This window comes from Aquarana catesbeiana, linkage group LG02, assembly GCF_042186555.1.
Source record: "Aquarana catesbeiana isolate 2022-GZ linkage group LG02, ASM4218655v1, whole genome shotgun sequence".
Lineage (NCBI taxonomy): Eukaryota > Metazoa > Chordata > Amphibia > Anura > Ranidae > Aquarana > Aquarana catesbeiana.
Window position 1 is genome coordinate 452,109,032 of NC_133325.1, and position 72,089 is coordinate 452,181,120.

General features: G+C 43.0%; 1 protein-coding gene across 1 annotated transcript; it reads right to left on the reverse strand.

Annotated features, from left to right (window-relative positions):
• Nucleotides 1–9,124: 9,124 nt before the first annotated feature.
• Nucleotides 9,125–40,094, reverse strand: PSMB2 (proteasome 20S subunit beta 2). The gene is made up of 6 exons (XM_073615593.1): nt 39,877–40,094; nt 34,150–34,272; nt 30,920–30,990; nt 15,570–15,732; nt 10,799–10,848; nt 9,125–9,332 (listed from the first exon to the last, which is right to left on the reverse strand). Exons 1-6 carry the CDS (start codon nt 39,965–39,967, stop codon nt 9,231–9,233), a joined length of 600 nt encoding a protein of 199 aa, XP_073471694.1. The 5' UTR covers nt 39,968–40,094; the 3' UTR covers nt 9,125–9,230.
• Nucleotides 40,095–72,089: the final 31,995 nt, after the last annotated feature.

Genomic DNA, 72,089 nt, shown 5'->3' on the forward strand with positions numbered 1-72,089 from the left:
CCTGTAAGGCTACGCTAAGCTCTAAATACTCAGGCTGTGACCAAATAATGGCAAGAACATCTAAGATTGCATTTGTGTACACAAAATAAAACATAAGGGTCCGTTCCCAATTCAATGTGTAAAATGCATGCAGACACATTTTGCATTTGTTTTGCCATGTTCGATGCATGCTAAAAAAAAAAAAACACACACATTTTTAAAATACAATGTGAAAGGACCCATAGATTTTAAGAAGGTAAGTAGAGGGTTGAAACCTTATTACACCGCAAAGCTGAAACTTATTGAACTTAAGGAATGAATAACATTTTTTCAAAAGGTGAGCAGGGATCAGATTTGTGCGTTAATATAGCCCATATGAGGGGTTTCACATCAGAGACCCGATCTAAAACAGCACAAGATGTAAGGACTGGTTGATGTGTGGACTATTAACGGCTGCACACAATGTTACAAAGAAGCAGACAGTCTTAGCCTTTTTGTCAGAAAAAAAAAAACAAAAACAAAAAAAAACAGGTTATTTAATGGTCATCAAATGTTATCAGCACAAAAATGTATACACATTCTATTACTGTATGTAGACATAATAGCATACTACACGTGTAGCAATTTTAAGGGTCTGCTTCTAAAATTTTTTGTTTTTTTTGCAGTAGTTCTCAGCACAGAGCTTCTGGTACAGAAACATACTTAAAGTGACACTAAACAATATCCTCATTTTTTGAAAAATAATCCATACCCATCGACTACTTAACTGACCTATAATCTATTTTTTGTGAAATTGTTTCTTATTTGTGCTTTTCTGCTTCCTTGTAACATCCTCTGCGAGTTCCTGAACCTCTGCCTTTCCCCCTAACTTCTGTTTGGAACGAGCAGTGCCCATTAGTTGTGGACATGTGCACTGCTCATTGCATGCTACAAGTTCCACAGTCCGGGGTGCGTGCAAGTTAACCCTGTCAAGCCTCCCAGCCCTTTAAGAGTTTAAAGGCTGGGAGGCGTAGGCAGGCATTCGGGTCATGTGACCGCTGTGATTGGCTATCACAGCGGTCACATGATCGGAAAGCTCCCAATCGCCAGTATATATTGGAAGCTTACCAATCCCCGCTGGCTACCATGCTTGGAGTGTGCAGGGAGTGCGCTCTCTGGACGGTAAGTGGTTTACACAGGGACGCATATATGCGGACAGTCGACGTTAAGGCCCACACGCTGACGTAGGGTTGCCACATCATCCCTTTAATTCAGGACCTCTATCAATTACACAGGTTCTGAGGCTGAATTAATGCAGATAAGGCACCAAGTTAGTTTAATTACCACCTTAATCAGCCACAGAACCTGTGTAATTAATGCGCTGTGAAGAAATGGCTGTCCGTGACTTGTCTTCACTAGCAAGTGCTGTCACCGACGGCTCCATGCGCATGCGCGGGAGGTGAAGTCACGCGACTCTGGCCAGTCACAGAGCCGGAGTCCGCGGCCCTGGAAAGAAGAGGGGCGAACATGGACCCACCCAACAGCGGGGACAACGCAGGCTTCGTTTGCAAGTAAGTGCCACATAATGGGCTAGTATGCGATGCATACTAGCCCATTATGCCTTTACTTTGCAAGGGAAGAAGAGGAAGTAAAACCCATCAGGGTTTACGTCCTCTTGAAGCCCATGTGACACAGGCCTATCAGTGAAATTGTGCTGTTTGTGCACACTCAAACACATATATACTCCTATTTGAAAGAAAATGCATCCGGTTAATGGCTAAGACCCCATACACACATCAAAATGACAATGGTGGTTGGGGACACAGGTTTGGAGGGCTGGTGCATAATCCTGATGCCTGGACCCAAAAAAAGGGATTGGGCCAAAAGGCATTACTATACTAGAGAACCAGGTGATGCAGCCTTGAAAATTAGGAAAATAAATGCTGCTCTCGGTATCTACTGGCTTTGCCACTGTATAACTTCTTTCATTCACAGGTATAGCACTGAAAGAACTCTTATTTTGATTGACACAGAACTACTAAAATGAATTTAATGTAAATTAAAGTGCAGCGCTAAGGGATGCAAACAAATGAAAGTGCAAAAAATTTAAACAAATAACTAAGACTGATAAAAGTGTAGAACATCCAAACATAATACTGATAAATACATAAATATATATATATATCAATAAATGTATTTATTTATTACAGGTACTTATATAGTGCCATCAATTTACGCAGCGCTTTACATATACGTTGTACATTTACATCAGTCCCTACCCACAAGGAGCTTACAACCTAAAGTCCCTAACACACATTCATACATATACTAGGGTCAATTTTAGACAGGATCCGATTAACCTACCAGCATGTCTTTAGAGTGTGGGAGGAAACCGGAGTACCCGGAGGAAACCCACACAGGCACAGGGAGAACATGTAAACTCCAGGCAGATGGTGTCATGGTCGGGATTTGAACCAGTGACCCTTTTTGCTACTAGGTGAAGGTTATAACCACTACACCACTGTGCTGCCCATAAATAAATCATAATGTCCATGTAAAAATGAATGTGAGGAAACACATGGATCCCAAGGGAGGAAGTGGGTGACTGAAGTGGAAAAACAGTTCAATATAAATTCAAACTTCTGCTTCTGCATAAAATCCTTAACCACATGTAAGTGCATTACTTATTCAATAAACATATCTGGTTAAGGATTTTATGCTATGTTGGCGTTTTTCCTTTGTCAATCTCTATATATGAATGGTTGAGCCTTGGATTTTATGGACGCTGAGTTGGAGTGGCTTCATTCCCTTTGTGTTGGTTCCGTGTATGCTGGTTCCTGGGGAGTCCAATCTCCTTTGGTTTCTCTGCGCATTTGGCTCCTTGCTGATGGCAAGTAGCCCACTGGATCTGGTAAGAGTACCCGATCATTTTGTCTGGTGGTGGCTGCACATTCTATGTTAATTTCCACTCCTGGTGGTCCTTTTCACAAGAGCACATAGAATTTCTCCCCAGAAGAAGTTTGAGTTTATATTCAACTGTTTTTCCACTTCAGTCACCCACTTCCTCCCTTGGGATCCATGCATTTCCTCACGTGCATTTTAACATGGACATTATGATTTGATATATATATTTTTTTATGTATTTATCAGTATTATGTTTGAATGTTCTACACTTTTATCAGTGTTAGTTATTTGTCTCAATTTTTTGCAGTTTCATTTGTTTGCATCCCTTAGCGCTGCACTTTAATTTACATTCACTTATGCAATCAGTTCCATTGCAGTGTCAGCTTAATTTTTTCTAAGTGCTGGCACAGTAAAAATTTTTTACGATTACTAAAATGAATTGACCATCTCCAAAACTCCAATTTAGGTGGTAATAACAGAAACATATTAGACACTGCACATCCCAAGTCTACATTCCTTCATCTGGTCATCATTGCAAGCTTATTCAGTGTGGCAGCGCAACTATAATGTACAAAGCGCAGTAACCCATACCAACCAAGCAGTGAATGTGACATTCACTAAAGAGCAGGTGAATCTTTCTGGTGAATGTGCATAATGTACAATGAATGATTCACCACCAGTAAATTTTTGGAGGTCACATTCCCAGGTATATAAATATGCCCTCTGAGCATCAATGCATTGGAGTTAGATTAGTTAGGCCCCATTAAGTCGTGTGTGAATGTGCACTGTGCTAGGGCAGCTAAATACGAACAAGTAGGAGGCCCATTTTAGATATCAGACATGCAATATCCGCAAGCCCATCAACACAGTAGTGCAGGGCATGGGATGTAAGTTCCAATTGTTGAAGAACCAAAATGATCAGTAAGAATTGAACAGGATCTCTGGACCTGTCCTTAGGCCATGGGTGCTCAGCCTGTGGCCCTCCAGCTGTTGGTAAACTACAAGTCCCATGAGGCATTGCAAGGCTGAACAGTTACAAGCATGACTCCCAAAAGCAAAATCATGATGGGAATTGTAGTTCTGCAACAGCTGAGGGACCACAGGTTGAGCACCCATGCCTTAGACCAGTGATGGCGAACTTGGCACCCCAGATGTTTTAGAACTACATTTCCCATGATGCTCAACTACACTGCAGAGTGCATGAGCATCATGGGAAATGTAGTTCCAAAACATCTGGGGTGCCAAGGTTCGCCATCACTGCTTTAAACCATATATCCAGGGCCTGGCAGATGGATTTGACAGCAATGACTGATAGCAGGGCAGGGCCTGCTAGGGAGAAAGGGGCTTTTATCCACAGGGTCTTTAAAAAATGGAATATCCTCAACAGGAACAAAGTATTTTTAAAATGGCTGGATGCACAACAGGATTGAACCTCTTCTGAAGGAACTCCTCCTTAATTGAATATTGCTGGGCAAATTGGTTGGGAGGAGCGAACATCCACATTAGGCCAGTTAACATACAAAGTAGGTTTTAGTAGTGAGTGCACTGGGAAAGTTCTGATAGGAAGACAACTGAAATGGTATGTTTTTTTTTTTTTTAGTGAGTTTTTTTTTAATGAGTAACTCATTTTTTGTTCAGGAAAAAAAACTCGTTGAGTAATCAATGTACATTGCAAGAATATTGTTACAGATTCCTACCAGTTTCGGCTCTGAAGAAAAAGTTATTTGTCCTATGGATACTGATTCTGAATGGGAGTGACTAATTCATTTTACTCAGCTGATGCACTTCCAGGGTTTTCATGAGAAAAGTAGCATTATCTGCATTCCTTTAGAAGTGATCAATCTTAAGCCCTCATTCACACTGAACACGGGGTTTTGAAATCGTGCAAGTTCATCTGAACTCGCACGATTTCAAAGCCGCATTTCATTCCGACTTTGGGGGCGACTTGAAAGACATCTGTGCAGGTTCATGCACAGATGTCTATTAAAATCACCCAAAGTAGTGCAGGAACGACTTTGTGGCGCTGCACCGTTTGGGACGCTCCTATTGCCAGCAATAGGCTCCGATTTTACATGCAATTTTACCTGTCAAATTGCACCAATGTAAACTGGGGCTTAGGGAGTATTTTATAAAATTACATTTTGTTGCAGTGGATGCCTAAAAAACCTGACTTGCATTTCAGTACACAATTCTTCACACAAGCAGGAAATTACATTTCTTGGGGGAGTTCTGTACTACTGTGTACAGAACTCCTCCAGGTTACCATAATGCATTCAGTTTTTCAGAAGATGACAGTACTGCAGTTTGAAAAAGAAAGCAATTTTTTAGTAATTTTAAATTACAATATGGTTTGTGTAGAAATTGTATGATATATACAGTATCTCACAAAACTGAGTACACCCCTCACATTTTTGTAAACATTTTATTATATCTTTTCATGTGATATCACTGAAGAAATGACACTTTGCTACAATGTAAAGTAGTGAGTGTACAGCTTGTATAACAGTGTAAATTTGCTGTCCCCTCAAAATAACTCAACACACAGCCATTAATGTCTAAACCGCTGGCAACAAAAGTGAGTACACCCCTAAGTGAAAATGTCCAAATTGGGCCCAAAGTGTCAATATTTTGTGTGGCCACCATTATTTTCCAGCACTGCCTTAACCCTCTTGGATATGGGGTTCACCAGAGCTTCACAGGCTGCCACTGGGGTCTTCCTCCACTCCTCTATGACGACATCACAGACCTGGTGGATGTTAGAGACCTTGCGCTCCTCCACCTTCCGCTTTGAGGATGCCCCACAGATGCTCAATAGGGTTTAGGTCTGGAGACATGCTTAGCCAGTCCATCACCTTTAACCTCAGCTTCTTTAGCAAGGCAGAGGTCGTCTTGGAGGTGTGTTTGGGGTCGTTATGTTGGAATACTGCCCTGCGGCCCAGTTGCCGAAGGGAGGGGATCATGCTCTGCTTCAGTATGTCACAGTACATGTTGGCATTTATGGTTCCCTCAATGAACTGTAGCTCCCCAATGCCAGCAGCATTCATGCAGCCCCAGACCATGACATTCCCACCACGCTTGACTGTAGGCAAGACACACTTGTCTTTGTACTGCTCACCTGGTTGCCGTCACACACGCTTGACACCATCTGAACCAAATAAGTTTATTTTGGTCTTATCAGACCACAAGACATGGTTCCAGTAATCCATGTCCTTAGTCTGCTTGTCTTCAGCAAGCTGTTTGCTGAAGGCTTTCTTGTGCATCATCTTTAGAAGAGGCTTCTTTCTGGGACGACAGCCACGCAGCCCAATTTGATGCAGTGTGCGGCGTATGGTCTGAGCACTGACAAGGCTGACCCCCCCACCCCTTAAATCTCTGCAGCAATGCTGGCAGCACTCATATACGTCTGTTTCCCAAAGACAACCTCTGGATATGACGCTGAGTACGTGCACTCAACTTCTTTGGTCGACCATGGAGAGGCCTGTTCTGAGTGGAACCTGTCCATTTCTTCAGTGTTGTCACATGAAAAGATATAATAAAATATTTACAAAAATGTGAGTGGTGTACTTACTTTTGTGAGAAAATATATACATATACACACACATTTTTTTATTTGTTAAATTTTTTTCCATAACAGTGGAGTTAGACTTTAAGCCTAGGCATGTCAGCAGAATGAGGCTGCTCATCCAAATAGGTCAAATCGTACAGAGGCAGAAACAACTATAGGCAAATCAGGGACACTCTGAAGGAGAATAAGAAACATTTTTGCATCCCTTATGCAGGTAGTTAGGACCTTGAGCCAGAGCACCGCAAGCTACCCCAGAACTGTTGGTTGATAGGGAGTTGGGAGAGCCTGCAGAACTGCTCCCTCTGTACCTATAATCCAACATACTACAAATGTGTAAGAGTGTAGATCACACGAATGGAAACTCACAATTGGCTTCAGGAGCAGGGGAGGTTATATGACCATCGGTGGCCTAGTCACTGTAAGACAGCAGGGAGCCAGTGGCTTGTCTGTGCAGAGGAGTGTGTTAGAGGTGGTGCAGGCCTCATGTGGAGGGGGAGAAAGGTTGTAAAATGCATGCAGAGTAGAATGCGGCACAGAGCATGCGCAGTAAACGCGACACAAAGGAGAAGCCACACAAGTACTGTAAGGTAGACAAGAGGTGTCAAGTTCAAAAGTTGGGCAGTGCCTGCTTCCCACCCACGCCCTGCGACACATGGTGAGTCACAGCCAGAGCTCCAGGTATCAACCCCTGCAGTGGTGCAGCTGGGGACAGTAACACAATAAGCACACACCAGGCCTCAAAAGGGCAAGGCCCTGTGACTTACCGCAGTCCGCAGTAGCAGTCCAGAAGGTCTCTGCTGCCTCCAGAGCTGGAGACCCAGGGAACATGCCAGACATTCTTCACCCTTCGGTGAGCATACTCACTAAGGAATGTTCATTGACAGGTTTTCACAAGAGAACGTACCGCAGCCCTGGACCTGTAAAGTGCTCTGCAGTTGACTTACGCAGGACACTTGGTGTCTGGACCCTGTGCACCACAGGCAGAGCCCAAGGGCCACAATAAAGGTCAACCCCACATCTTCTGCATGGTGTGGTGTGAGTACAACCTCTAAAGCAATGCCATGGATCAGTCAGTCAGTCTGGAAAACTGCAAGATATTAAGCCCACGTTCACATCGGGGTGATTTGACATGTCAAATTGCATTCCAAATCGTCAGCTATTGCCGGCAATAGCACCGTCCGAATCAATGCGGCACCAATTCCCAAAAGTAGTTCCTGTACCACTTTTGGCAACTTTGGGGGGCGATTTGTATAGACATCTGTGCATGAACCCGCACAGATGTCTGAAGTCGGACTGACATGCGGGTATGAAATCGAGCAAGTTCAGCTGAACTCGCACGATTTCTAACCCGTAGTCAGTGTGAACCTGAGAAAAGAGCAATCTAACAGTTCTCAGAGCTCCCTGAGCAGAGTGCTGGTAACTGTCAGTCACTGCTCTCTGCCATGCGACCCCCCGCACTCATTGAGAGGCTGAGCCAGGTGTCAGTGCAGGCTCCTGGGCAGATCCTGACCATATGGTTGCAATCTTTCCCCAGCCTGGACTGGCTCTGTGTGACGTCAGCGGGCTGAAAACAGGTCACAGGAGTGCAGAACTGCAGCTTTGGCTGTACTTCTCCTTTAATGCGTGGCTTTTAAGCCCCTAATTTAAAAACATGCAACATTAGAAAAAACCTATAACCCTGTAAATAGTGGGATCTTTTTTTGGATCCCCCATGTGGAAATACGACAGCAGAAAAAAATGCTAATGTACCAAGAAAAAAAAAATATATATACAACTATAGAATGTTAAATATATTGCAACAAAAGGTAGGTAGTGGGATTTTAAATACCCCTCCAGTGATCACACAGTACACTTATGTAAGAAAAAATATGTACAAATTCTTTATTTTACACAATAAAATATTTAACACATATAAAATTGTCACGGCTTGCATACTGATATCAGCAAAACATTATCCACTACAAACATGTATGGCCCTTTGCTAAAATGAGGAAATAGGGTCGACGTGTTTTGCGGAACTGACTGCTTTCTTCAGGACCTCTTAAATGCACATGATCACAAAAGTAGATTTTTTTTTTGGAAGATTTCAGTTTATATATTTTTCATGCATCTTGTAACTAGACCACACAGTATACAGAGACGTACTTGTGGAATACCCAGTGAGGTATAGTCTCACCGGCCCATGGGATATGGATCATCCCCAAAGTGGAGCGTTTTATACAGAAAGGCCCCAGAGTTTCCACATGGTGTGGTAGTATGAGTATTGCTCCTCAGGTCCTGAAGAAGCGGTCATTTCCACAAAACATATTGACCCTAGTTCCTCATTTCGACAAACAGCTATACATGTTTGTAGTGAATATTGTTTTGCTGGTATCGGTATGCAAGCCATGACAATTTGATACATGATTTTAAATATTTCATTGTTTAAAATAAACAAAATGTACATATTTTTTTTTCTTACACAAGTGTACTTGTGTGATCACTGGAGGGGTATTTAAAATCCCACTACCTACCTTTTGTTGCAAAATATTTACTATAGGGATGTCACCCTCCACTGGCACATGTTTCTAGTTGATCTCCTCCCCTATATATATCCAACACACACACACAGAAAAACTTTGATATAAAATGATAAATTAGACTTGGACACAAAAGAGAACAAATGGTTCTTTAGAAAGCACAGAAGTCAGGCAGGTATTTCACATATCCCAAGCTCCACCATTCTGGGAGAATTTATTGAACCTAATTTCCAAAAGCAGTAGAAATCAATGTAAAAAATAAAGACTGTCAAGTAGGAGAAAGATTATACACTTGATCCCGGAATGTTATCCAGATTGTGGATTCCATCCTTATCGATGACCCGCACAGTGAATGAGGGAAGGCTCAAGATAAACCTCTTCTGAAGCTGAAAGAAACAGAGACAAAAGAGGTGTGTGAACAATTTTCTCCTGGTAAAAGGTGTCAGCATAAATTAATGCAAGGTAGGGAATAAAGCTTAGGAGGCTAAAAAGCTAGCTGCCTGTTGGTATTCAATTATGCAGGTAAACATACAAATATTTTGACTAGCTTACACAGTTGAATTCTTAAGGTGTAATGATGATACTGAAAACAATGTCAAAAGAAAAAAACAGCAACTATAAGTCCAAAAATAAAAAAAATCTGTAAACTTTACATTGCAAACTTTAACAGGCATTTAAAAACCACAGCAATTAACTGGTAGTGAATAAAATCTTCTGTGAAGGTTCTAAGTTGGAAACAGATCATGAAGACCAAGTAATGTGCAATCAAATGAATGTACCCTTTATTCTGTAGATAGTAAGAAATAAAAACTTGACAGATGCTGCAAAAAAAGTCTGGCCACTGGTCTTCTAACCCCTACTCTAAAGTCTGTACGGCGTCAAATCGAATGCCAAGTTCAATTTTACATAAAAAATAATGCATATCTTTTTGCAGGTGAAGAAATGTGCATTTATTGCTTTTTAAAATAGGAGCCTGGAAAGCATTGCATCCATGATCAGCAGATTGCGAGTGCAGTGCCAGGTTCCTATACAAATGGCCTAAGTGCTAGTCCACACCAGATGCAGTTCCGTGTGCTTTTTTTTCTGCACAAAATGCATGCACAGCGTTTTCCATGTATTCCAATGGCTCTAGTACACACCATGCAGTCAGTTTCCGGTCAGTTTCTGTACCGGAAACTGACTGCATGGTGTGAACTAGAGCCATTGGAATATATGGAAAACACTGTGCATGTATTTTGTGCAGAAAAAAAGCACACAGAACTGCGTCTGGTGTGGACTAGCCCTAAAGTTGCCTGTATTTTTGTACGTACGGTCATTGCAGAGCTCTAGGCAGTGTAAATGAACTACAGATATGCTGATCAGCGCACTCACATTCAAACTACAAGTACATCTGCCGTGGTGGATGACGGTACTTGTAGTTTATTCATTCACAGGAAACTGTGAATAAATGAAGTAGCTATTCGGGCAAAGCCCTGCACAGCTGCACTACTTTTAAAAAGTGACAGCAGGTGCATTGAGAGGAACCCCTACCTGCTGTCACAGGGAGGGGGGATAGAGGGAAAAGGTGCAGGAGCTGGAACATGTTACATATTATACCCAATTATAGGGAGAAACATGTAACATGTTCCAAAGGTGAACTTATCCTTCAACACAAATCTAATTCCATTGCGTGCATGTGAGCGGATTCTCAGGAACTCATAGGCATAAGACAGTTTCCTGACATGCTAGTCTCTATAATAGCTGATATTTAGACAGAAATGCTTAAAACTGGTAAGAATGCTAATGAAATGAGGGAAACATAAGGCCAGAACATGGATGGTTATCATGTGTCAATTGTTTGTCATACTCTTACCTCTGTTATACATCTCTTAAGAAGTTCTACTGCCTCTTCTCGTGTGAGATCTGGAACACAAAATTATCATCATCATAAAAAAATGCAGAGGAAATTTCTAATAATAAAAAAAATGTGGACATGGCCTGGTAATTGAACAAATTCAACGTCTCTCGTTTGTTTTACTTAGAGCTGATAGCCACATTTTAGGCTACCGTATACACCCTTTAAACCTTACATTTACTTGTTAGCATTGTCAGCCTATTAAGAACTGTCAAGAGGCACCTGATCCAAAGAGTCTGGTCTTCTGGGAGATGCACAATTACCACACTGTCTTGGACTAACAGTGGGCTGAGAGAAAAGAGAACAATGTTTCAAGATTCCAAAAGCAGTTGCTCCCAACACAGTAGACTGTGAGGTCAATTTACTAAGGCCAGCCATAGACAGTTCAAATGAGATTTGAAACGTATGTGGTCAGGCTGAATGTACCAAGTTGATCGTTCAATCAACTTGGGTACAACCAGCCTGCCAGATTCACTTGCAATTCTCGCTAGTGCCTGCTATAGCCACTAACATCCCCTAGCGGAGATGGCTTCCCCTGCCGGGAGCAGACAATTGCTCGGCAAGAGTTATTCCCCTGTCAGCACTGTCTGTATTGATGGGGGAAATCATGCAAATTTCTTCCTGCAACCCGTGCTTGCAAGAAAGCAATTTGCACCATCTATGGGCTGCCTTATATACTGCATGAAGTTTAAGTTAAAATAATTTATGCATTGTTTAACTCATGAACGTGTAATTCACAATTCATGTGCGCGTTAAATAGCGCACAAGTTAAATTTTTTATTTTGCTGCAGCGTGAAGTGAAACATTTAGCAGGGGTATGCTTGCCCTTGCTAAATGTGACAGTTCAGCTTATTGCTCCTGGTTGTTAAGGAGCCAGCACCCGCCGGCATCCTACCAACCATGACTCATCGCTGCTGTTAGTGGGATACCATGCTGACAGCAAAATGTAAACAAAAGAGCCAACAGTAAAAAATTAAAACAGCGTGCAGTTTTCCCCCTTAATCCATTTTTCTTTGGGGGGGACCTCACAGCAAAAAAAAAAAAAAAAAAAAAAAGTCATGAAATTCCCCCCAAAATCCATACCGGATTCGAACATGCAGTCCAACTGATCAGAATCTCGGCCGCCCCCCCATGTGAATGAGTATGGGGAAAAATTATTACTCTAGCCAACTAAATGTTTGAACGACAAGTGCTTGACATGCCTAAATGCGTTTGCAAAAAATGTGGCTTTAGGTGCTGTTTGATGCCGCTCCTCTCCTGGCAGGAAAAAGGCGTGGTTTAGACAGATTTTTGCCACCCCCTTTTAGGCTGGTTTCACGCTAGGGCACGCAATGGCTCACAGCAGGAGTCCAGTCTGTCTCCATTCACCGGTTCAGGTCCAATTTCAGCCCGAATTTTGGGCTGAATTCAGACCTGAAATGGACCAGAAGAAGCACAGGACTCCTGTGCAATTCGCACCGGAGATGTGTGAACCAGCTCCATAGAGAGCTGGTCGGTCACAATCTCCTGCTGTGCGAAGTGGATGCAGAGAAATCCGCATCCAGTTCGCAATAGTGTGAACCCAGCCTTAAGCTACATACTCTAGCAAATGTGAAAGTGGTGCAAACGCCATGCAATACACATGGTTGCAGTGCATTTGTCAGCAAAAATGGTTCCTCACCCAGTCAGTAGGCTCTGAAGCGCGATCCAAACACAGATCAGGCTTCAGAGTAAAGGGTATTTAGATGCATGTCTAAATCTAGCCAAACAGGGTTAAGTAGAGCTGGGCAAAGGCCCAGTGTGCATGAGACCTAATAAGACAGACTGTTATCTTTAGAAAATTTTAATATCAATGCTAGCCAGCATTAAGTATTTTTTGTTCTTTCTCCAAATAAAGAACATGAAATAAATACATTTATTCGGTCAAAGTATAAGCTAGGTTTATAGGTGTCATTTATAGAAGAGGTTAGCAACTGATTTTCCCAAGGGCCACATGAGAAACTGGAACTGTCGTGCAAGGCGAAACTTCATTCCACTCAATTATAATTTTGGATTTGGAAAGGTCCGTAAGTACGTAAACATGTAGGAAAAAAAAAAAAAAAAACTGGCGCCTGGAATAATAGGTACAACTGCTCCTGAAAAAGGTCTCTTTTAGACAGGCGGTCTAGGGATGGTAAAAGCAGGCAGCTGAGCTGCAGTTTTACCGCTTCCTCCAACCTCATAACAATCACCCTCTGTAAGAAATCTGCCTGTATACTGCCGTCCTTATTGTTAGTGTGGGAGCCCTGATTTAGATGCTCTGGTGATACTGAACCAGTACTGGTTTGCAAATGACTTTGTCAATTTCAGCAATGAAAGGGTGCAGAAGACAAGCAATGATTGATTGACAGTACTGCTTAGAAAGGGACCTGAGGGACTATAGAAGGAAGGTGTTGGTGAAACTGAAGACCCACCAGGGGGTAACTCTGTGATCTGCGCCCCAGCAAGGTGAGAGTGTTATCACACTAACTTATCAGCACTGGTATAACATGTTTGGAGGGCTGCATCTCAAAGCAGGCTCTATGAACTGACACTATGCCACAGCCTCTCTGCCCCTGAGTAATAAACGATTAAAAAGAAAAAATAACTATAACCATTTCTAGGCTACCAATTATTGCTGCTGCTTTCAGACTTCATTCTCTGCTCTTAAATAGGATGATGGAAACAATATTGTGCAGTGTTTGCGGAATATTTTTTCAGCATGTCAAAAATAGGCTCCATAATAAAAACTTCCTTTTGGGCAAATATCTCACCCTAATTGAAAAAAAAAAAAAAAAATAAAATCACATAAACATGTTGAATTAACCCGCATAGCTCCATAAACTACTTTTTGAATGCACTGTGCTCTTCCAGCCTCCGGGCAATCACAAAGTCCACTAAAATACAGTAATACTAAATCACACTACAGGGGATGTTTTGCCATTTCAATCCTTCAAAACACGATCAAACAGTGTTGTGTTTGTATGGTCATAAAACCAAAACTCTATATAGCACAGCCTGACCAAGCATGTACATCAGCTGGTATTTGCCAGACTGCTATTCACAGTAAAGGATGCTTGGTTAACCTGCTAGAAATACCCAACTTCATTTTATGGACTGACAACGCTGACATGGCTGCACTAAAAAAGTGTGCAGCATTCTAAACCCAGGCAGGAGCAATGAACTGAATGCACTTTGCACACTAGAATGTTGGAGGAAAGCAGATATGGCATTTGCACTTGTATTTAAGATACATAAGAAAAATGTTTAGAATTTTATGGTGACTGTAAAGGCCTTTTTTTTTTTAATTTAAATAACAAACATATCATACTTGCCTCCACTGTGCAGCTCGTTTTGCACAGAGTGGCCACATCTGATAACCCCCTCGGAGAAGCGCTTCCCCAAGGGGGCTACCTTGCGGGTGTGCTCCCGAGTCCAGCATTTGCGTCTATAGACTCGGTCCCGCCCCCAGCGCCACTGGATTTGATTGACAGCAGCGGGAGCCAATGGCTGCGCTGCTATCTATCCAATCAAGAGCCGGGAGCCCGTGGAGACACAGCGCGTCCCCACTGACTGAATAAAGGGGTTCAAGTAAAACGGGGGGGGGGGGGGGGGGGGGGCTGGTGAACCTTTACAACCCCTTTAAGTACAGAAGAATGTTTTAACAGTTAAATCTAATGTGATCAAAACTTATTTGCAGTGGATTATTGGTTTTCTCTAAGGAAAGTGGCTACATTTTCTGCAGCCTAATAAATGGCAAAGCTATTAGGTTTCAGGCACACAGCTAGATATAAGCCTCAAAATGCCATTTGTGTGACAGTCTTTCTCTATATTACATTTATTTTGTATCATTAAGGTGGTGGGAAGAGAGAGACACTGGAATAATAGAAGAATAATGCTACCAGCATGTGGCACAACTAGATTCCCAAAACCATATAGCAGTTTTGGGTGAAGGCTGCTTTTAAAGTAAATGTGTGATGAAAGAACATATGTGGCAGTCATTGTTGATCTCCTTCAAGTTGCCTGGCTGTTGTGCTGACCCACTGGTTTAAACACTTTCTAGCCAATGATCCCAAACATCCGAATGTATTTGTTCCAGGTTAGTGAACTACAGTAACAAAAGCAGAGGATCAGCATGACAGTTGTGCAATGAGCTTTTCCAGAATGAAAAGGGGGTTTCTGTTTTTCTAATGATAAACCAGTGGCCAGTGAAGCTGTCCATCATTGAGATGGGACATTAGGAATGGTAGTAGTATAGCTTAGGGGCATGTCCTGATACTCCCAAAAGTGTGGAGCCTTGCCTACCAAAGTGGCCTGGTACTGGGCTGCAGCAGGAATGTGTAATAGGCTGTTGCCTGTAGGCACCTGCATTTTATAGCTAAAGCAGTTTGTCCTTCACCACAATGAGAAATGCTCTTAGACCACCTGAAAAAAAAATTATTGTAGTGATATTTTGCTGCACACACAGCTTGTTCTGTCTAAAAATCCCAGGGAAAGACACCTCATTTTAGATACTTTTATACTCACGATAGTACTATTACTTTGTTACAGGGCAAGTCGTGGGTTAAGTTTTTAGTCACCCCCCCAATGCTAAACATAAGATGGCAAACTGTAATTTATCTGCTTCTTCACATAAACCTTACTTCAGGGGTCTAGGATTCAAAAGAATTAATCTTGATAAATATCTTGTTTTATTGACACAATGAACTGAAATGCATAGGGCAGTTCATACCTGGCTTGTAGTAGCGGTCAAGGATGCTGAGAGTGAGGAGGGCTCCATAGCCATGAGCTGCAAATGGTGCTTTTGCCAGAGCTGCCAGGTGATCCATGTAATAGAGGGAAGGACCGTCATGATCGTCGTAACCAGCCAGCAACAAGTTAACATGGTAAGGAGTCTGTGAACATAAAGAGTCATATTTAACCACAGCTATGCAACACCCATCAGCTTACCTGTAGAATAGAATGCTAAAAATTGAAACCCCGAAATACATGTACTTGAAAAAAAAAACTGCAAACCTTTCAGATATGCTATTCATAGTGTGAATAAACTAACTACAAAAGCATAAGACAAAATAACAAATCCAATATATTCACCTTAAAGTGTAAGTATATTGTATAATTCTGCAATGTTTACATTTTTGGTAAACTCATTAAACGAATCCAAGCTCTGCAAGCTGAGATAACATGCACTGCATTGATGCACTCATACAATTTCACATTACCCATGAGATAAACCTTCAGGAATATTCCTTTATCCCATTGTTTTGCAAATCTATGTACACTACAAACTGTATGATTGAATCAGTTCAGATGTTGCTGTTTTACTAACCTAACAGCTTATTATTCTAAATAGGAAACCTCCGTTTTGTTTGCAAATATTAAAAGATTCTAACTATCAGCAAAAATAAGTCCTTACGTTTAAAGAGCACCTGTCATTTCATATCCATCATGGCAGCACCCGTTAGCAGGCATCCACTCACCTGCTGCCGCCACGTCCCTCAGCTTGTTGCGTCACTTCCGCATCACCAGCCTTCCCATTAAAGTGAATGGGACTGTCGGTGAGTCAACAGCGGGTCAGGTCAGAGGAGGAGCCGCAGAGGGACAGAAATGCCAGTTGCTCTTCGAGTTGATTTAAATCAAGCCTTTTTACTAGTGATTTAAATCAAATCCACCCTGGTGGGGTGGTCAGGACAAATCTGATCATTGAAGGATATTACTCTGAGTTCCCAGCATAGCCAGAGAACTGATCATGATGTGTTCTCCTGCTTAGTGTGGTCAGTTTTTATTAGGGAAAGCAGAGGGACTGGCAAGAACACCATGGCTTTCACACGAAGGAAACAATACAAAGAGAACAGGATACTTTTTAAAGTGGTTGTAAACCCTTACAGACCACTTTGAACTACAGGTAAGCCTAGATTAAGGCTTACCTGTAGGTCCAAGAAATATCTCCTAAACCTACACGGTTTAAAAGATATTTGCAAAAAGACAGGCACCGCTGTCTACGGCGCATGCGCCGCAGACAGCGCTGCGCAGGCGTACCTAGCATGCCGCTAATGGCGATATGCCGTTAGTGGCGGCTCCCATGCGCATACGTGGGAGTGCTGTCATCGTGGCGCCGGCGCTGTGATCAGAAAGAAGTTGGACGCGCCGTAGCAGAGGGGACAGCGGTGACATCGCAGGCTCCTGTGTCAGGTAGGTGACACATAATGGGCTGCTTTACCTTTGCAGGAAAACAAGGAGGAAGTAAACCCATCAGGGTTTACTTCCTCTTTAATGCAAGAATTATGTTACAGTAGGTACATATCAGGAATACAAACTGTTGGGTTTACATTTTCTAACATTTTTATGCACAGTTAATTGCTATATTTGCTGATTTTGTTGATGTCAGTTTAGGCCATTTTCACGCTGGATGTGCTTTACAGGCACTATAGCGCTAAAAATAGTGCCTGCAAAGCGCCTCTTCTGTCACTCCAATGTGAAAGCCCCCAGTGTGAAAGTCCTGCAAGCAGCTTATTCGAGGTGCTTTAGGAGCGGTGTATACACCGCTCCTAAAGTGCCCCTACCTATTGAAATCAATGGGCAGCGGCGCCGAAACTGCGCTTTTAACCCTTTTCCGGCCACTAGTGGTGGTTAAATGTGCCCCGCTAGCGGCTGAAAAGCGCCGCTAAAAATAGTGGCGCTTTACCGCCGACGTGGCTCAGTGTGAAAGTGCCCTAAGTGTCTGAATCCAAGTTAATTCAGCATAGCTATCACTTTGTCTAGCAGACTGTATCTGAATTTACCTGCTGTGTGCTCATTTATTTTCAATGCATTTATTCTAACCTGTATCAATATATTGAGTTCATCTACCACTAAGCGTCCTAGTGTCCTTATATGGGCTTGCAGTGACTTTTATTTAACCAGGTGTGCCAGAGGGACTGAGGATTTCCTTGGAGTCAAGGCGCAGGATAGAGGGCCTAAAATTACCATGTGGCTCCTGGGGGGGGGGCACTACAGGACATGTGTACTTCAACTGTGTATTTGACTAACTGCCTACACCGACACCTTATTTAATGTCATCTGCAGATATTGACCCCTTACATAAATGGCTACAAAGTAATTCCTTAAATGCTAGACAGAAAGACATTACTGCACTAGAAAACCGCTATGTAATCTGCCCATTTTACTGTATATTTACATGTTACTACCAGTTTAGGTATGTGCAGTTGATACTTGAAATGACCATACAGCATAAATAATGAGCCCATTTATAAGAACATGGCAGCGCAGGGTCATGTGCAATGGGCAGAAAAGATGTTGCAGTTTTAGCCACTGTTTCCTAGATACTTTAATTTAATTAGCCGCTCTAACATTTATTTATGCCTACACATCCAAGACGCAGGCACAATTAACAAGAGGAGGATTTGGGGGGGGTTCTCTCAGTGTTTAAAGAGCGGTGCAGGAGATGTCTCGCCAAAGGTTTGTGCGACTCTCGAGATGCCAGCTTTCTGCATGTGTGAGATGCTCAGGCATAAATAAAAGGGTGTGAGGCAGTTTTAATTAAGCCAATACATCTGTGCCAGTTACCATGTCAGACTTCCTCTTGACACGGCTCGGGCACAAGAGATGAGCCATCTAATTTTCACCCATTCAAGGCTACAAACTGCAGTGCAATCCTACAGACCCCTTCTTTTACATCCAAGTTGAGACTGACCCCTTCGTATCACTCATAATGTCACTAGATGGGGTATTGTAACTTAGATCTGAATATTGCTGGAATGAAGGCAGCATGAAAGAATATCTTAAGTCTAGGATTTTTTTTGTAAGGAACCTAAGCTGAGAGAAATTTTAAAGCTGCATTTGTAGACATTCTGAAAATGCTACTTACCAGGCTGTCATAACGATCTAGTGATTTTCCGTGCTTTGTGTCAATACCCAGGATATGTTAAGAGATTGGATTTCACTTTCTACATGCTTCTTCTAGGGCAGTAACTGCCAGGCTACTAGCATTTTCAGATGGTTAAAAAAAAAGAAAACACCCACATCCCATGAATTTCTCCCTGCATAGGCAAAATGTATCCTACATTGACTGGTACTTAAAAGAACTAGGCAGAAACTACTGGTGCTGTGTGTAAATGACAGATTTCTATGTTCCCAATTAGCTGGTTAAAGAGGACAAGGCAAAACCCTTGTTGGCAATCACAGAGGTCAGACGTTTCATGTAGTTGGCCACCAGGTTTGCACACATTTCAGGAGGGATTTTGTCCAACTCCTCTTTGCAGATCCTCTCCAGGTCATTAGGGTTTTGAGGCTGAGGTTTGGTAACTCGAACATTCAGCTCCCTTCACATATTTTCTATGGGATTAAGGTCTAGAGACTGGCTAGGCCACTTCAGGACCCTAATGTGCTTCTCTTGAGCCACTCCTTTGTTGCCTTGGCCATGTGTTTTGGGTCATTGCCATGCTGGAATACCTATCCATGACCCATTTTCAATGCCCTGGCTGAGAGAAGGTGGTTCTCACCCAAGATTTGACGGTACATGGTCCCCCGTCCATCGAGTTGAGTTGTTACCAAAGAGCTCGATTTTGGTCTCATCTGAGCACAACACTTTCACCCAGTTCTCTGAATCAATCAGATGTTCATTAACTAACTTCAGGGCTTTTACATGTGCTTTCTTGAGCAGGGGGACCTTGCGGGCACTGCAGGGTTTCAGTCCTTCACAGCATAGTGTTACCAAATTGTTTACTTGGTGACTATGGTCCCAGCTGCCTTGAGATCATTGACAAGAATCCCCCATGTAGTTCTAAGGCTAATTCTTCACCGTTCTCTTGATCATTGAAACTCCATGAAGTGAGATCTTGCATGGAGTCCAAGACCAAGGAAGATTGACAGTTATTTTGTGTTTCTTCCATTTGCGAATAATCGCACCAAGCATTGTTGTCCCCCTCTCACCAAGCTGCTTGGCGATGGTCTTGTAGCCCATTCCAGCCTTGTGTAAGTCGACAATCTTGTCCCTGACATCCTTGGATAGCTCTTTGGTCTTGGCCATGGTGGAGAGATTGTAATCTGATTGATTCTGTGGACAGGTGTCTTTTATACAGGTAACAAGCCGAGATTAGGAGTACTCCCTTAAGCCTGGGTTCACACTTGTACGACAAACGCTCCGACATTGATTTTCACATGTCATGCGACATGAGCTCCCAATGTTTCCCTATGAGAGCCATCTTAACTGGTCCGACACAAGTCGGTCAGACTTTGCAAATGCTCCCTGCACTACTATGGTCCTACTTCAGCCCATTAAATATCACAAGTCAGATTTAAAGTAGGATCTTTGTCCTAACCATCCGACTTGTGACATCCGACATGGTGATTACAGCAGCAGTAAAAGTAAATTGATGTCACACTGGGATTGTTTTGATTGGTCAAAGGACAAGTCTACTATCACAAAGTCGGATCAAAGTAGTGTTCATTCAAGTCGGATGGATGTAGGACTGATGTCGCAGAGCAAAGTAGGAGGACAGTGGTATGACTGTCATGTAGTATCAATGTGAACCCAGCCTTAAGGCCGGGTTCACACTGGTATGACACGACTGTTGTACGACTGTGATCCTACTTTGCCTGGCTACATCGGTCCTACATCCATTCGACTTGAATGAACAAGATAAGATTTTGCTCCGACTTTGAGATAGTCTGACTTGTCCTTTGACCAATCAAATCAATCCCAGTGTGACATAAATTCCTTTTACTGCTGCTGTAATCACCATGTCGGATGTCACAAGTCGGAAGGTTAGGACAAGGAACCGACTTCAATATTCAATGGGCTGAAGTAGAACCAAAGTAGTGCAGGAACCTTTTTCAAAGTCGGACCAGTTAAGACAGCTCTCATAGGGAACCATTTATTTACACACATAATGTGACATGTGCTCCCAATGTCGGAGCGTTTGTTGTACCAGTGTGAACCCAACCTTTCAATCTGAAAACCACCATATTTTCTAAAACTAACAAATTTCTCTTTCGTAGAACATATGGCAGCAGCAATCTGTATACAAAAAAATTAGGCCCTTTTCACGTAGGTGGACCGATTGAGTCTGCTGTTAGTTTGTTAGGTGGACCCAATCGCACCATCCATTGCCCTCCATGGAGCGGCGGGTGTCAGCGGACATGTGTCCATTGAAACCTGCTGACATTCGATCCGACCCGCCAAAAACAGGACGGATGGGGGGAATCCGTTCCCGATCCACCTGATCGGACTGAATGACAGTCGGTCCGTTTACATCCGACCAACCATAGAGAACAGCAGGCTGTGTCCGCTATACATAAGCGGAGCAGACATAGACCTGTCATCTGCGGACAGATTGACCGCTGAGCACGTGGATCCGTTAGCAGAGTCCGCCCCGTGAATGAGCCCATAAGGGTTCCTTCCTCAGCTCACGTGATGGCACACTGTTTGAAGTCAGTACAATACAGACATCGCCTAAAATAAGAGAGTTTCAACCCTCATGTGTTACAGTGACTTCAACGACACGATAGGGATACAGGAGCAGCAGCACTAAGCCTGATCAAATGTTTTATAGTGAAAGCAGATCTTACCATTTAGGAGACAGCTAAAGAAATTGCTGGTAAGACCTACATCAATATCTGCAGGACAGAAGCAAGTAAGCAGTGAAGCTACCTATAATTAGACCCCATGGGTGGGGCAAAACTCAAAGGAGTTTAGCTAGGAGAAGCTTAGGCTAAAGCTGTATCTTCACCTTTCCATATTGTGGCTGGGCTCCGGTGTGTGGAGTTTCCACCTTATCTTCTGAAGCAATGAAATTTGCCAAAATCCTTGTGTTTGTAGTTCACTTGAAAGGGAAGCTCTTGCCCTCCAGAAAAGTGGAGATACACTTTAAACTAAACCTATACTTTGTCCACTGAGAGTGAAGTTAAATTATGTAGGCAGCTGCCATTTTTATACATGTGAAATGATACCTCTCTACTAGGGATGCCAATACTTTTGGTCAAGTATTCACTGATACCGAGTACCAATACCTTTGCGGTGTGATTTGAGCCCATACAAAAAGAATAGTGATGTCAGCCTGGGTCCACACAGGAGCGGTGCAAGAAACCGCATGCGATTCTTTGTAGTGCGATTTGAACGCATTCATTTTATATGGGTGAAAATCAGACCGCAAAGGTATCGGTTTGGGTATCGGAGCATATGCACGAGTATGAGCACTCATGCAAATGCTTAGTATCAGCACAGGTACCGGTGCAACCCTACTCTCTACCCCCCAAAATGCAAATAATACCTGGCATGTCTTTTAGCACTACAATAGTGCCTTGAGAGATAACCCCCCTTAAAAAAAAAAAGCCTTAACCACTTAAGGACCGTAAGGATTTGCCCCCTTATTGACAAGGCCATCTTTGGTGATATGGTACTATGTTGCTGTAACTGAGAAATAAAAAAAAAAAAGTAAAATCGCAATAAGCGTCTATTGATTGGTTTGTGCAAAAGTTATAGCGTCTACAAAATAGGGGATATATTTATGGCATTTTTATTATACTTTTTTTTTTTTTTTTTTAACTAGTAATGGCAGTGATCAGTGATTTTTAGCGGGACTGTGACACTGCAGTGGACAGATCGGACACTTGACACTTTTTTGGGACCATTGACATTTATTACTGTATAAATGCCACTGGCAGGGAAGGGGTTAACACTAGGGGCGATCAAGGGGTTAAGTGTTCCCTAGTTTCTAACATGTGGGGGCAGTGTATTGATAGGGAGTATAGAGAGATAGTCGTTCACGATCACTAGGAACAGCAGATCTCTCTCTACTTCGCTGATAGAGCGGGGATCTGTCCGTTTACATTGACAGATCCCCGTTCTGGCTCTCAGAGGAGCGATCGCCGGGTCGCCGCCGGCCACGCACACTGGCTCTGGCGTCGCGCGCCACCTAGAGCTCTTAAAGCGGCCGACGTACAGCTACGGTGATTTGCGCAGCCGTGCCAACCTGACGCAGTATAACTGCGGTGGCTGGTCAGCAAGCGGTTAAAAGAGTTGTAAAGGCAGTTTTGTTTATCTTAATGCATTAAGATAAAAAGCCTTGTGTGTGTAGCAGCCTTCCCAGCACCCCCTAATTACTTACCTGAGCCCCATTTCTCTCAAGCGATGTCCATCAATGTCTAAGCTGTTCGGGACACCCCTCCTGATTGGCTGAGACACAGCAGTGGTGCCACTGGCAACCGTGGTTGTCACAGTCAGTCAGCCAATCAGGAGAAAGGGCTGGGCCAGGTTGGGGCTCTGTGTCTGAATGGACACACAGAGCTGCGACTCGGCTCCAGTGCCCCCATAGGAAGCTGCTGACTGTGGGGGCACTCCATAGGAGGTAAGGGCCAGGAGCAGCAAAGAGGGACCCGAGAAGAGGAGGATCTGGGCTGCTCTGTGCAAAACCAACTGCACAGAGAAGGTAAGTATAACATGTTTGTTATTTATTTTTTTTAAACGAGCCTTTACAATCATTTTAAAGCATCAGCATTGGATTACATTTTTTGTATCCCTGCTGCCCAAAAGGGAGTCAAGTGAAGGTAAGTGAAATGGGTTGCACTTTCCCATCCCCTCTCTTCAGATGAACTTCTACTAGTGTCCTTTAAACAAGCTCAATCACCATTGCAATGACCTTCCTATAGCAACTTTTCCCATGTGTTATATGTGACATACTGTATATGGTTTATAAACAAATAAGCTAAATACACAGCTTGGATTACTCTTTACTTCAGGTAGTATGACATTTTAATGTATACACCAACAGTGGGCAATGATTTACAATGTAATTTCTTAGGATTGTTGAAATACTTTTCCGATTTAGCAGCTTGTAAAATTCCACTGAGTTCTCACCTCCAGGGGAGCTGTGGTGACAACAGACACCAAGACCGACCGAACGGTGAGACTGCACACGGGTGGTTACTGGCAGTGGTGAGACATCTGGGGGAAGGTGAAGTAACAGAGGTGGGGAGAGAGGAAAAAGAATCCAGCACAGCATGAATTGCACCCATGGAAAGTGACATGTACATGCAGGGAGCAATGTCAGAACACAATTAGTACCTTGGGTCACTAGCTGACACCTCTCAATCATTACCAAAGCAATGCAAGAAGATACAATGTTTTATTATGTGTTATGTATCATCAAATGCCGGAATTTCATGCTCTACGTACAATTAAAGAAAAGAAAAAAAAAAGTTTGATAGATTGTGTTTAGATCCTAGAGCACATGAAAAAAAAAATGTATTACACTCTCTATAATACTCCCCCTACTCACACATACAGTACATGACAGACCAAATATATATATTAATTACTTTGGAAGTCATTTGACACATACCCCCTAGCAGAGAAGGCAGCACTGAGGGTAGGTCGACGACACAGAGGTATCCCCCTGCTCTCTGTATGACATCATGGGGTCATCTAAGGTTGCTGATGGGAATGATCCTCAACAGCCTAGACATCTACATAGTCAAGGGGGAGAGCTGGATGTCAGGGAAACTGTATGTGGTCCACCGTCCAACGCTTTCTACTAAGTTAGCTCTATTCAAAACAGGTAGATGCTGGAGAATTAAAAGATAAGTTCACCTTTCATAACATTTTACACCCATTTTCAGTGTGTAACATGTAACGAACGGACCAGCCCCAGCCAATTCCCTGATCTGACAGCTAGTGGTGATCTTCTGACAACCTCCAAGACTCCCACCACCGAAAATCCAAAAGGTGGACACACCAATGAAGCAACAACTGCCCACACTAGCCAGGACCTGCCGCATAGGAGAGCAGAAGCCCGGCAGCATCAACAGCTCTCACGCTCCTATAGGAGCTGCCGCAACCACAGAACACTCAAGGTGTGGAAGGGGCAGCTACTAGAGGCACGTGAGAGCAAGTCCGGATACTCACAGCAGCCCTCCAGTCCACCCTGTCTACCGTCCTGGATCATCACACATGATACCTCAGCACCTCTACATGAAGTGTGCAAGCTTCTTAGATGTACGTGGATATTGGAATAAAGTATTGTTGGTTTTACTTACACTGACCTGGTGCCATGTTTTTCTCCTTTTTATCTGTTTCTGAGGGAACCCCAAACCTCAATAAGGAGCTGCCAGGTATGTATGCTGTTCAGTCACCTGCTGCCTTTTTTCCATTGATCTGAGTCATACTGTGGTTCTTACCTATTCATTGACTAGTTAGACTTGAATCATTGTCTATTACTTTTCATTTTCTGTTTTTAATAGTCCGCATTATTTTTATCTATTTTATTGTTATTTCAGTATATATATATATTACATACAGATACCATCTTATGTCAGTGAGCGTGGACTCTCTCACTTTTTAGTTAAATCGTTTGCTGTATGTTATTGGTGTGTGAATCGCATGAGTGGCTGAACAGAATTACAAATCTTTTGGCAGGAAAACACTTAACGCTGTATATAGATGTTTAGCTTTAATGAAGCAAAAGCAGCTTACTACCTTACCTAGAAAAATACATTCAGAACTTTAAATTCCTGCATTCACTGCAATATTTTCATAGGATTCCTGGTTTATTTAAATGTTCCCAAAGTGACTTGAACACCTTTCTTACAATTCAGAGTAAAGAAAAGCTTCTTTTGCTGAGCCGGCGAGTTACCAGCTCTCAGCAGGCATTTGCTGCTTAGCACGTCTACGCTCTCTCTTCAGGAGTGAGATAACAGCGCTGTCTCAGTTTCAGATCCCCCAGAGAGCCTTGTATAAGGGCTAGGGAATTTACACCTGTGATGCTGTATCTGTATCAGCAGAGTAAAGACAAACACCTACCTTATTACACAAAGGGTAGGAACCAGGCTAATGACATGGCAACAGGCTCCTTGTTTAACAAGTGTATAAACCTGTGTACTCCGTCCCAAATCATGATGCTTCTTTATAAAAAAAAAAAGCAAATTTTAAGTTCCATACTAGGGTTGTCCCGATACCACTTTTTTAGGACCGAGTATAAGTACCGATACTTTTTTTCAAGTACTCGCCGATACCGATTACCGATACTTTTTTTTTAATGTCACGTGACAGTGTTTTTTTTTTTTTTTTTTTAACAATGCTTTCTTTTTTTTTTTAGGGGGGGGGGTGAACGGTGTCTGTGTGTTTTTTTTATTTACATTTTTATTATTTTTTAGAATAATATTTTTTTTATTATTATTTATTGCAATATGTGTGTTTTTTTTTTTTTTTTTAAATCAGCCCTGTTGGGGGGCTTTTTTTAAAATATTAGGGGTCTTAACAGACCCCTGATATCTCCCCCTTGAGACAGAGAAAGAGACAGAGGATAGAGATTCCCCAGTCCCTTTCTCTGCAGCCTCAGCTGCACTGAGAATGAATGGAGAGAAGACAGCGGCTCCTCTCCATTCATAAACTGACACATTGTAATCACAGAAGATTACAATGTCTCAGTTATGTGAATGGACAGAGCCAGCTGACTCTGTCCATTCACAAAAGGAGGACATAGAGAGAGAGACAGCACAACGGAGGGGGACAGAGGAAGAGAGAGAGGGACAGCAGTACGGAGGGGGACAGAGGAACGGAGGGGGAAAGCGGAACGAAGAGGGACAGAGGAACAGAGGGGGACAGAGGAACGAAGAGGGACAGAGGAACAGAGGGGGACAGAGGAACGAAGAGGGACAGCGGAACGGAGGGGGGACAGAGGAACGGAGGGGGGACAGAGGAACGGAGGGGGGACAGAGGAACGGAGGGGGGACAGAGGAACGGAGGGGGGACAGAGGAACGGAGGGGGGACAGAGGAACGGAGGGGGGACAGAGGAACGGAGGGGGGACAGAGGAACGGAGGGGGGACAGAGGAACGGAGGGGGGACAGAGGAACGGAGGGGGGACAGAGGAACGGAGGGGGACAGCAGAACGGAGGGGGACAGCAGAACGGAGGGGGCATGGAGGATGCGGTGACAGTCAGCGGTGGTCACGTGTGGGGGAGTTACAAGCACCGATCACCGCTGTATGTCACTAAGCAGCTGAAAGCCGCGGGGGGAGAAGCTTGTAACTCCCCACACGCCAATCACCACTGACTGTCCAGGTATCGGCGGAAGCATTTGCCCGAGTACAAGTACTTGGGCAAATGCTCAGTATCGGTGCCGAGGGACAACCCTATTCCATACTGAAACTTATAGCATAAAACATACTTGTACTGCCTATAAAGTAATAAAGCTGGCATAAAGAGACCCTTTTCTGCATCAATGAGTTGGACCTTAAAGATCAGAACATCAATTATGTAGGGGGAATGAAACTCCCAAAACTTAACTTCTAATATACTTTGATATATAATAAAACTATCAAAATGAAATCATTTGCGATTGTCTCACAAAAAGACAAGAAACAAAGTTAAAGAATCTCTCTAACCTTCAGTGGTTTTCAGTCCCTGGACAGGAAGATGTACAAGAAGCTTTGACTATGGGTGGTTTTAGTTAAAGTTTCCAATCTGCAGCGTATGCTGGTCTTTTTCTTGTCCACCACTCATTTGGTGGCAAAATCCCTCTCTGCACTCTCTCTCCAAACCATATTGTTTTGGAGGTGGCAGTGGTCCCTCGAGGTGGCAGGTTGTCTTGCAAATGACAGGTGCAGGATGGAGTGGCTCTCTTTAGTCTTGTGCAACCTTCATTCCACTGACGACAAGTTAAAAGGAAAGGGTCTTACAAATGCCCTTGATTTTTTGCCAGTTCCAGGACCTGAAACACGACCTTAAGTTTATGATACAATGTGTTCATTTCTCTTTTAATCCATATTGATGATTATATACATTACTGCCTTGTTATCCGACAGGTTAGGCTACATTCACATAAGCAATGGGGTGAAGATAGTTTGCTGCATTCAGAGGTGGCTACATACTGCCTCTGGACGAAGCAACACTGCTATGGCCACCTACAAACTGGCCAATTAGCCACAGCCAGTTTGTGTGCAGCCAAAACTCTGCAGAGACATCCACCTTGGATGCATACTGGTCGGTAAGAGCCTCTATTCGCATGCAACGCTCTGATAGCTAGTTATAGTCAGGTCCATAAATATTGGGACATCAACACAATTCTAATCTTTTTGGCTCTATACACTACCACAATGGATTTAAAATGAAACGAACAAGATGTGCTTTAACTGCCGACTTTCAGGTTTAATTTAAGGATATTTACATCCAAATCAGGTGAACGGTGTAGGAATTACAACAGTTTGTATATGTGCCTCCCACTTTTTAAGGGACCAAAAGTAATGGGACAGATTAACAATCATCCATCAAACTTTCACTTTTTAATACTTGGTTGCAAATCCTTTGCAGTCAATTACAGCCTGAAGTCTGAAACGCATAGACATCATCAGACGCTGGGTTTCATGTGAGGTCAGGTGATTGACTTTGCATTTGCATAACATTCCACTTCTTTCCCTTAAAAAACTCTGGTTGCTTTCGCAGTATGCTTCGGGTCATTTTCCATCTGCACTGTGAAGCGCCGTCCAATGAGTTCTGAAGCATTTTGCTGAATATTAGCAGATAATATTGCCCGAAACACTTCAGAATTCATCTTGCTGCTTTTGTCAGCAGTCACATCATCAATAAATACAAGAGAACCAGTTCCACTGGTAGCCATACATGACCACGCCATGACACTACCACCACCATGCTTCACTGATGAGGTGGTATGCTTTGGATCATGAGCAGTTCCTTTCCTTCTCCATACTCTTCTCTTCCCATCACTCTGGTACAAGTTGATCTTGGTCTCATCTGTCCATAGGATGTTGTTCCAGAACTGTAAAGGCTTTTTTAGATGTTGTTTAGCAAACTCTAATCTGGCCTTCCTGTTTTTGAGGCTCACCAATGGTTTACATCTTGTGGTGAACCCTCTGTATTCACTCTGGTGAAGTCTTCTCTCAATTGTTGACTTTGACACACATACACCTACCTCCTGGAGAGTGTTCTTGATCTGGCCAACTGTTGTGAAGGGTGTTTTCTTCACCAGGGAACAAATTCTTCGCTCATCCACCACAGTTGTTTTCCATGGTCTACCGGGTCTTTTGGTGTTGCTGCGCTCACCGGTGCATTCTTTCTTTTTAAGGATGTTCCAAACAGTTGATTTGGCCCCACCTAATGTTTTTGCTATCTCTCCGATGGGTTTGTTTTGTTTTTTTCAGCCTAATGATGGCTTGCTTCACTGATAGTGACAGTTCTTTGAATCTCATATTGAGAGTTGACAGCAACAGATTCCAAAAGCAAATAGCACACTTGAAATTAACTCTGGACCTTTTATCTGCTCATTGTAAATAGGATAATGAGGGAATAACACACACCTGGCCATGGAACAGCTGAGCAGCCAAATGTCCCATTACTTTTGGTCCGTTAAAAAGTGGGAGGCACATATACAAACTGTTGTAATTTCTACACCGTTCACCTGATTTGGATGTAAATACCCTCAAATTAAAGCCGAAAGTCTGCTGTTAAAGCACATCTTGTTAGTTTAATTTCAAATCCATTGTGGTGGTGTATAGAGCCAAAAAGATTAGAATTGTGTTGATGTCCCAATATTTATAGACCTGACTGTAGATGTGAACAGTGGTGGCATTGTGCCATTGATATATAAAGTGCCAATCGGCCAGCTGCAGCTGTTTGCTCATGGTATATGCAGGCAGCGTTTAGAACTGCTACCTAGAGCCGCCACCCCTGGTTGATGCTGTCCAACAGTGTGAATGTAACCTTAGAGGTCTGAGATTCTGCTGTACCAGACAAAGGTCCTGCTACCTGCCTTTGACACCTACTAAAGTACAGTACATTCAAAAAATCTGTACCTGCAACCATACCTGAAAACTGAATTTTACCTATGCCAAGAGAGTGCAAACAAGTTACAAAAGACTCATGTCAAGAGGCTACTGCCACATTATTAGACTGCAAAAAAATAAATAATAATAATAATATGGAAATGGCACTTCAGCTGTTATCGCTAAATATCAAACTTAAATTCAAATTCATACATTATGTCATGTGGAAAAACATCAATTTGAAACTCATATCAAGTTTTAAAAACTTATTTGGATTCTATCTGTTAGCAATAGGTCACCAAAAAGAGGGGGCAATCTGTACCAATTGCTACATTTCAGAGGCTGTACAGTGGTAACAGCAGGGGCTCTGAACACTGTGATCTTTAACAATAGTTTTACACACCCCACTCCCTCTTAGACAGCACCATCTGTAGCACAGCGTTACATCTCCGGCATGCAAAACACATCTGCCTCTGCCAGTGTCCCCCCACTGAGTTACCCATCTGGAACAGGTGCAGAGAATCCAGGCACACAGAAGAATGGAAGGGGCAATGCAGGACCTCTATCGGAAGGAGGAAAAGGGCTGGCACTCACGGAATAAAGGAGTCAGGACCAAGTGTGGCACCATGTCACATCCTGCTAAATGTGTCTGCCAAAAAGCGTGTTCAATTACCCTCGTTAGCGGCATTAACTTTCGGCGTGTATAGCAAATGGATTTCAGCACTTGGGAGACAGGATACTTAAATATAACAGCTTTACCTGCACCATCTGTTTCAGAGGGTTATGCGAGCACCCGAATATTAAACTGTAGCTAGATGTTAAATGAGGAGAGGAGCTCACAAGGTTCCTGCTGCTTCCTTCCTAAGCAGCAGCTTGTCATACAGATGAGAGGATTTTTGCTGCTGTCAACATTCTCCCATAAACAATACTTTACTGGAAAGAAGAACAACGCTCAAACAACAAAACGCCAAACAGCTGTATTTACCAGCGATACAATTAAAAATCCAGAAAATATGCCCCGACATTTATTAGGATGCAATCACAAAAGCTAAAATGAAATTGGACACAACATATGATAAAGATTAATGTTTATTTGATGGTTCCCACCAGGAGAGGCAATACATGAGAACAAAACATGTAGGGTGCCTCCCATTTTTATTTAGACATGAAAGAAAAATGGGGGAAACTTTGACTGTTTCTGAAAATGCCAGTTGCCTGGCAGAGACAGTGGGCTTGCCAGCTGTCTCTGCGGGATCATTGATGTCTGTAGGGAACATTTAAATTGTTACATATCATAATGAACTCACCCTGCTTCTAAGATAGTCAGCCAAGTTTTTGCGTGTAAAGTTTGCAGCTGCACTGGGAGACAGTTCATACCCTAAAAATAAATAAAAATGAACGAGATCTTAGTAGGTCTGAAAATATGTTATTTTAATGAGGATCATGTCACTTTTCTCACAAAGAAAAAAAGAAAAGGATCAATTTACTCTGAGTATATTTTCTTCTAAAAGATAAACGTGTTATTCAATACCCATCCATTACATACAGTGCCTTGAAAAAGTATTCATACCCCTTGAAATGTTCCACATTTTGTCATGTTACAGCCAAAAACCTAAATGTATTTTTTTGGGATTTTATGTGATAGACCAACACAAAGTGGCACATAATTGTGAAGTGGAAGGAAAATTAGAAATGGTTTTCAAAATGTTTTCACAAATAATTATGTGAAAAGTGTGGTGCATTTGTATTCAGTCCCCCTGAGCCGATACTTTGTAGAGCCACCTTTTGCTGCAATTACAGCTGCAAGTCTTTTTGGGGATGTCTCTACCAGCTTTGTACATCTAGAGAGTGACATTTTTGCCCATTCTTCTTTGGAAAATAGCTCAAGTTTTGTCAGATTGGATTGAGAGTCTATGAATAGAAATTTTCAAGTCTTTCCACAGATTCTCAATTGGATTTAGGTCTGCACTTTGACTGGGCCATTCCAACACATGAATATGCTTTCATCTAAACCATTCCATTGTAGCTCTGGCTGTAGGTTGTTATCCTGCTGGAAGATGAACCTCCGTCCTTGTCTCAAGTCTTTTACAGACTTTAACATGTTTTCCTCTAAGATTGCCCTGTATTTGGCTCCATCCATCTTCCCATCAACTCTGACCAGCTTCCCTGTCCTCGATTAAGAAAAGCATCCCCACAACATGATGCTGCCACCACCATGTTTCACGGTGGGGATGGTGTATTCAGGGTGATGTGCAGTGTTAGTTTTCCGCCACACATAGTGTTTTACTTTTAGGCCAACAAGTTCAAATTTGCTCTCATCTGACCAGAACACCTTCTACCACATGTTTGTTGTGTCCCCCACATGGCTTCTCACAAAAAACTGCATACAGGACTTCTTATGGCTTTCTTTCAACAATGGCTTTCTTCTTGCCACTCTTCCATAAAGGCCAGATTTGTGGAGTGCACGACTAATAGTTGTCTTGTAGACAGATTCTCCCACCTGAGCTGTGGATTTTTGCATCTCCTCCAGAGTTACCATGGGGCTCTTGGCTGCTTCTCTGATTAATGCTCTCCTTGCTTGGCCTGTCAGTTTAGGTGGACGGCCATATCTTGGTAGGTTTGCAGTTGTGCCATACTCTTTCCATTTTCGGATGATGGATTGAACAGTGCTCCCTGAGATGTTCAAAGCTGAGGATATTTTTTATAACCTAACCCTGCTTTTAAACTTCTCCACAACTTTATCCCTGACCTGTGTGGTTCTTTCCTTGGCCTTTATGATGCTGTTTGTTCTCTAAGGTTCTCTAACAAACCTCTGAGGGCTTCACAGAACAGCTGTATTTATACTGAAATTAAATTACACACAGGGGGACTATTTATTAATTAGGTGACTTCTGAAGGCTATTGGTTTCAATAAAATTTTAGTTAGGGGTATCAAAGTAAAGGGGCTGAGTACAAATGCATGCCACACTTTTTAGATATTTATTTGTAAAAAAATTTGAAAATCATTTGGTCTATCACATAAAATACTAATAAAATACATTTACGTTTTTGGTTATAACATGACATTTGGAACATTTCAACGGATATGAATACTTTTTCAAGGCACTGTAAGGACAACTTGCTGTTCTAAGGCATGTTTGCAACAAAGGCATTTCAATGAGCACTTGCACTAAGAGAAACATGTAGACTCTCTGCTCTGTCCTCCTGCAGAAAATGCTACTTATTTGGCGGTCTCAGATTTTTTTGCGTCACTTACTCCAAACAAGCATTACTGCAGGTGAAATCAGAAAGTCAGACCTTCTAAACGGGCATATGTAACTTTATGTACTTCTACCAAGTCAGTGATAGAAAAAAAAAAAAGCCACTGGTATTAAAGCCAGGCTTCTAGCGGAAGTCAACAACGGCAGCTTTAGTTTGGGTTTCCTTTTAATTGCATAAGCTAACCAGTGTTGCATGTGCCTGTGCATTTAAAAGAGAAGTATTGGACTGGGAAAAAAATAATCATACTTACCTAGATAACTGCAGCACTGATGTTGGTTGCAGTTGTCCCTTGCCGCCTCCAAGCCTCCAAGACCGAGAACTGAGTGATCAAACACTGCTGATTGCCCAGCTCTCGGTTTTCAGCCTGCAGAGAGCTGGCAACTGTCAGTCGACGGCTCTCTGCCCTGCCCCTCCACCGCTCACTGGAGACTGAGCCAGCTCCCGGTCCAGAATTCTGGGTGGATCCTGACCATACAGTCGGGCTCTTTTCAGAGCCTGGATCAGGTCTGCGATAGCAGCCAACAGCTGGCTTTAGCCTGCTGTCAGCTGAAAATAGGTCCTAGGAGTGCAGAACTAACTGATCCATACGAGAAGTAGGGCCAAAAAAAGCTTTGTTACACTATGCATTTGAATGTATTAAAGTGAAGCATGCAGCAGTTTTTTCTTTTTTTTACAACAGATCTTAATGCAAGGCATTAGTGTGAACAGGCCCTATGCAATGCCCTATTATGCAATATTTTCCAGATTTATTTAGAGAATCAGGTGGTGAAATCATTAGTGTAAATTAACACACCTTACCTTTATACCTATCTGGAAGCATTCAAAAAAAGACCTACTTGTGCCGTGTTTTTGCAGTCCTCAAGAATCCTCCACAGGTCATGTTTTCAGTGTTCCCCTCACTGGATTAGAGGGAATAGTTGAACCCGTCAGGATTTTTGCTTCTGCTGGGATAAACTCCCCTAATTTCTTTGCTTCATTCTCATAGTCACCAGGACAAAGAAAGAGAGTGAATCTTGCCAGCAGTGACACAGATTGCACAAAAATTCTGGGGTCCTAACCCTTTCCTATCCAAAATGTAATAAAAAGCTTTCGCCAGAGACACACTTTAAGGAATTTTTTTTTAAAACTTGACCAATCAAGGGGAGTAGAGGGCTGTGAAACCTTGCTTCCACCACGTGAGGACCAGATTTGATAGAAGCTGAGATAATCATTAAGGTCAACCTAAAACAAATTTTTTTAAACCAAAAAACTACAATATAAATGATTCCTGACTCACCATTTCTCATTTTGTACAATTGCACATTCTTCTGAATGTACTCTGCAAACTGCACGGTATCTCCAGCCTCTCCCACACACAAAAGAAGAATCTTCTCACTCATCTTGAACATTTTGTCCACATCTGTAGTAAAAAGCACAGTGGCATATTTATAAAAAATATAAGCCTATTTTGCATTTTTTGCACACGTTTAACAATTTTAGGCCTGAAGATTGCATAAAACCCCCAAAACATTTATTTTCTGAAAGCAGAAACCCTAGAGAATGAAACAGTAGTAGTTCCAATTTTTTATGTCACACAATATTACCACAAAATTTTAGTTAAAAAAAAAAAAACACAACACAGTAAAAGTTAATTTTAGGGGGCACAAAAACACAATAAATTACCTAATTTTTTGGTAAAACACAAAAGCGAAGGTTGCACTGAGTAAATAGATACCCAAGATGTCAAACCTTAAATTTGCGTGCACCCGTGAAATGGTGACAAATTTCAGTACCCTATATTTTCTATAGGCGACGCTTTAAAAGCTCCCCTTGGGTCATCAGTTTAGCATAACAAAGGAGATCTGGTGCTAGAATTATTGCTCTAATTCTGGCGTACACAGGGATATGTAACATGTATAGCAATCAACGCTTTCAGGTGTAGGCTTCGTGCGTTTATGTTTGTACATTAGCCTATGGGGGGAAGGGGGGGGGGGTTATGTGCTTGGGTGTAACTTTACTTTTTTCCAATTTAAACAAAAAAAAAATATTTTTTTTAACTTCATTCTCCCTAATCACATAGGGGACAAAAAGTCCCCAATGTGGTGATTTTTTAGGTGACAGGTTCCCTTTATGAGACATGCAACTACAAGACCCTGCATGTCTTCCCTGTGCTCCACTGAATGTAATGCAATGCACATTGCACTGCATTACATTCTTTCCCAGCTTTGATGGTCGGGGAAACTGTCATTGGGGTCTGGCATGGCACTTTCAGGTCAGCAACAAGGAGAGGAGAGCGGACGTGTGTTCCCTCTATCCGGTGGCACCTGCTATGCTAGGCCTGCAGATGGGCAAGTGGAGCCCGTGATACATAGTGTGTGTGTGTGGGGGGGGCACACGTGAGGTGCATGGAGCATTCGGGTGGCATCTCAAGCGTCAGGACGCAATTTCTTGTCGCCTGGAGTTTGTGCAGCCCTGGATTATATATGCCTTTAATTGAACATATTGGTTAAGAAACACAAACACTAGGATGAAAGTGAAAATTCCAGTCTAAGATATAAAGGAATATGTTGATTAAGAGTATGAGAATAGGTGGTAATAAAAGTTTGGGGATTTTTGCTGAGAACGGATATGCAGAAAAGCAGGAAGCTGTGAGGAGCTGCAGATTCTTTCACTTTCACTTCCAGCAACTCACACCAACACCATGATGTGACAGATTTCTACAAGGACTCGCAGCTCTCAAACCAGCCCACACGCTCCAACATTCTCTTTGTTCACTACCTCCCATCTTAATACAGCTCCTCAATAAACACATTTTTAAACACTGTGCTTCTTTCAACTCTTCCCTGTGTTTCATTGTCAGGCTCTTACATCTGGCATAGGGGATAATGCAAATGCGTTATTTAAAGTTCAACTCCAGGAATTCTATTTTCTGCAAACTTAGATCTAGCTTTGCTCAATGTAAATATACATATGTGATATCCAGAGGGCCACTGAATGTCACTGTAGTAGTCTGCGATTCTAGGTGCTGCTCCACAGACTGCCCCTCTGTACAATGAACACGGGTGACTGGGACAGGGGGTGTTAGCTCGCTTGGCGCTGCCACCATTCATAGAATTATTTCATAGAAGTCATATTTTTTTTTTTCAATTAATACAAGGCGTTCTCTAATTGGATGAGGTGGGGACAGTGAATTCACCACCCCAATTTCTACCTCGTCCAATCACAAAATGTCTCCTATTTGTTGAAAAAAGGCATTCTATGAATAATGGAGGTGCTGAGTGAGTGACCCCACGTAGTCGGTGTGAGGAGAAGCTGCTTACATGGAATCTGGAAGATCATGGCTGTCACTCTTTCTAGCAAGGACTACTACAGTGATTTTCAGCATCTCCCAGAGGCCCTCCAAATATCAGATATACATACTTACATCAAGCCAACCTAGATTCTGGACCAATGCAAGTATGCAAAAAACATAATTCTCCGGAGTTCAGCTTTACCACAGAACTTTCACTTTGCTACTTGAGGCCTATATTTCCTTGGCTTCATGGCTAAGATTAGCCATAGAAAGATCGAAATTTTGATCCCTCTATGGGCAGGCTAGTTGTACTTAAGTTGATCAATTAATCAGTTCAATACAACCAGCCGGTTGTCTTTCTTTTTGTACAATTACTGTCCCCTGATATAGCAAGTAGAAGTAATCACATTCTGACAACAGGGAAATCTCCCGCTGTCAGAACACAATAGCGCAGTTGTTGGGATTCCCCCCCAATAACACTGAATGTGTTGATGGGTAAATCCAGCAATTTTCTTTCCCTCAACCCGTGGCTAAAGGATAGAAAGTTGCATAATGTATGGCCAACCTAAGCCTTGCCAACTTGCATCATTAAATTCAGTGAAAGAATGTCAAGAAACCGATGAAGGTGTTTACCGCTCAAGGAAAAAGCAGTTAGCTGGGTCCAGAAGCCAGGCCTTAGTAACAAAGGAAAACTAGTGTAAAAGAGGCACACAAAGTCAACTTATCTGTTTAATTTATCTCTATTTTTGTTAAGAAAATGATAAAAATTTCACGTGTTTACAGTGTAGCATGATTGTGTAATTGTCATTCAAGGTGTGACAGCGCTGAAAGCTGAAAAATGGCTTGGGCAGGAAGAGGGTGTAAGTGCCCGGTATTGAGGTGATTAAGCTTTGACAATAAAACCTGGAAGCTGACTGGTTTCAATGCAGAGCTGCACCAGATTTTGCACTTTCCAGTTTTAGTAAATCAAACGGTGTGTCCTAAATTTTCTTATGGGGCCCACAGTGCATGGATACCCAGTAAACACACAGCAGCGACACTAAACATTCTTATTCTTCAAAAATAATCCATACACATCCACTACTTAAAGTAGTTGTAAACCCTTATATATACCCAGTAAGGTGACTGGCCTCAGGTTATACACAGAGATGAAACAAATCCTACTACATACGTTGTATCTGTTTATCTGCAGCTGTCTTTCCCCTACAGCCATTCAAAGTGCAGAATTTACAAAGGATCTTTCAGCTCTGAAAAGCAGGGGGCGGAGAGTTGAAGTTACATCAGTGAGGAGAGCTCTGAGAGCTGATTAGAAGAAAGGGACACCACCTCCCCACAGCACTCTGGATTGAATCCCCAGTGCATGTCATTTCTAAAAATATGCGGTATAATAGCTTACTTCAAAGCGTCATGTGCTCATGTGACTGCCCACTGGTCTGCTGCCCTGGTCTGACATCAGCAGGGGTTTCCCAGCACCTCTCTCTGCAGTTATCAGGACAGGAGACTGGCGGACAGTCAGATGAACGCCGAACGGCGCTCTGAAGTAAGCTATTATACTGCATATTTTTAGAAATGACATGCACTACAGAGCTTACTGTTATATAACAGGGGGAACTATAGAAAAAAAAATGTTTCCTTAACAAACACTTTAAAGTCAAACTAGTGGCAGAACCTTTTTTTTGGGATAGAGTGTAGAGAGCTAAACACTTATTCAGTTTGCTCTTATTCGTCAAGTCACTAGGATGGACTCAAGTTGATGGCACATAAAGCAGAATTTTACCCATAACAACTTAATAAAAAAATAATGTTCTTTAGCAAGGAATATACATTCCACAAGAATAATTATGCTATCAAAATGAGTGTGTGCTGTAAATTGCCTCCAGCATTGCTACTGTTTGTTCTTGCTGAAGGCTGCCATTTTGCTGAAGCCCAGAGCCCCTGAACAGCAGTAAATCATAAACAGGATCTAAAGCCATTGATTTAACAGGTTTGGAAAAAATTTCTGGGATTGCCAACTGTCACATTTTCACCAAACCATCAAATGGCTGGTGTCAACTGACCACATTTGCAGCTCCATGGCAACTACAGATCAAAGGTTTAATTCTGCTAGAAGACTGTCAGGAGATCGGCCTCTACAAACTCAGCAGTGCCTAAAAATAGAGAGCAGCTGAGCATGTGCAGAGCAGGGTGAGACTGTGTATTAGTGAATTTTAAACAGTATAGACACTTATTTTTAATGTTTTACATAGCTAGACCTGCAAAAGGGGTCAGCCTGAAGTCATCTAGCAGGACTCAAAAGTGGAACTTCTGCTTATCTGTCTCCTCTCCCCCTCTGGTGCCACATTTGTCACCCTTTAGGGGAGAGGGAGGAACGGGGACCTGTTTTTGACAGGTATCGCTCCCCACTTCCAGGAGATGGGGCCCAGAAGTTCAGTCCTCTCCTCCTTCCTCCACCGCCGGACCAATTAGAAGGCGCAGTAGGGAACCAGCTGTGAAGCTGAAAGGCTTCACTACCTGGTTCTCTTACCAGTAATGGCGGCTGCTGCACCCAACTGAGGATCCTAAGATTGGCTACAGTGCCGACATTGTGGGCTACCTGGACAGGTAAGTGTCCTAATATTAAGAGTCAGCAGCTGCAGTATTTGTACCTGCTGACTTTTAATTTTTGTCTTGAGGGAGCTGGACCTCCTCTTTCAGTTCCACTTTATGAATAATATCAATTTTTATTGCTGTCTGTGCCCCCAATAGTGAGATTCCCCTCTCTATTTGTTTTGTTTACCAATATCATTGAAAGTGAAAGTAAGTGCCGGTTCACACTACCGCGACTTGGGATCCGACTTGTCAGACCTCAAGTCGCCCCAAGTCGCTTGACATCTGAAAGTCCATGTAAGTGAATGAGAGCCGTCTATATGTACGCTACTGAAGTCGCTCCGACTTCAGAAAAGGTCCCTGTACTACTTCAAGGCGACTTGTAGGCGACTTGTACCCATTGATTTCAATGGAAGTCGCCTACAAGTCGGATCATGGTCTATAGTGAAGCGACTTCACAGGAAGAGAAGATGTTTTTTTCAAGCAAACCCCTCCCTCCCCCAGAGCGGATTGTAGTTTGATTGGCCACTGGAAAGTCGCCTGTCTTGGAGGCGACTTGAAGTCGCCTTGTAAGTCGCCCCAAGTCGCGCTGAAGTCGCACTGAAGTCGCGCTGAAGTCGCCTTGCTAAGTCGCGCTGTAAGTCGTGTTGCCCCTGTGTGAACCAGCGCTTAGAGAAAATGCCAACCAGAAAAGTAATAGAGGGGAAACCTTCTATTAGGGGAACTAGTTCTGGTGACAAGCAGGAATTCCTAGAATTTGCAGGGATTTCCTCTCACTTCCTGTTTGGCTATGGGACAGGAAGTGAAGCGAAATCTCCCCAAATGGACACAGATGGCGAAAATAAACCTTACATGTGTTATAACCCCCCTTACTCTATCCTAAATGCAAATATAGTTTTGCCCATAACAAATTACTTTAAGGATCCAGACTTGAACAGGATTTTAGGTGTCACTCTAATTACACTAGAAGTTTTCTGCCCATTACAGAATCATTGGTCACAAGTACATAGTAAAACCATCACACAAAGTGCATGGCACAGTTTTATGTGTATATAAGCCCCAAGAACACATCATGTGGCATGGCGGGTCAGGATGGTGATCATGGCAGGCAGGTGCTGTGTGTGTGTGATGGCGGTGTGCACTCACCGTGCTTCATCTTGATGATACTGTTGGCACACACGGTATCGGCGGCCACCATCACGTAGTCCGACCCCTGAACCCCGATCAGATACTCCATGGCTGGACTGAGTTCTTCCTTTCTTGTAAATCAGCTCCCTGGGATCAGGACGTTACACAGCAATTCAGCTCAGGCCGGGATCCTGGCGCACTCCTCTGACGTCACGAGCAGCGCCGCTCGCAAGGGATGATGGGGATTGTAGTGGACAGCATGAATGACTTGCCTCTTTCCTCCGCAATGATTCTCTGTTTGAGGATTTTAGCTAAAATAATATCAAAAGTGTATTACTGCATTTGTTTTTGTGTAAAGCAAAAGAAGGGTTGAAAATAGTTTACTTGGGTTTAATCAGTCATTTTTTTAGTTCTAATTTGTCATCACGTGGTTGTGTACTTACATTGGGGGACATTTGCCAAGCAAATTATTGACAAATCAGATTGCCTCTTAAGCTGGCCATACATCGTACAATTTTCTTCAACTTCCTTTAGATTTACCTTCAACTATGTAATGCAAGGGGCTGCCTGATTGTATACAAACTGAAAGTGTTTAGGTCTGACCTTATATTATATGGTTTTGGTAAATCTAAAAGAAAATTGTATAAGAAATTGTATGATGTATGGCCAGCCTTAGGACTCGTTCATACTAGTGTGCCTCTCTGAATAGCAATCTGCATTCAAATCGCTGTTCAGAGAGCATTTGACAGGCATTCTATCACCTCGTTTATGGCCTACTTTAACCCCTTAAATCCTGAACTAGCGAGCATGTGGTTGCAGTGAATGTGCAGAGCGACCCCATTCACTTTAACAGGTCTCAGTCAGCCAAAAGTGACAGGGGGGGAATACCCCCCCGCACTTGAGGGTAGCGGTTGGGGGGGGGGGGGGGGGAGCAGCGCTAAATCACGAAGCCGGGGAGTTACCGCCCCCCTCCACCTCACATGTGATCAAGCACTAAATTAGCAAGCAACGTTTCTGTCATAGGTGCTTGGCTGGTGCTATTTTGTGCACTAGGCAAGACCAGCTACTTGCACCCCCCCCCCAAAAAAAACCAAAACTTCAGCATTTTAAAGGGGTTGTGAACCCCCGAGGGTTCTCCCCTTAATGCATTCTATGCATTAAGGGGAAAAACCTTCTATAATGCAACCCCCCCCCTCAGAGCCCCCTTTTACTTACCTGAGCCCGATCGTTCCAGGCTCAGGTAAGTAAAAGGGGGGCTCTGGGTGGGGGTGCATTATAGAAGGTTTTTCCCCTTAATGCATAGAATGCATTAAGGGGAGAACCCTCGGGGGTTCACAACCCCTTTAAAATGCTGAAGTTTTGTTTTTTTTTGGGGGGGGGGGGTGCAAGTAGCTGGTCTTGCCTAGTGCACAAAATAGCACCAGCCAATGGCTCCTGCTGCTATCAATCATTCAATAGATTGATAGCAGCAAGAGCCATTGGCTCCTGCTGCTGACAAATCCAGTGACACAGGAGCCGGGGGTGGGGAGGGGGAGTCTTGCTCTCTGTGTCAATGGATGCAGTAGCAGGACTAGGGAGTGCTCCCGCACGAGTGCCCCCATGGAAATCGGGTTTCCGTGGGGGCACTCAAGAAGAGGAGGAGCCAGGAGCACTGCTGAGGGACCCCAGAAGAGGAGGATCGGGCCACTCTGTGCAAAAACCCTTGCACAGAGGAGGTAAGTATAACATGTTTGTTATTAAAAAAAAAATAAATAAATTAACCTTTACAACCCCTTTAAGTAAAGCAACATGGTAGTTAAGGAGCAGGCGACTACCCCATCCTTAGCAACCGATGAGTCATCAGCTGTTAGCAGATTTCCCCATTGACAGCTGAATGTAAAGAAAAGAATTGCCAGCATTAAAGAAAAGAATTGCCAGCATTAAAAAATTACAGATAAAAATGGCGTGGGGTCCCCCCCAAAATCCATACCAGATCATTGTGTGAGCATGCAGCCCAGCAGGCCAGGAAAGGGAGGGGGGGAGTGAGCACCCCCCCCCGCTTCCTCAACTATACCAGGCCATGGGGGGGGGTGCATCAGGGCAGGGGGGCTCCCTCCCAAAGCACCATGTCCCCATGTTGATGGGGACAAGGGCCTCTTCCCCACAACCCTGGCCCCCAGATCCCCCCCCATGTGAATGAGCAGTAGTACATAGTACCCCTACTTATTCACCAAAAAAGTGTTAAAAAGAGGTAAAAGACAACAATGGTTTTTGACAAGTCCTTTATTAAAAACAAAAAAAAAATTGGCCCCTTGTGTAGATCCAACGTCAATCATGATGAAAGTCGGCAATTACCAGTTCGTCAAGCATTGGGAGATTATCATCATCGAAGCCTGAGTCCCAGCTGACATCACCGGGTCTAGAGGGAGAGCAGGAAAAGATAAAATCCCAGATTGTTTGGTGGTAAGAGGCTGCTGGCTACAAATTTCTTCCCATGGCCCAGTGGTTTGCTCAGTGGTTGTAAAGGTTCATTTTTTTTCCCTCCGCGCAGGGGGGGTTAGGATCGCCGCATTCCTGCCCGTTGCCCGCGGGATGGGGTCGATTGCCGCATTACCGTCCCTCTCCAGCGGGGGGGGGTCACTGCCTTTCTGTCTGTCTCCCATGGGGGGGGGGGGGGGTGTTGGGTGGTAAGGCGTTAGTTTGCTGCCCCCCCCCCCCCAAATATTGAGCATCGTCCGCCACTGATTTTACATGATACATAATTACATAGATACAGGTCTAAAATCCATATATTTTATACATTACTCATGTATGATATTACCTATATAAGAAAAGCAGGAGGGTAGTTAAAAAAATCTGAAAAACCCTTAGTGCCGGTTCACACAGGGGCGGCACGACTTGCAGGTCGTCTCAGCGAGGCGACCTGCAAACGACTTCTGAGGCGACTTGCAAAACGACTTCTGTATAGAAGTCTATGCAAGTCGCCCCAAGTCGCCCCCAAAGTAGTACAGGAACCTTTTTCTAAGTCGGAGCGACTTGCGTCGCTCCTATTAGAACGGTTCCGTAGCACAGAACGGGAGGCGACTTGTCAGGCGACTAGGTCGCCTGACAAGTCGCCCCTATGTGAACCGAGCCTTAGCCTAAAAAAGATAAGGACGAGGTGCAGAGAAATCCAGGGAGGAGTCATTCGTTTTCTATGCCTGCCAGCCGATGGAAGGATTGCCCACTGGTATAAGATGTGTACATAAACCGGATTGTCCAAAGGTACAGACTGAATAGGCAAAAATAAGAGTAAGGCTCCATTCACACTAAAGCGTTTTTTGATGCATTTTGCAGAAATGCATGGGAATTTTTTAACATGGGTTCCTATGGAACATGTTCACATCAATGCAATTTTGTGCCTCTGCGTTTTTGGAAAGGGTCAGGGACTTTTTTTCATGCAAAATGCAGAGTTTTGCATGTAATAGAATTCAATGGACCAGCATCAAAAACGCAAGTACAGCATTTTTACAGCATTTTTGCAGCGTTTTGCATTTTTTGATTTTTTTTTTACACTGTATACAGTATAAAAAAAAACTGTAAAAAAAAAAAAAAAACGCAAAAAACGCCGTAAAAACGATGTTCAAAAACGCGGCAAGCACCACAAAAAACACTGCAGAAATGCTCAAAAGCAACATGCATAGGTTTGAATCGAGACTAAAAAAAACACAAAACACGTCAAAAACGATGCAAAAACGCTGTAAAAACGCTGTCCCTGTTTGGTAACCTAATCCTTCTGTTTCTCTTTCCTCTGCAAATCTCTATTTTTTGGTCTGATGTATATATGTACAAATAAACTATTTAAAGTTTATTTAAACTGAAGAACAAAAATATAATACATTGCAGCTTGCCAGTTCTTAAATGTGGTGGTGGAAAAAGCCTAAAAAAAAAAAAAAAACCCCAAAAACGAACGCAGCCATCTCATTTACAGACTGGGATCCTGCAATATGTAAAATGTATGTTTTTTCGGTTTAGAAATGCTTTAACTTCCAATTTAATTTCAAATCCTAGCATAAAGGATACATAGTGGTGAAAATATAAGTGGGTTTAGGTGATAGTATTTGCTCTTATTTGCCCTTTATGGTCTGAATTATTAGACATGTGAAAGAGGTGTGGACTTTGACCTAATATTATGTGCTACGAGGTGTCCCGTTTTCCCATCTCAGAAAGTTGGGGGTATTTAATAGTGGATGCATTAGGACAGCTGTTCCATGGTACACTGTACGTTCAATGCCCTGACTGCCAGAAATGATGCTGCACTTCAGCTGGCATTGCTTCCAGAAGTTGGGCAGTGGCAGTCTCCAGCATGGGTAAGTAATCTTGGCTCTTACAGGTATGAGCCTTCCTGACAGATTTCCTTTAATGTGCAGCATTAACAACAACGTAAAAAGTGATTAAAAGAGTCTTGGCTGTCTTCCAGGCTCTTTTGTAATTCATTTGGAAGGTAGGTTTATGCAAGCTTTTTCAGTCTGCTGATTGAAATCCCCAAATGAACTTTAATAGATTGTTTTGGAGTAGAAAATATTCTTAGAAAGCCAGTATTAAAAATGGACAGTCTATAAGGGAAAGTTAAGGGCACTTTCACACTGGCGGGCGTCGGCGGTAAAGCGCTGCTATTTTTAACCCCCGCTAACGGCCGAAAAAGTGTTCAAAGCGGCGCTTTGCCGGCGATTCAGTGTCGCTTCGGCGTCGCTGTCCATTGATTTCAATAAGCAGGGGCACTTTAGGAGTGGTGTATATACCCAAAGCGCCTCTAAGATGCTGCTTGCAGGACTTTTTTTTTTGCATCCTGCCAGCGCAGCGCTTCAGTGTGAAAGCCCTCGGAGGGATAGGAGAGGTGCTTTGCAGGCGCTATTTTTACCGCTATAGCGCCTGTAAAGCGCCTCAGTGTGAAAGTAGCCTTACCATGGTGTAGCCTAATGCCTATTTATGATCTCAGAATTGAGGCATAGTTGGGCACTCTTGATAAGAGCCTGTGACCGCTCCTGCAATTCTATACCCCCTGCCACACTGGAAGATTGTGGGGGTGCGGTGGGGGAGGGGGACATTGATGGAAGAGGAATTCACCTAACAGTACAAGGGACTCTTCTTACTGACTGCTAGTTCACACCAGATGCAGTTCCGTGTGCTTTTTTTCTGCACTTATGCATGCACAGTGTTTTCCATGTATTCCATTGGCTCTAGTGCACACCATGCAGTCAGTTCCAGTCAGTTTCTGGTCAGTTTCTGCACTGGAAACTGACTGGAACTGACTGCATTGGTGTGAACTAGAGCCATTGGAATACATGAAAAACACTGTGCATGCATTTTTAGTGCAGAAAAAAGCGCACAGAACTGCATCTGGTGTGAACTGGCCCTGAAAGCTATAGCCCTTGTATTTTTATTTTGTCTTTAAATGCTATAAAAAATGTAAAAATATAAAAAAAATAATAATAATAAAACACTACTGTATGTATTTAATCAATGATTGCACCACACGTTATATATTGCAGCAAATATTGAACTTTGAGCAATAATCATAATTGCCCTCATTTACCCTACCTTATCTTTTATTTTGGGGATTAAATTGTGTTTTCGTGAAATAAAATTCCTTTTTTAACTACCACCGTTTTATTCTATAGGGCCTCTGCATTCAGAAAATATATAATGTTCTTGGAATTTTAAGCAGTCTTAAGCCGCATACACACGAGCGGATTGTCCGACAAAAAAAGTCCAACGGAAGCTTTTCATCGTATATTCCGATCGTGTGTGTGTGTGTCTCATCGGACTTTTTTTTTTGAAAATTCTGACGGACCTAGAAATAGAACATGTTCTAAATATTTCCGACAGAACCAATTCCTATCTGGAAACCTGCTCGTCTGTATGCTGTTCCGATGGACCAAAGACGACGCTCGATCTGAAGCAAGTACGAAATGGAAGCTATTGGCTACTGGCTATTGAACTTCCTTTTTTCTAGTCCCGTCATATGTGCTGTACGTCATCGCGTTGGACGGACGGACTTTAGTCGGACTGTAGTTTGACCGTGTGTAGGCAGCTGGCCCTAATATGAACAATACAGGCATACAAAATAATGGCAGATGGTGCTATTAGTAGGGGATATCAAAGAGTCTTTTTTTTTAAGGGTTGAAGAATTACAAACGTGACAGGGTGGGTAGGAATGGTTGGTAGTCGATATTGACAATGTGCTATGACTGGCAAATCAGCTGTGAAGGTGTATTGTGATGGTTATCATAGATAGTCTTTTCACCTATTCTCTGGGCAAACTGAAAAAGACGATTGGTCCCACATATGGAACCTGTGAAAGTCTAGATGCTTTTTGAAGATTTTCAGCATATGCACTTAACAGTCATCAAGTAAAATGCACACTTGCTGTTGAAGTACAGGTTTATGCACTAATCTATAATATTTTCTTTGGAATATTACTACTCAATGGGGCAACTGGAATGCAAGATGACTGGTGTTAACAGATCAATAAGACAATATAATAGATATCCTGAGGTGAAAATGGTATTATGGGCTAATGCCGCGTACACACGAGCGGACTTTCTATCCTACTTGGTCCGGCACACTTTCCGACGGACTTTGTCCGCCAGGTGCGCCGGACTTTAAAACGGACGGACTTGCCCACACACGCCGGGACTTTCCGGCGGGCTAAGTCCGCCCGTCTTTCCGACGGACTTTCGCCGGAGTTCCGGCGGACTTTCAGAATGAACGGACTTGCCCACACACGGACAAGTCCGTTCATTTTGAACGTGACTCAGGTGCGACGGGACTAGAGAAGGATGTCAATCTTGCCGCTTTTATCGGCGAGATTGACACCTTGCTAGCCCCGTCGCGGGGCATACCAGGCCCTTAGGTCTGGTATGGATTATAAAGGGGAACCCCGCTACGCCGAAAAAACGGCGTGGGGTCCCCCTAAAATCCATACCAGACCCCGATCCGAGCACGCAGCCTGGCCGGTCAGGAAAGGGGGTGGGGACGAGCGAGCGCCCCCCCCCTCCTGAACCGTACCAGGCCGCATGCCCTCAACATGGGGGGTGGGTGCTTTGGGGGAGGGGGGCGCCCTGCGCCCCCCCCCCAAAGCACCTTTGTCCCCATGTTGATGAGGACAAGGGCCTCTTCCCGACAACCCTGGCCGTTGGTTGTCGGGGTCTGCGGGCGGGGGCTTATCGGAATCTGGGAGCCCCCTTTAATAAGGGGGCCCCCAGATCCCGGCCCCCCACCCTATGTAAATGAGTATGGGGTACATGGTACCCCTACCCATTTACCTAGGAAAAAAGTGTAAGTAATAAAACACACTACACAGGTTTTTAAAATATTTTATTAAACAGCTCGGGGGGGGGGATCTTCCTCCGGCTTCGGGGGTCTTCTTCCGGCTTCGGGGGTCCCTCCGCTTCATCTTCTCCCGGCGTCCGGTTGGTTCTTCTCCGCTCTCCGGCCTCTTCTCCCAGTGTCGCAGGTCTTCGGCCGGCCCCTCCGCTCTCTTCATGTAGCTCTATTGCGAGCGGAGGTCCGGACTTCTGGGCTTCTTGGCTTCTTGGCTTCTCTTCTCTTCCCCCAGATGTTGACACGACGCTCTCTCCGGCTGGACTGGTCTCTGAGGGCTGCGTTGTGACTTATATAGGCGGAGACCCCGCCCCCATATGATGTCACAGTCCTTGGGCATGCTGGGACTGTGACGTTTTAGGGGGCGTGGTCGACCACGCCCCCTAAAACGTCACAGTCCCAGCATGCCCAGGGACTGTGACATCATATGGGGGCGGGGTCTCCGCCTATATAAGTCACAACGCAGCCCTCAGAGACCAGTCCAGCCGGAGAGAGCGTCGTGTCAACATCTGGGGGAAGAGAAGAGAAGCCAAGAAGCCAAGAAGCCCAGAAGTCCGGACCTCCGCTCGCAATAGAGCTACATGAAGAGAGCGGAGGGGCCGGCCGAAGACCTGCGACACTGGGAGAAGAGGCCGGAGAGCGGAGAAGAACCAACCGGACGCCGGGAGAAGATGAAGCGGAGGGACCCCCGAAGCCGGAAGAAGACCCCCGAAGCCGGAGGAAGATCCCCCCCCCCGGAGCTGTTTAATAAAATATTTTAAAAACCTGTGTAGTGTGTTTTATTACTTACACTTTTTTCCTAGGTAAATGGGTAGGGGTACCATGTACCCCATACTCATTTACATAGGGTGGGGGGCCGGGATCTGGGGGCCCCCTTATTAAAGGGGGCTCCCAGATTCCGATAAGCCCCCGCCCGCAGACCCCGACAACCAACGGCCAGGGTTGTCGGGAAGAGGCCCTTGTCCTCATCAACATGGGGACAAGGTGCTTTGGGGGGGGGGCGCAGGGCGCCCCCCTCCCCCAAAGCACCCACCCCCCATGTTGAGGGCATGCGGCCTGGTACGGTTCAGGAGGGGGGGGGGGCGCTCGCTCGTCCCCACCCCCTTTCCTGACCGGCCAGGCTGCGTGCTCGGATTGGGGTCTGGTATGGATTTTAGGGGGACCCCACGCCGTTTTTTCGGCGTAGCGGGGTTCCCCTTTATAATCCATACCAGACCTAAGGGCCTGGTATGCCCCGCGCTCGCCGCAATAGGAAGATTTGTTTTTCCTATTGCAGCGAGCGCGAGATGCAATACCATCCCCTCGTGTCGTATTTGGTCTGTCGGACCAGCCTACACACGAGCGGGCTTTCCGTCGGACCAGCACACACACGAGCGGACTTTCCGCCCGAAACTGAGTCCGACGGAAAGATTTAAAACATGTTTAAAATCTAGGTCCGGCGGGCTTTTGGGAAGAAGTCCGCCGGAAAAGTCCGCCGCCGCCCACACACGGGCGGATTGTCCGGCACACTCTGGTCCGCCGGACCAAGTATGCCGGAAAGTCCGACCGTGTGTACGCGGCATTAGAGGTGCTCTCATTTCACAGTCTTCAATGACAGCTCTGTACCACAAAATGTTTATATGGAATGTGTAGGCCTCAAGACACACATGAAGAGCATAACAGCCTATTGGTGCACAGTAAAAGTGAATGCATTCAAAAGACTCACAATATACATATTTGGCAGCTTTTAAGGGTATATTAAGACTTTTCATTGGTTTAGTAGACAAGGGTACCTTTATGTTTTATTTTTTGGTATCTTTATTTTTATTACATGTGCAGTTCTTTATGAGGTCACAAATAAGTTGTAAAGATCTTTGTGTGACATATTGGGGTTGATTTACTAAAACTGGAGCGTGCACAATTTAGTGCAACTCTGCATAGAATCCAAACAACTTCCAGGTTTTAGCCCTGGTTCACACTGGAACATTTTGACATGCGATTTGACATGGCACCGTCCTAAGTAGTCAAAAATTATTTTCTGTACTACTTTTTGCGATTTTTGCAATTTCGGGCTGCGATTTACATTGACACGTGTGCAGAAATCTGCACAGATGTCTCTGAAATCGCGGCCGAAATCGGGACTGACATGCGGGAATGAAATTGTGCGAGTTCAGCTGAAATCGCACGGTTTTCTTCTCGCAGCTCAGTGTGAACCTGGGCTCATTGTCAAAGCCTAATTGAACAAGCTGAAGTTAGAAGCTGATTGGCTACCATTCACATCACTCCCCCACTCTGGAGCACTCTCCAGTTTTAGAAAAATTAACCCCATTGTCTGTAGTGACTCTCCGGTGACAAAGAAAACCCCCCAGCGCTGGGCAGGCTGACATAACCCCAGGGTGAATCCATGGGCACAGTATAGGAATGAAACAAACATTGGGTTCCAGCGATTTTGTGTCTTTTTCATATGTCTATACTCACAGGGAAAGAGGGTTAGGGCTTCAGATATCTCCAGCAACATATTTTCCATACTTCGACCACACTCCTGCTGCATAAAGAGAACCTGGACATCATTGTATTGCAAAAATAAGACTTATCAAGCAAGCACTGGCAGCACTGTCCTCAGAGCTCTGCAGCCAAGCCCCTCCATAAATCCTCCAAAAGAGTACTAGGATCCCCTTAGGGACAAACTCATTCTCCCTCCAACAGGACTTTTTCCCCTTGCTCTACACCTTGGGTGCTATATCCTCCTCGACCAGGTAGGAGAGCCTCAGGATCTGAGGCCACAGCCTGGAGAGAAAGAGGATTAACCAAGCCACTCCCAAATATTTATAGCCTTCCCCAGCATGCACCACTCCACCATAAACTTCTTAGTGGCTGATCGGGGACATGAATATTCATAACTTGGCATTGCTGCAGCTCACCTGACTATTACCAAAGGTGCCAGTGACACCTATTGACAGCAGCCAGGAATAGTAGCAACACTGAGTTTAGGGGAAAGCCACGTGAGATGCTGCAAATTAGCCTGGGCAGATCACCACCCTGAACTAAATTTAGCTTGTTGCCTCTGCTTTTGGCAGGGTGGCTACATGTGGTACTCAGTTGGCACCACAACAGATTTATATAACATACCCACCAACATTTAAAAAAAAGGCACAGCATGCCCAGGTCCAGTAAAACTGTATTTTTATTACAATTTCAGGCATCTCTCAAACACATATACTGTATACACATACACACCAGTACCAAAGGCCTGCAGATTAAGCCAGGAGAGCTGCTGCCCTGGTGTTTCATGCAGGGACCTGCTGTCAGTTTAAAGTGGAACTTTAGACACCAAAATAAAAATGGATGGAGAGGATTTTTAATAATTGATGGAGAGGATTTTTAATGCAGAAGAGCCATTCTTTGTCTCTTCTGCGCCAAAGCTGCTTACCTGCCTGTCCACCCCTGTACAGTAAGCTGCACAAACGCAGCTCACTGCATACATACAGCAATGTTGAATCTGACGAAACTCCTGCGCATGTGCAGGAGTGATGGTATCTCGGTCTGGCCGATGATGAAGACCAGAAAGCCAGCGGCCCAAAGATGTCAGCGGCCAGAGGTGAGTTGCTGAATTCAGGGTGAGTATAGTTCCACTTTAATAACCAATTCAGCATCAGGAGCCACTGGCAGCACTGCTGTCCTTGTGTAATCTGCACAGCTTTGCTGTCAGCACTGCTGGTCCCCAGAGTCAAACCCAGCTGCAGACTGACAGTTGGAGGGTGTGTAACAATATTATGTTGGAACTTATTTGTTAGGCGTGTTCTGGAGCTATCTTAGTTCCTAGTAGATGTTAAAGTGGAATTTAAAGCAGAGTTCCATCCAAAGTGGAACCTCCGCTTATTTGCTTCTTCCCCCACTCCAGTGCCACATCTGGCACATTTCAGGGGGGAGGAGGGAACAGGTACTTATTTTTGACAGGTTCTCGTCCCCACTTCCAGGAGATGGAGCCTTGGACGTTTGGCCCCCCTTCTCCTTCCTCCGCCGCCGGGCCAAATAGAAAGCCCAGCCGAAGCTGAAAGGCTTCACTGCCGGTTTCCCTTATTGGAGATGGCAGCAGCAGCAGCAGACAGCCGATCCAAAAATTCAAAAAGCCATATATATATATATATATATATATATATATATATATATATATATATATATATATATATATATATATACACAGGGCCTTTTTTTCTCAGAGAATAGGTGCAGGAACTCCTCCCTTCTGAGTCACCCCTAAACTCCGCCCCCTACCCACCTCCGAGCACTGTTCTTTGGTTCCACCCCTTCCCCACCTCTCCCAGACCACCCCTTTTAGAGAATACAGAACCAAGTATCATTTTGTGGTGCTAAGTATTTGTATTGAATTTGGTATTGATAACAAGAAAGGCAGTATAACAAATCTAGCAACAAAGGACATCCCAGTGACAATAGACCCACCCATGCGACAATGGACTCCCAACAGCCAGCATCAATAGACCCTCCGGCAGCCAGAAATTTTAGACCCTTCCCTCAACAGTAGATTCCTCCCAGCAACGATTGACCCCCTGCAACATAAGACCCACACCAGAAACAATAGACCTACCCAGCAACAATGGACCACCCTGCAAAAATAGATCCCCTCCAGCAACAATAGATTCCCCAGTAGCAAGCATCAATAGACCCTTCAGCAGCCAGCAACAAAACCCCTCCCTCAACAGTAAATCCCTCAGAGAAACAACTGACCCCCCCACACAACATAAGACCCACCCCAGCAACAATAGATCCCCATGAGCAACAGAAGATCTCTCCAGCAACAATAGACCCCTTCCTCTGCAAAATTAGATTCCCTCTAGCATCAATAGACCCTCCGGCAGCCAGAAATTTTAGACCCCTCCCTCAACAGTAGATTCCTCCCAGCAACGATTGACCCCATGCAACATAAGACCCACACCAGAAACAATAGACCTCCCCAGCAACAATGGACCACCCTGCAAAAATAGATCCCCTCCAGCAACAATAGATTCCCCAGTAGCAAGCATCAATAGACCCTTCAGCAGCCAGCAACAAAACCCCTCCCTCAACAGTAAATCCCTCAGAGAAACAACTGACCCCCCCCACACAACATAAGACCCAACCCAGCAACAATAGATCCCCATGAGCAACAGAAGATCTCTCCAGCAACAATAGACCCCTTCCTCTGCAAAATTAGATCCCCTCTAGCATCAATAGACCCTCCGGCAGCCAGAAATTTTAGACCCCTCCCTCAACAGTAGATTCCTCCCAGCAACGATTGACCCCCTGCAACATAAGACCCACACCAGAAACAATAGACCTCCCCGGCAACAATGGACCACCCTGCAAAAATAGATCCCCTCCAGCAACAATAGATTCCCCAGTAGCAAGCATCAATAGACCCTTCAGCAGCCAGCAACAAAAGCCCTCCCTCAACAGTAAATCCCTCAGAGAAACAACTGACCCCCCCACACAACATAAGACCCACCCCAGCAACAATAGATCCCCATGAGCAACAGAAGATCTCTCCAGCAACAATAGACCCCCTCCTCTGCAAAATTAGATCCCCTCTAGCAACAATAGATTCCCAAGCAGTCAGCCTCAATAGACCCTCCAACATACCCCAGCACCCCTTGCCATTACATTCATTCAGTGCTGCGTTCCCCCATGTTCCCGCTGAAAAAAAGCCCTGTATCTATCTATCTATCTATCTATCTATCTATCTATCTATCTATCTATCTATCTATCTATCTATCTATCTATCTATCTATCTATCTATCTATCTATCTATCTAAATATATATATATATATATATATATATATATATATATATATATATATATATATATATATATATATAGATCACCAAGGTCAGACGCTGGCAAAGGGCCCCTTTAATAATTTCCCAAAATTCCCTGGGTCCCTGAACAAGTCCAGGGAGTATTAATTCTTCAGTTTTCCTCCCTCAACATATCAGAGAGGTAGCTGGGGAAATGATCTGCAGCCAGGTGAGAGGCCCTCCACTGTGCAAACTTGCATGTGGACAGCCAGGCTACAGTCTAATAGTGTGTAGCTTTTCCAGAAGACCCTGCTACTGTTGGGAGTCCCCCCCCCCCAATTGCTACCAAAGTACTCCAGTGCCCCTCCCCTCTGCCATAGACTTCACTGTAAGGGACATTGTTTATTAGGATAATTGTAAGTATCTGTGTGCTGAACAGTTATACTGAAGTTGTGATTTTCGTCTTGATTCTCTGTTTAGGATTGAATCTTAAAGAGACTATGCTATGCAGCCACATTATCCTAACTGAGTCACAGTGACATTGCTTTCAAGAGTCCATGTTTCTGCATAGTTCCATGTTTTGTGCAGCTTTCATATTCAGACTTCATGTATCATCCTGAACCTGTGTTGCATTATTGCTTTCAACTTTGCACCTGTTTAAAAAACTTCAGGTTACAGTCCGATTACCTATATAATATTTTGGAGGTGTTTGCATATTGACCCAGATCAAAAGCTTTAGAGAATGCATATTTGATATAATGTAAAGCCCTGTGTAGAATACTTAGCTGAGTGTGGGTGTCAGGTGGTAGAGATGACCCAGTATGGGCACCGAAGTGCAGACTTGAAGCATATTCCTTATGACAGATTTTTTCTTTTCAGTGCATCCCTTTCCAGCACAATTCTCTGTCCACTGTCAGTAAGCCTAAAATGATTGAGACAGAGAGACATTTTGGTGACAGTACTGGCCCTGCAGCAGAAGATCTCCTCTTCCAGTATTGTGAAGGTCACAGCACATGGTACATGCCACACATATATGTAGATACCAGTGGCCAACATGTGGAAGCAGCTCCCAGAGTGAAGTATGTATTTTCTACTAAATTGTCATTTTCTGAGTATTACGGCCTTTTTTTACAGTTTCAGGAGCAGCAGTTTGCATCACTCTAAAATACATTTTAAATGAACTAGTGATCAAATGCTATAGTCCTATTTTTATCTTACTACTTTAAGGCAACAACTGTAATACCTTTCATCTTGCATTAGAAAATGTGTTTTAGCAGAGTGTGTGCTCTGAAAGATATGCATTGTCCTTTAAATAAAAAAAAAAAAAAATCTTGCTCTAGTGATAATTGCATTAGATTTCCTTTTACCTTTTGTCCCTTTGACAGTGGTCACCAGGTCAAACAGAGAGGATGAATTTTCCCAGCGGTATTACAAACCTGACATGAATTTCAACACTTGACAGCTCTAATCATATTTAAAAAAATGGCTTTAGATACATGTTAAGGATGGATAATCCATAGTTGCCAACATTGTAAAAAAATTTATAGGGACACTTTTTTTATTGGCTGTAGGCAGTCTTATTATAATTAGGGGGTGGGGCATGTGTTTGTAGGCGTGACATAGCAAAAGAAGAAAAATGCAGTGCACCATGTCGTAAAATGGGCGCGTTTTACGTGAAATAGTGGGCGTGGCTTTTACATCTGAACTCTGCGAGTTCAGATGTAAAAGAGGAACTCTGTGGACTCTGATGTAAAGGGGGACTCTTGTGATTAATTTCATTTGATTAGAAATGTTATTTAATTGCAAAATATATGTATAGTTTGTACAATAAACTAAAATTTTGCTGTGCGTCGCTAAAGTGTTCGGGTTTGACTTGAAGAAAAGGTGGCAACCCTAAAGGGAGGCCTGCAGTAGCCCAGTGGGTAATTGTATTGTGCAAGTATGGAAAGGGTCACTTACCTCTGGGGACTAGGTAGGTGTCAGTCAGTTGCACTGTCAGCGTTACTGGAATGGTGTGACCACCTATCCACCGTTGCAGTGACACTAACATTGCACCTGGTTGCCAACCACACATAACACCGTCAGGGGTTGATTTACTAAAGACAAATAGACTGCAGTTGACCTTTGCAAGTGCAGTCACTCCAGAGCTTAGTAAATGAGATAAAGCTTCACTTTGCAAAGAACACCCAATCACATGCAAGGAAAATAAAAAACAGCATTTTGGTTTGCACATGATTGGATGATGGAAGTCAGCAGAACTTCTGCTCATTTACTAAGTTCTGGAGCAACTTCACTTGCAGAGTGAGCAGTCTATTTGCCTTTATTAAATCAACCCCCTCAGTGTCACTTGAATGGTATGTACAGTAGGTGGCAGCATGGTGCACTACCAGTGTCACTCTAATAAGGATGGGAACCAGGTGGATCATCAGTCTCACTGGAATGGTGTGTAAGTGGCAGCCAGTGTTGCCAGCCATCAGTATTTTTACTGGTAGCAAGTAGAAACCGGGCACTTTTCTCCTGCCATTAAATGCTAGTGAAAGGAAAAGTTTGCCAAAAATATGGCTGTGATGCTCGGCTCGGAACTGCACATGCACAGTTCCAGTAAGGAGCTGGCCAAGACCATCTGAGTGTCTGTTACAGTGTGTTTGAGCAGCACAGGCGGAGGGCGGGTCTGGCGGAGGCGGTGCCTGAGTGTCAAGTGATGTCATGGTGCAAGGGAGCCAAGCGGCCAGAGCCTCTCATGCGGGTCTGCGGGATGGGAGCAAGGCAAGCCGGGAGTGGGACTGTTAGTGCTGTTTGGACTGGAGTGGACTGAAGGGACCACCTGGTGTGGAGACAGACTGTCACTGTGACTCAGGAGGGGATGTGTCATGTCGGTGAGATGTCATCATCATCTGTGCTGCTGCACACTACTTTCAGTGTCACTGTGAGAGTCAGTTTCATGTGTGTGTGTGTGTGTGTGCCTGCCCATTCTAACTTCTTTCACTCCTGAGTCCTGTCCCTGAGCTACTTAGTTACTATATGGAAAATACAATAAGAAATATGTTTTTTGCCACAATATCTACCTTAACCCCTTCATGCCTAAGCCTTTTTCTGACATTTGTTGCTTACAAGTCAAAATCCGTATTTTTTGCTAGAAAATTACTTAGAACCCCCAAACATTAGGGCCCGAGTGCTTAACATTTTTTTTTTTGCTTATTTATTTTTTTAAATGTTTTTTTAAATTTATTTATTTTTATTTTACACTGTCTCTTTATTTTTATTTTTTTTTCTGATTATTTTCATTGCTGTTACAAGGAATGTAAACTTCCCTTGTGACAGTAATAGGCAGTGACAGGTACTCTTTATGGAGAGATCCCTCCTTTGCACTTAAAAGCATTCAAAACGTCAAGTTTAGCAGTTTTGTATGCTGTAATTTTTTTAAATTTGGTGCCTTTAAGTCTTCAGTAAACCGGAGAAGTGATGTCATGACATTGCTTCCAGGTTACTACTTCCAAGACCCAATCTAAGCCTAGTCCAGCTTCGTTCGGGTCTCCGGCCAGCCGGCGGACATGCCGGCTGGTCGCTCGGGCCTCCTGGTGGGACGGGAGAGCCCGGGCAAGCCACGGAAGGCAGCGGGAGGGGGGGACGTCCCCTCCCACTCCTTGGGATAACAGCCGAGTGGCTGCTAGCCGCATCGGTTGTCATCCCAAGAAAGCTGACCGTTTGCTCTAAAAAATGGTACCGGGGAGATGCCTGCAGCTGCAGGCATCACCCCAGTACAACCCCTTCAAGCTGAGGCCGCATATTTGCATAAAAATCACATTGCTAATTGCAAATTGTACTTGTTTGTAGCTTAAATACTGAAATTTGCACCTAAAACTGTAATTGTGTAACTTTTCGAAATGTCAGTAAAAACTTGGCTGTGCCAGTACATTTTGGGTGTCATGTCAGTGAATTTCAATCTGGTAGATTGGCAACACAGGTGGCAGCCAGGTGCACTGTCAGTGTCACTGTTAAAGTGTACACCAAGGGGTTGATTTAGTAAAAGCAAAGAAACTGTGCCTTTTGCAAGTGCAGTTGCTCCAGAGCTTAATAATTCATATTAGGTAAACCTTCACTTTGCAAAGAATACCCAATCACATGCAAGGAAAATGTAAAAAACAGCAATTTTGCTTGCACATGATTGGATGATGGAAGTCAGCAGAGCTTCTGCTCGTTTACTAAGCTCTGGAACAACTGCACTTTGTAAAGTGCACAGTCTATTTGCCTTTAGTAAATTCACCCCACATTGCCTCCACCAGTCTGTAGACCCCACTAGTGAAGTAGAAAGCCCCTCTCATTTTTAATGTACCATTTGGCTTCACCCATAATTCAGCATGTTACACCATGATTAGCTCTGCCCACAATCTCAAGAATTAAAATTACAATTACAATTTCCAAAAATTCCCAGGTGTGTAGATAAGGGCTCTGGAGAAAAATGGTTTGCAATGTTATGCCAGGCCTTGTACACAAAGCTGTACAAATGAAATGTTCATCTCATCTATTAAATGCTTCTGATCACTTGTTGGTTCCTAGTGAAGAAAGAGTACATTGAAATAAATGACTCAGTATATAAATACATAAATGGTCAGCAAAGCTTCAGATTAACAATGTCATCATGGTCTGCAGTACGACTGCCCTGGTCCTTTGGACCATCCATTTGGAAAAGTGTTGATTTCATAGCGACAGAGAGAAGGTCTCTTCTCAGTGTTGCTTCTCCTTTCACAAGCTGAGATGTGTCCAGAGAAAGCGGGTTGAATGATGCTGGCTATAAGGCTGAGGACACTAATTTGCGGAAAAGAGTACTATGCGGAAATCTCTGGACTGAAGGTGAATATTGTACCAAAAGCTAGTTTGTTATTTTTATCTTTTTTGGAGCTATTTGTTTTTATCTTGTTATTTTTTTGGTTGGCATTCTGCTTTACTAGTAATTGACTTTGCTATATTGACTGACAGTTCTCCTGATTAACTGAGAATCGGCATTGCCCTAAATAGTGATATGGTTGCGTATAGTGATACCTTGGATGACATAGTAATATTATCTGATGCTTGTACAGGTTCCAAATAGAGAGAAGAGTCTTTACAAATTATATCATTATCAGCGTGTCTTCGTATTAGAATAATCTATTGAGAGACACTGCCTTCTAGTGACTACCTTTCAATAAGCAGCTCTAAATTCAATTGTTAATATTATATTGCTGTCTGTGTCCCTTATGAGATTCACCCTCTCTATATGTCCTTCTGATCATGATCACCGAATGTGAAAGTGAAAGAAAATCCAACATTTTTAGTGGTCCCCAGAACAGGAATGGAGGGGAAATCTTTCAAAAGGGACACTAGGTCCATTGATCTTAAAGTGATTGTAAAAGTAATAATAAAAAAAAAATAGCAAACATATCTATACTTACCTGCAATGGAATTGCACAGAGCAGCCATGAACCTCCTCTTTTCGGGTCCCCCCGCTGTAGTTCCTGCCCCCTCCCTCTGTCCAGTGCATGACTCATGCATGCTCACACCCTAGCCCCGCTGCTGCGTCCATTGACACACAGCAAGACTCAGCCGTAAGAAATTGTCCTCACTTGGGATAGATTTTCACTCACTTCCTGTTGTGGCTACAGGGTAGGAAGTGAATGGAATTCTCATCAATGGTACACAGATACCCCTTACAGGGATTTATACCCTCCCTTACTCTATTAAAAAAAAAGAAAAAGAAAAATGTTTCGCCTTCAGTTCTACTTTCACAGGGAAACAGAGTTCCAAAGAAAGAAAAGGACTTTCGAGGACTGTAATTCTGATTTGCAATACCTCTTTCTATAGTTATAGTGTGAAAGTAAATGTGTACAAATAAAAACAAAAACATAATTGATAATACTGTAAATTTTGAGGATACTGTGAGGAGTTAACCATAAAAAATTCTAAAGGCTAAAAGTCAAGTATGTTTATGAAATTCAATAAACTCCTGATTGATTATTACCATCTTGTTTGAGTTTTAATGACATAACTACACAGAAACGTTTAATGTACCCATTTGTAGAGTGTGGTGTTCACAGACTTTATATCTCTCATAGTAACAAGTAGGGTGTAGACAAATAGACTAGTAGGGAGATGAGCAGAAAGAAGTGGACTACACAGGAACCATGAGAGACCCAGCTGCTTTGTCTTTAAAATAACATTCTAGTATGTAAGGTTAGTATCAGTGGCAGCAGGTGGTATATTTTTTTTTGTGGGGGGGGGGGGGGTGGCAAACAATCCACCCAGTGCCACCCGGTCGGGTTCATCAGTCTATCGGTTGGTCACCAGCCCCGCACTTAACCCATCTAGGTCGCGGGCAGCGCTTCCCCTGGGCGGCGGCTTCACCCTGCATCTCCTCCTCCTGGTGCTTCGCGGCGGCTTCCCCTGCATCTCCTCCCTCCTTCTCGGCGGCCAATTGGATAATTTTTCCTCTTGGCCAATTGGGTAACGGGTCCAAGGACCCACTTCCTGATTGGCCAGGAGGAGAATCAGGAAGACAATAGCAAATATTAATTCGCTATTGTCACACAACTTAGTGCTCGGGGCGCAGTGCTCTGCACTCTGAGCCCACCCTCTTTTGAAGCCTATTAGAGACTCTGGCTCTAAAAAAAAAAAAAAAAAAAAAAACCCACTGGAATCTATGCGTCCGGTGCCCCGCATGTAGATTAGAGGGCCGGACACATGGATTAGGGGGGTGGCGCCCCTGCGTCCCATATGGACGGGCAGCCACTGGTTAGAGCGCAGAAAAAGTGTGTGCAGGCATTTTGAAGTGCCAGTAGTTGCCTGAGGCTAGAACAGTGAGGCAGTGACCAATGAAGATATCCACATTAAATAGAAGGTATTAGAACATTCTGAAAGTTATATTGTATGATCTCCCTATTTGTATGTGATTATGTGGGACCTCATAGACCTCATTAATCACATTTGTTATGGTCTTTTTATGCACCCCCCCCCCCTTTTTATGTACCTATTTTTTTATAATTACAGAGCTTTGCGAGGATTGTTTGCCACTCTGCTTTGTATTGTTTATCTTCAGAAAACATATAATAAAAACAATTGAAAGTTATAATATATATCAGTGGTCTCCAAACTTTCAAACCAAAGTGCTATCTAACTTCCCTTCAAACTTTAGGAGGGTCCAGACTGTGGCCAGGGGGAGTAGAAAATTCCCTGGCATCAGTGGGTGTAAACAATGCCATAGGCTTGGTGGTCAGTGGGAGTAAAAAAGATTGGTGTCAGAAGGAGGAATATTGCCCCATCATTGGTGTGGGAGAATTAGTTCCCCATTTCTGGTATCAGTGGAAGGAATAGTGCTTCAAGGGCCTAGGTGAAGTCAAGCAAAGGGCCATATCTGGCCCGCAAGCCGCAGTTTGGAGACCCCTGTTGTATATCTTCTTATGTTATGTGCACAGCAGTGGGATCTATGCTGTTAGTAGTAGTAATTAGGTCCTACCATATGACACTGTGTAACATTGGCCAGAAAATCTTTCTGCTAGAGGTGGACTAGTATTTGTCCAGTCACACTGATAAACATTTTAATTGAAGCAATGAATCAGAATGTCATACCTTGACCACATTTAACGACAAATTTGGTCATCAGCTGGAATTTATACTTTGGTCATTTATTAGCAGATTTGCACAAATAGAATACCTATTGCTCCCAGAGGGCGTTTTTCATTCACCATATGGAGAGATCTCTGATAGATGGTGGCATCATCCAATCTGATCTTCTTCTTTAACCGGGATCTTATGGGGAAGTATACAGTCAGCACTTAAGGGAATTTTCTCAAGGACAGGTAAGCCCTGTTACTACCTGCTATTACCTTTTTATCTACCGTATATAATTTCACTATTTGTCAACTTTTGGATTGTCTTAGCGTGACTGATATTATTTGAAGGATTGCTCACACTACTTCTGTTGTGGTAACCCTGCATTACTGCAATGCACAGTAGTGTACTGTTCACGCGCTATTGCTTTGAGGTGCCATTCAATGATGTGTGTTGAAGCGCACTGAACTGCAAAAAAGTACAGTGGGACATAATTTTTTGTGTGTTGAGATGTGTTACAGCCCATTCAATTTGAATGGGATTCCTAATGTAATGTGCCTCAACACTCAAAAATGCATGTGTTGTGTTGCGATGCAGTGCATCCTGGAGTGAATCGGCCAAGCCCTTCCAAATTCCCAATAGGGTCTGTTCTCATAATAACAATGCAAATCTAAACACTATAAGCAAGGTTTTAATTTACACTAATAAAGGGAACTTACAATAAAAAAGAAAAAAATCAATATAAAGAAAAAAAAAGTTGCACGGACAGCAAATACATTGAAATAATGGAATGAAAATGAAAAACTACTAGTGTACTTTTTTCTGTTACACATGGGGACGCAGGCTGCACATAACTTAATAACCAAATGCATAGGTGTGTACATCCTATTGCAAAGCTCAAACACATATGTGTGTGCATGTGTATATACAGTATACTGACAATGTCAGTAAAACAGCGGATATTGTCATTAGCGCAGAGACTGGTGTCAGTAGGCTAGTGGATGGTGTCAGTAGTTTTTATTTTTATTATTTTATTTTTTCAATTTTTTTCTTTTACATTTGTTTTTTAGGAGCCCCGTTAGGGGGCTTTGGTGAAATATCAGGAGTCCAAACTGGGGGAATCTGCACCACACAGAGTGGTAAGGATGTGCCCAGGCACACCTGGCACACCTGTGTGCACACCTATGACCAAATGTATAATCCCCAGAGACAACCATTTGAATAATAATAAAGAAAAACACTCAACAACAGAGCTGGGGTAAACATTTTGTGGGAAAAAGACGACGATAGGCCCAGCCACAATGGGATTGGTTTACTAAAGGCAAATAGACTGTGCAGTTGCACTCATTTTCCCCCAGTAAATGTGGTGAAGTTTCACTTTGTAAGGAATACCTAATCAAGTGCAAAGAAAAAAAAAGCATTTTTGTTTGCACATGATTGGATGATGGAAATTAGCAGCCTTTACCACATTTACTAAGCTCTGGGGAAAATTAGTGCCATTCCACTTGAAAAGTGCACAGCCTACTTGCTTTCAGTAAAGCAACCGCCTTTATGTACTGAAACATTGTGACTGGATGTGGCTGAAGGGGGGGGGGGGGGGGGGCAGAATTAGATCAGCTCAGTCTGAGCTGGCATAATAGGTAGGGAAACTTTCTGAATTTTTTTTTGAAAGGTGTCTAAACCTTAAAAGAGAAGTATGACTAAAGCTTTTTTGGTTATACTTCTTCTATGGATCACAGGAGTACAGTTTGTTCTGCACTCCTGTGACAGGTTTTCAGCCAACAGCAGGCTAGAGTCCGCTGTCGGCTGACTTCACTCAGGTCCAGGTTCGGGAAAGATACCGACCATACGGCCAGGATTCACCCAGTCCTGGCACCCTGGCCTGGCACCGGGCTCAGCTTCTTACTGATCCGCTGAGACCTTGAGCAATCCCCTCCCACCCACTCCACAGCCCATCACACCAATGAACGCTGGAGAGGAGAGTAGGGAGCCGCTGACTTACAGTTATTGCTCTCTGCTCAGAGCGTAGGGGGAGAACTGAGCGATCAGCAGTGTTTGATCACTCAGTTCTCACTGGAAAGCTGGCGGGAGACAGATGCAGCATTGGATTGATGCTGCAACCACCTAGGTGAGTATAATTGTTTTTTATTTTAAATCCCAAACTTCTCTTTTAGATACATATTTCGTGTTGGATGTAAAAAATACCGCGCTCTAAGTAAAAACAAAAAAAGAGCTGCGGCTACAGTGTTATACTACACCAAACAAATGTACAGATAAAGTGAAAAAGTCGCGCTAATCAATGAGATTTGCAAAAAATGAAAAGCAAACAATATTAAGTGAATATCACACAACCCATATCGTGAACACATATAAATGCATATGACATCTGCCAATAACAATGAGCGTATCTAGCAGCCCATCACGTGATTGTACATCAAATGTGCGAGTGAAAAAAAGTAAAAATGGAGTAATGATTGTAATCCAAAATCCATAAAAATCAGTCCATCAAAAACCATAGTTTTGTAGGAGCGAACATCAAAAAAATTCAGATATTGAAGGTGAGTCCACAGAGATGAATGGTGAAAGTTCACACCAAAGTGACTAGTGAAATATGAGAATCTCCTCCACCACCAAGAAGTACTGCCGCTTACCAGAAAGTGTTGGTCCCTTGTTATAGGGGACCACACAGGGCGAATGGCTGCAACCCCAGCCCAGGATCCTACTGGCAATCCCTGATCTCCACAGTGTCAGCAAAGGTGGTCAGCAGACAGGATCGACAGATACCGGTGTTATACATAAAAGCAGAGTAAAAGCGCATAAAAAAGATGAGCCGGCCGGCTTACACGAAGCCCGTATGCTTCCAGGACTCGGCGGTGACATCAGGGTGTAGCTGCTACTTATGTGCAAATAGGATCATGTGATAGCAATCTACCAATCAGTTATAGAGGAGTACAGCTTTTACTTTTGGCATCTGAATTAATTGACAGGGGAATAAAGGTGCGTCTGTAGAGTTGTGCATTAGAGTGAATAATTGGCTTCACCCTAAATGGACAAAGCACAGATTGACTTTAAAGTAATTTTTATGTGACCTTTAGACAAGCTTCGTCTTCCATGTTTTTGTTATTTATTTAAATAAAGAGATTTTTTGATCATCCATTAGAGGGAGCTCTTAGGAAATCAACAATTGTATAGAACTACAGAACAAGAAGCAGAATATGTACAGTATATGTCATAAGCCAATGTCGCCACCCCTAATTATGGAAAAACACAAACACATATTGGTATAATCATTTACATTAAAGCACAACTATACTGCATCTGAGCACCACAAACCAAATACACTATTTGATTAATTTTTAATATTAAAACTCCCACATTCATCCATATCTCCATGCTTTAATTTTGCTGAGAAATTAGTTTGAAAAAAATCTCCTAGCATTTCTGGCTGAGGCCATCTTAAGTAAGGGCAGATGATTCATGTAGCATTTACTTCCTGGGATCCATCTGCCTTTAGCTCAGGTATGCAGGCAGGAGGGCATGAGAAAAAACCCTACTTCCCTCCTGAAGATTCCTGGGATGTATGACATAATTTGCCTAGGAAGAAACCAGGAAACAACTGAAGAAATGTAAAAAAAAAGTTCAAAATAAGTAAATATGATATACTTTTCTATCTACTAATGCAGCATATGACCAAAAATAGTCAATGTAGATTGAGAGAGTGAAGTTCTACTTTAAGTAGATCTCTTTTACAAGCATCTAAACTAGACTGAAAAGACTATATATTTCCTTAAATTTGCCATAGAGATGAGAAAGGTCTCTTGCAGAGAAAAGGTTTACTTGGTTCCTGCCCTATTCTCTTCCTGTAAGTTTTAATTCTGAACAGCCGGCTCCGTTCAGCCTCACTGGTTCACCATGGCTCATAATTTGTGTTAGGATTAATTAACTAATTACCGACAAATGTCCGTTGGCGAGAGGCTGCCTCTGCATGTCAACTCCAAGTATTTAATTATTTTAATCATTTTCTTTCATCTTCACAATTTATGCTTTTGCAAGACAGTTTCAAGGCATCTTTTAATTATTATGCTGTTTTCTTTTTTTCCTCTTATTTTCCTGGGGAAAGATGCATATATCCTATCATATTAACCCTCTATAGATAGTAAGCTCTTACTTTGTGTGAGAGAATTTTAAAGGTGCCCTCTACAGTATGTTGTATTTATGCTTTTGTTTTTGCGCAAAACACTGTATTTGACTGGATTGATTAAACCATGCATTTTTGCTTCTTAAAATCATAATATAGTTTAATTCCCAAAGTCTGTTTTTTTTATTGTTTTATTTCATTTTACTCAGAATCGGGTCCAGAAAGAATATGATCCATTATTTAATTTTACGAAATTATGTAATTGATAGTGTATTTGTCTTTAATTACTTCATTTTTTTTATTTAAAATGTGTCTTGTAAACATGTAACTGCTAGGAAATGAGGAAAATCAGCAAATGATATGAACATTTGAAATCATGAATATTTAGCCACGTAGGGTTTTTGGGAAGTAGTCAAAAATTCACATGTTGTTTGGATCGCATTACCCAGACTAAGATTTGCTGTTAGGGACAATAAATTGGAAGCTTCACTGAGACAGGGACTGACATGAATGGCTCTATGTCCTTTGTAATGTGATGTGAAAAATGTTGATACTAAGTAAATGAATACATTTATGAATAAATAAACAAGTGAATCAATAAAACTGAATTAATAAATAAGATCTTTGAATAATCATTAGCATATCTTTATTTGCAGCCAGTGACAGTATAGATATTTGTGCATAAGAATTGTTATTTTATCTTTGAACCCTTAGGAAGCTTTTTAGACGTCATTCTATAGTAGCTTACCTACTTGCCAATTCATTTGCAAGGTTTGGACATACCCTAACTAGAAGACATTTAGTTTGTTAAAGCAATGGGGTAGATTTACTAAAACCGAAGAGTGCAAAATCTGGTGCAACTCTGCATAGGAACCAATCAGCTTGCATGTTTCATTGCCAAAGCTTAATTGAACAAGCTGAAGTTAGAAGCTGATTGGCTACCATGCACAGCTGCACCAGATTCTGAGTGCTCAAGTTTTAGTAAATCTACCCCACTGTGTATCATAAACATCATAAACATACTTTGTTTTTGCTTTATTGCATCTCAGCGCTGCTGATCTCATCCAGCTTCTTCAAAGCCACTTCCTGTCCACATGCATGCACTTCAGCGGCATTTCTCGGGGCAGGTTAATTAACTGCCGACAATAGTGGACTATGTCTGAATAATGAATAACATGGTTTGAAATGTCCAGTTGTAGTTTCGTTCGGAAACCCACGTGACAAAGTAACAATTCATCCATGACCAGGCAGGGGTGGCAGGGGATTCAGTCATGAAATGGCAGGGGAGGGCAGAAGGGACAAGTGCTCAGGGTGCAGCAGCTCTAAGTGAGGGGGCGCTGGGAGCTTCAACAGTTCTCTTCTCCCTGCCTCTCAGTAACAATTATGACTGCAGTGTCAATCCTATCAGTAGGGCTTTTTTCATCAAGACTGACTCAGTAATTGGTACTGCCTTCTCTGGCACTAACCCTGCTCTCACTGCTGTGACTTGTGCTAAAAGCAAAGGCTGTCTTCCTGTGCCAGCTTCTGTCTTTACTAGTGACAGTGCGCCTCAAGTGACAGCACCTCCTCAGTGCAGGAGGAGCAGCTCACAGGATCCTGGGCTGTCAAGCTGCAGAGCAGGGATCGGTCACACAGCATGACAGCCCAGACTCCTGCCAGACGCTTCTCCTGCACTGAGGACTGGGTAAGTAGCTTGGGGTGGGTGGAAGAGCTCTCTACTGGGATTAGGGAGGAGTTGCTTTGTAGTGGGGGGTTGGGGGGAGAGCTCTTTATCCAGGGTAAGATGGTTAATAAGCAGTGATGTGTGTTTGAACGCGAGTGCGAACCTGCCTGAGCTATGCTGCTGCTAGGCTGTCAAAGCAAACCACCAATCATAGGTGGCAGTGGCATTCCCCGCCCTGCAGCCTCACATATGCAAGGGGTGTGTATACAAAGGTAGGGGATGCCTCAGCTGCCAATGATTGGCACTTGACTTTGACAGCTTCCTGGAGGGATAACTCAGGCATCTGAGTTAGACCCCATACACACTATACAACTTTTGTTGTCTGATGTCCTTTATATTTACCAAAACCATGTAGTGCAAGGGCCTGCCTGATTGCATACAATTTGAAACTCTTAAGGTTTGACCTCATATTACTGTATATGGTTTGTTAAATCTGAAGGAAACAATCTACAGAAAATTGTATAGTGTGTATCCAGCTTAAATCCCCAGTGAACTTTGTAGTATGGAGAGGGTTGAGGTCAAGAGAAGAGCTCTGCATTAGGGGGATAAGGGAGGAGCTTTGTAGTGGTGTTTCTTCCAGTGACATCACCAAAGCAGGGACATTTTTGCCTTTTAGTGACACTTCTTTACATTTCTTCTCAGTGAAAGGCATGTTCAAAGGGTGGTGATAAATAGTGTGTATTCAGACTGGTCTGGAGTTGTAAGCAGGGTACCCCAAGGTTCTGTCCTGGGACCAATTCTGTTTAATTTATTCATAAATGATATCGAGGTTGGTATATACATACATATATATATATATATATGTAATATATTAAAAAATAGTAAAAGTAATGCACTTTAGACATGTGCAATCCATTCCGTAACGATTCTAAATTCGCCTGAATTTTGCATCTTTGGACATTCGGATGCATCGGAATGTCTAAAGAAAAAAATGACAAATTTCAATTAATACGAAAGAAATTATAGCAAAAATAACGAATGAATTTGGCATGATTCATTCATTCGTTAAACGTCTAATGAAACAAAAGGTCAACTTGCAGTATATCGTACAGTCCAATCAGCTGATTCATTTTGTGCTGGAGGTTGGATTACTGGTAAAGTGCATTCCTGAGAACTGAGTTTATTGTATTTGAGCAGAGGAGAAGAGATATTGTCATTGTGTTTGTTAATGGATTTAATAAACAAATTATTTTCCAAACTACGAATCGTTATCACAAATATATATGCATACATAAATATCGAATTATCTGAAAACGAATCGATTTGCTATAACGAATATTGATACTCTACAGAAATAGCAAATTACCAGAAGAAAATTAACGTAACATAACAAATATAACAGAATGAAATTATGTATTTTACAAATGAAGACGAAACAAAATTTTCCGTCATGTACAAGTCTAATGCACTTAGTGGCTAAAAATTGAATGCAAGTTACTTGCTAGGGGGAGAACCTTTGGGGGAATCCAGAATGGAAAAAGATCTGGAGTTCATAGCAGATCATAGGCTTAGCAACGGCATATAATACAAAGCTAGCAGACTATTGGCATGCATTAAAAAGAGTATTTACTCAAGAGACTATAATTCAACCACTTTACAAAACTCTGGTTCAGCCACATCTTGAGGATGCCATCCATTTCTGGTCACCAGTCCTCAAGAAGAATGTGCTTGACCTGGAGAGAGTCCAGAAAAGAGAGTCAAGAAAAGAGCTACAAAGCTAATAAGGGGACTGGAGGACCTCAGGAATGACTACAAGCATTAAACGAAGAGGCGCTTAAGAGGGGATATGATAATGATATACAGATACCTTAATAGTGATTCCACCATAGGGAAAACTATTCAGTCTCAGGTCGCTAAAGTGGACATGTGGCCACTCAATGTAGTTGGACGAAAGCGGTTTAACCTTAAACTGCATAAGAGGTTCTTTATTGTGGGAATGGTAAGGGTGCGGAACCCTCTTCCACAGTTGGTGATGTCAGTGGGGAGTGTCAATAATTTAGAAAAAACTCTTAAGCCGCGTACACACGGTCGGACTTTTCGTCTACAAAAGTCCGACGGACTAAAGCTGGCTGACAATCCGATCGTGTGTGGGCTTCCCCGGACTTTCAGCGGACTTTCAGCGGACTTTTCTAGCCTCAAATTTGACGGACTTTAGATTTGAAACATGCTTCAAATCTTTACGTTGTAACTACGCCGGACCCAGAAATCCGCTCGTCTGTGTGCTAGTCCGACAGACAAAAACCCACGCTAGGGCAGCTATTGGCTACTGGCTATCAACTTCCTTATTTTAGTCCGGTGTACTACATCACGTATGAATCCGTCGGACTTTTGTGTGATCGTATGTAGGCAAGTCCGTTCGTAAGAAAGTCTGCCGCAAGTCCGCCAAAAGTCTGACAAAAGTCCGTTGAAAGTCTGTCGGACAGGCTGTCGGACTTTTGTAGCCGAAAAGTCCGACCGTGTGTACGCGGCATTAGATGTGCTTCTTAGCAAACTCAATATACAGGGATATGGGAAATGGTATTAACATAAACACATCCACACCCACACAGGTTGGACTGGATGGACTGGTGGATTTATTCAACCATACCAACTATGTAACTATGTGATACCACTGTCTCAGGAACATTTTTCCCTTTTAGTGAAACCACCAAATCAGGAACATTTTTTTTTTCATTTCAGTCAAACTACCGATAAAGCAACAACTTGAGGCATCTGGAAGGTGGGGGATTGTGGGGTGGTGGCGTGTCAGAGAGGGGGAATGCAGTTTTCCATCATCGGCCAGAGTGCCGATTAACTGATGTACTGAATTTAGTAGCACAAATGGGAGACAGGCAGTGTTTTTATCCTACAGGAAGTGCCTGAACAAGGATCAACATGGCAGCATCTTCTTTTTTTTACTAAAAAATACATATTTAACATGTTGAAGCTTATATAAGATGTTATTGATTGGCTTTACATATGCTGTAATGACAATGCTTCCTTAGCAGGTACTGTATACACTATGCAGAACATGGTAAAGAACTGGGGCTCTTGTAAAAAAAAAAAAATTGATGCACTTAAAAAATAGTGGTTTTTTAATTGTGTAACCTAAGAAAGAAAAAAAAAAGGACAGTTGCAATCTGTTTTTTAATATGGGTTGCACTCCAATGTTTTATTTGAACCTAATGTTCAGGAAACATGCATAGTTTGAAACATCCTGTCTACCGAAAACACTCAGATATTTTGGATGGAACAGTTCATTTTGTTCATTAGGTGCTGAATAACTATATGTGCTGGGATTTAACCTTTTTATCTGAGATATGACTATAATAAAGTAAGTACACTTTAGAATTAAAGAGGAAGTAAACCCTGATGGGTGTTACTTCCTCTTTGTTTCCCTGCAAAGGTAAAGCATAATGAGCTACTATGCATTGCATAGTAGCCCATTATGTGACACTTACCTGCAGGAGAAGCCCGCAATGTCCCTGTCCTCCTCGCTAGTAGCGAGCGTCCATTTTTCACCCCTCTTCCTTCTGGGGCCGCGAACTCTGGCTCTGTGACTGGCCGGAGTCGCGTGACATCACTCCCGTGCATGCGCGCGGGAGCCGCCTTTAACAGCATGACCCAAGCTAGAAACGGCACAGCGTGCCCTTTCTAACTCCGGCGCATGCGCAGAAGAAATCACCCTACGGCGATTTGCAAATATCTCCTAGACCATTCAAGGCCTGGTAGGTATTTCAAGCACCTACAGATAAGCCTTAATCTAGGCTTACCTGTAGGTTAAAGTGGTTGTAAAGGGTTTACTACCACTTTAAGCATATCACTGTATAGACTTAAAACATGTTAAAATACTTTTTTAGCGGTGTCAAACCCAAAAACAAAATTTTTATATATTTATAGCTGACAAATTCCAATGCCGCGTACACACGATCGGATTTTCCAACAACAAAACCGTGGGTTTTTGTTCTCAGGATGTTGGCTCCAACTTGTCTTGCATACACACAGTCACACAAATGTTGGCCAAAAATTCCAAACGTGAGAATGCAGTGACATACAACACGTACGATGAGCCAAGAAAAAGGAAGTACAATAGCCAATGTGGCTCCTTCTGCTTGATTCAGAGCATGCGTGAACTTTTGTGCGACGGACTTATGTACACATGATCGAACTTTCCGACAAGTTTTGTTGGCGGAAAATTTGAAAACCTGCTATCAAACATTTGTTGGCATAAATTCCGACAGAAAATGTTCGATGGAGCATACACACGGTCAGACTTTCCGACAACAAGCTCACATCGAACATTTCCCGTTGGAAATCAGACCGTGTGTACGCGGCATTAGATGTGGTAGCTGCATTCGTGGTTTTTTTTGATAGCTGGAGTTTGACCTTAAATTGTTAACCAAGCCTAATCTAAATGTGCTAGTGAATCTAACACTACACCCCCCCCTCCCAGATTGACAATGCTGCTGTACAAAGGTGTCTCCAGTGCTCTTCCGCTGGAGACACCCTAAGATGGAAAGTTTGTTATTGGCTGTATCACCAAGGGGGAAAAAAGGGTGAAAAAAAGCCCCAAAAAATAAAACTAATGCAGCCACTAACATTTGAGGATTGATAAGCTGTAATATATTACATTTTTGTTTTTCCATTTAATGCCCCTTTAATATATTGTACTGTATATAAACTTATGTAACTCATGTATAAGTCTCTTAGTGTGTCAGAATAAATGTTTCTATACAACCCAAATAGCATGGCTCTTTTTATGAGAAAAAAAAATGAATACAATATAATACCATTAAAAATGACAGTAATCTTATTCTAAAAGGATTCTGGCCGATAAACATAAAGTGCATTATTTCTCCAACAACGTTGTGAACCTTGGAGAATGTTTGATGTTGTTCTACACTGACAGGACCTAATCACAGGATTTAATTTTTAGATTCAGAAAGTTTTTATTTTAGTTTGAGGCTGTAAATGCTCCAGGAAAAACCATTAGAACGCAGCAACATCGCCATTACTAAAGTAAGGCTTTATTATTCCTCAAATAATGAGGGGCAAAAGCAAGGAATTGTTATAAGGATGATGCCTCTGTCTGTCACTCGTACCTCTTGGGAAACATCTATGTAATCTGTATGCATCCTAACCGCAGGTCACTTTATAATGGGGACCGATTGACTTTTTTTCACAGAAGCAGAAGCTGCGAGAGCTGATTTCATGTCACCTACAATCCATCTCATGTTTGGAAAATCGAATGTTTAGAGCTCTTTAGGGAATACACATAGAAATAATACACTGAACAACAGTCTGCATCTTATACATCACATTTAATTTACATTTAACTTTATAAGCTAAATTGGCTAGAGAAAGAACAAAGCAAACGTATACTTGAACATATTAGTAAAAAATAATAATAGTCATAGTCATGATAATAATGTCCATACATAACTTGAAGCGAGCCTGTAAGCATGGAAATATTAGAGTTACTTATGGTGACTTATTGGTGATATGTTTTTGGAGGAACAGGCTTTGGGACTGTCATCCTGATCCTGGCTTCTAGGACCTCACAGCAGTCAACACTGCAGCTAAATTAGGGTTCATGTTGATGGGCATTCTAGTCCAACGCTGCATTTTTCAATTCAAATATGCATGCAGATGCAGTCTGAGTGGAAAATGCAGTGTTTGAGAAAAGTTGCAGT

What these genes read in the sequence shown, in the direction of transcription:
- PSMB2 (XM_073615593.1), bottom strand. Translation starts at nt 39,967, where the DNA reads ATGGAGTATCTGATCGGGGTTCAGGGGTCGGACTACGTGATGGTGGCC. An exon ending in ATTGTACAAAATGAGAAATG is followed by an intron (nt 30,991 to 34,149) that starts GTGAGTCAGGAA and finishes ATTTATTTTTAG; the next exon opens with GGTATGAACTGTCTCCCAGT. An exon ending in TTAAGAGATGTATAACAGAG is followed by an intron (nt 9,333 to 10,798) that starts GTAAGAGTATGA and finishes TGTTTCTTTCAG; the next exon opens with CTTCAGAAGAGGTTTATCTT.